Source organism: Humulus lupulus, chromosome 5 (assembly GCF_963169125.1).
Source record: "Humulus lupulus chromosome 5, drHumLupu1.1, whole genome shotgun sequence".
Classification (NCBI taxonomy): Eukaryota; Viridiplantae; Streptophyta; class Magnoliopsida; order Rosales; family Cannabaceae; genus Humulus; species Humulus lupulus.
The window spans coordinates 231,712,149-231,783,474 of NC_084797.1; the positions used below are offsets into that span (position 1 = coordinate 231,712,149).

At 36.0% G+C, this 71,326-nt stretch overlaps 8 protein-coding genes across 10 annotated transcripts; 2 read left to right on the plus strand and 6 right to left on the minus strand.

The window, feature by feature from the left end:
• Positions 1-9,904: 9,904 nt before the first annotated feature.
• On the minus strand, positions 9,905-10,825 carry LOC133780059 (protein FAR1-RELATED SEQUENCE 5-like). Its single transcript, XM_062219939.1, has one exon. The coding sequence runs from the start codon at positions 10,823-10,825 to the stop codon at positions 9,905-9,907; it is 921 nt and encodes a 306-aa protein (XP_062075923.1).
• A 35-nt stretch (positions 10,826-10,860) lies between these two features.
• Positions 10,861-11,799, minus strand: LOC133780060 (protein FAR-RED IMPAIRED RESPONSE 1-like). The gene has a single exon (XM_062219940.1). It carries the CDS (start codon positions 11,797-11,799, stop codon positions 10,861-10,863), a length of 939 nt encoding a protein of 312 aa, XP_062075924.1.
• Positions 11,800-15,453: 3,654 nt separating this feature from the next.
• LOC133834044 (uncharacterized) lies at positions 15,454-18,903 on the minus strand. 3 transcript variants are annotated; one of them, XM_062263564.1, is made up of 5 exons: positions 18,785-18,903; positions 17,381-17,552; positions 16,257-16,415; positions 15,849-16,091; positions 15,454-15,746 (listed from the first exon to the last, which is right to left on the minus strand). In XM_062263564.1, the coding sequence occupies exons 2-5, from the start codon at positions 17,405-17,407 to the stop codon at positions 15,642-15,644; spliced, it is 534 nt and encodes a 177-aa protein (XP_062119548.1). In that variant the 5' UTR covers positions 17,408-17,552; positions 18,785-18,903; the 3' UTR covers positions 15,454-15,641. The 3 variants fall into 3 exon arrangements, 2 of the variants coding, with proteins under 2 accessions (XP_062119548.1, XP_062119549.1); XM_062263565.1 differs by lacking the exon at positions 17,381-17,552 and having other exon boundaries at positions 18,785-18,869; XR_009893286.1 differs by lacking the exons at positions 17,381-17,552; positions 18,785-18,903 and having other exon boundaries at positions 16,303-17,369.
• Positions 18,904-19,255: 352 nt separating this feature from the next.
• LOC133780061 (uncharacterized) lies at positions 19,256-20,102 on the plus strand. The gene is made up of 3 exons (XM_062219941.1): positions 19,256-19,679; positions 19,788-19,889; positions 19,980-20,102. Exons 1-3 carry the CDS (start codon positions 19,506-19,508, stop codon positions 20,100-20,102), a joined length of 399 nt encoding a protein of 132 aa, XP_062075925.1. The 5' UTR covers positions 19,256-19,505.
• Positions 20,103-20,194: 92 nt separating this feature from the next.
• LOC133834045 (uncharacterized) lies at positions 20,195-21,968 on the plus strand. Its single transcript, XM_062263566.1, has 3 exons — positions 20,195-20,390; positions 20,491-20,621; positions 20,706-21,968. The coding sequence occupies exons 1-3, from the start codon at positions 20,234-20,236 to the stop codon at positions 21,324-21,326; spliced, it is 909 nt and encodes a 302-aa protein (XP_062119550.1). The 5' UTR covers positions 20,195-20,233; the 3' UTR covers positions 21,327-21,968.
• A 501-nt stretch (positions 21,969-22,469) lies between these two features.
• Positions 22,470-23,753, minus strand: LOC133778358 (CASP-like protein 4A4). Its single transcript, XM_062218258.1, has 3 exons — positions 23,353-23,753; positions 22,935-23,070; positions 22,470-22,807 (listed from the first exon to the last, which is right to left on the minus strand). Exons 1-3 carry the CDS (start codon positions 23,661-23,663, stop codon positions 22,622-22,624), a joined length of 633 nt encoding a protein of 210 aa, XP_062074242.1. The 5' UTR covers positions 23,664-23,753; the 3' UTR covers positions 22,470-22,621.
• Positions 23,754-24,362: 609 nt separating this feature from the next.
• LOC133778356 (bifunctional UDP-glucose 4-epimerase and UDP-xylose 4-epimerase 1) lies at positions 24,363-27,062 on the minus strand. The gene is made up of 9 exons (XM_062218257.1): positions 26,689-27,062; positions 26,389-26,438; positions 26,133-26,268; positions 25,895-25,996; positions 25,563-25,790; positions 25,376-25,457; positions 25,084-25,166; positions 24,910-25,001; positions 24,363-24,749 (listed from the first exon to the last, which is right to left on the minus strand). Exons 1-9 carry the CDS (start codon positions 26,881-26,883, stop codon positions 24,665-24,667), a joined length of 1,053 nt encoding a protein of 350 aa, XP_062074241.1. The 5' UTR covers positions 26,884-27,062; the 3' UTR covers positions 24,363-24,664.
• A 3,109-nt stretch (positions 27,063-30,171) lies between these two features.
• LOC133780062 (transcription factor MYB3R-1-like) lies at positions 30,172-31,817 on the minus strand. Its single transcript, XM_062219942.1, has 7 exons — positions 31,747-31,817; positions 31,597-31,639; positions 31,447-31,507; positions 31,220-31,314; positions 31,017-31,120; positions 30,791-30,919; positions 30,172-30,697 (listed from the first exon to the last, which is right to left on the minus strand). Exons 1-7 carry the CDS (start codon positions 31,815-31,817, stop codon positions 30,172-30,174), a joined length of 1,029 nt encoding a protein of 342 aa, XP_062075926.1.
• Between the last annotated feature and the right edge of the window lie 39,509 nt (positions 31,818-71,326).

The following is a 71,326-nucleotide window of genomic DNA, read 5'->3' on the forward strand; positions in this document are numbered from 1 at the left end:
TATATTTATTTGGACTGTTGTATCTTTGTTATATTGGGTTGACGACTGACATTGAATCTTTTTATAGTAACGCTTAGACATCTGGGGTGAGTGTTCAGACTTTATTTCCTGATAATGGTAGTAGAGATTGTGCTCGAAAGTTTTTTATTGGAAACTTGAAGAAATGCAAGGAGGTAATTAAATTTCCTTTATTTTATTTATGTTGGTCATATGAAATTCACATTTCATGCATATTGTTTCTTTGCATGCATTATATTGCAGATTTTTATTTCGATTCATCAACAAACTATATAACACTTTTTGCTGTTCATAGTCCATGTAGGTGAGGAAGTTGTAGAAATACGTGATTCTTTGCTTAGAAAGGATGGCATTTCTAGTGGTCGTGGTCTTGTGAAAATGGTGGTGAGTTTTAATTTTGAATACTGAAACTTTGATTAAAATATGTCATTAGATGGAATTAGGCTGTGATTATATAGGGGTAATTGAAAGGATTCTTTTCAAATATTTTATTTAATTAATTTAACTATTTAGTGAGCATGTGAACCTACATTTTATGAATCTTTACCATTTGAAATTGTAGATGCAGAAGCTTGACTCATTGCTGGCTGAAGACATAGCAAAGATGGAGAAACCTTTTTCATTTTGTACCTTTAAGGTCCTAACAAATTGTGGAGTTATACAACAATCAAATGGATATGATTGTGGTGTCCGTGTTATTAATTTGATTGAGCGTTGGCATGCTCTTTATTACAAACACTCATCAGTAAGGCATTGTCATGTCAATTTTTAATATAATTGTTGCTTATTCCACTGAAATCTTTGCTGTAGTTATGATTATTTTATAAATATTTGTTATTAGTTTAATTCTGAAGAGGAGAGGATTCGTATTGCTGTTAGTTTGGTATCCTCCACTCACAACAAGAAGTGGCCATAAGTTAAGAAGGCGATTTTGGCTTGGAAGCATAGCAAGAAGCGTTGCATGGGCGTACTTGAGGAGTAGTTATTTTAATTTGATTTGGTATGTTTTTTGATATGTTATAATTTTTTGGGAAATCAATGAACGATTGAGGTTTTACCTTACTGGTAGATTTGAAAAAAAAAGTATGATTTTGAATTTCTACCATATGCTTTGTATAACTTGCTACCTCATGGTTCAACTTAACATTAAATACAACTGACATGATATGGTATGGTTACATAGAGTTCCGGGATTTGATTGTTATAATCTATATCTTCTTGTTTTTTTAAAGCTCATTATTGTTGTACATTAAAAGATAGACCATGTGAATAAATAAATTTTAAGGAAAACAAAAATCTGGTTGCCTTACCTGATTTGAAGGTTTTATCGAAAGAATGGCTATGGGGACGTTAGTTAAATTTGTTCGATTAAAATTTGACATTTCAGTTTGTCAATGAGAAGGTAAGGTTGTTTCTGTGAAAAAATAATAGCAACCAAAGATCAATATTTCTTCATAACACAATTATGAAAGAGTTGTGTTTGATAGCAAGAACTAGTAATTAACCATGTTAAGGCAAAAGCATATTATATGCATAATCAATGTTTCTTTGAATTTGTAATCATCACAGTTTATGCATTATATATAAAAAGAAATCATTTCAATAGATTGGGTACTTAGAAACTTAATCTTAATCAACTTAAATGTGGAAATTACTAGTAGAAGTTAGTGACCATTGGCCTTTCCGATGATGAAAACATAAGGACTTTATCCCCTGATGCATTGAAATTTGGGTGTGTTAGATCGCAAAACCCAACTCTTTTTGTGAGTCTTATAGGTGGTCATTGAATACTGTCGATAGTTGTCGGTACATCATTGCTCATGTGATTGAACACAAATAGACCGCGCTGGTTCATTGCTAGGATCTTCACTGAATCGGACAATACTTGTGTCATATTGAAGCTCCTCTGGAAAGCCAGGAAAAATGTATGTTGCTAATGATGACCCCAACCTTATGTCAATATCAACTACTTGGTCTCTATATGTATAAAATTTGCTTCTTGAAGCAAATCTTACTCCCAACAAGATTGAGTTCTTATACAAGGAGATGCTATATATGTTTTCAATATGAGGGGGTGGATTATATGCTGTTATTGATCTCGTACGACAATCAAATAGGTATAGCTTGTGTAATGCCCCAAAATCCTTAATGTGGTTTAATAGCTGGATTAGTAGGCCGGGAGGGCCATAACTGTTTAATTATGCCATTAAATAAATGTATGCATGTTTATGTGAATTATATTATAATATGATGTTAAATGCATGCATGTGGGTCCACATTTCATGACAGGAGTGTTTTGGTAATTTGGCCCGTTGAGGGCATAATTGTATATTTGTATGCCTGTCGGTGATATATTGTTGAGACCACATTATAACGTGGGTTTGTTCGAGCTATTCGGCAAGAGACGATCTTGGAATATTGATTAGCGGTCTGGTCATAACATGTTTAAGTTCGGGGCTCAGGATGAGTCTCGGGGTGGTTATAATGATTAGAACGTTGCCGAGAATTAAAGGGTAACGGGATGTGAATTATTGGTGTTTGAGATTATCGAGAATAGTGATAATTGGAGAGCGTTAATTATGATTAACGAGATAGATGAGAAATACCAATTTTGCCCTTGGGAGCCTTTAGAAACCTTTATTAGACCTAGGGTTATTATGGTCTTTTCACCCCTAGGATAGATATAAGCCCTTTATGGTTGTAGAAATGAAGAGAAACAGAGTATATTCAAGAGCTTACCCATACCTTCCTTCTTCTTCATTTTCTTTGTGATTTTTGAGCCATTGTTGAGGATTCAAGCTTGGGAGGTAAGCCTTGGGAGTTTGGGAGAGTGTTCTACCATTGAAGAGCATCACAATCTGAGTTTGAGGTAAGTTTCTAGCCACTAGTTCCCTGGTTTGCTCTGTTTTAGCTTTAGTTTTCAGCTTATGGTTTTGATGTGGGAAGTTGGAATTAATGGAAGTTTTGGTTGGTGTTTAACTTGGGTTTTGATGAGGGTGTGATGTGGATCAATTTTAGGGGTTGTATTGGATGTTTGGGTGGTGTTTTGGTTTGGATTGGAGGGTTGGTTTCAAGGAAATCGTAAGGGAGGAAAAATGTAATGACCCACTAATCTAGACTCTTGGACCATTATCGAACTATACATACAAATTCTTACTAAAACATACATTTGCAAAAATACCATACTTTATTATAAACTTGTAGAAACAAAGGTTACTTTCATAAAAATAAGTAGGATATGGGTATCCATTGTCTTTAAAACAAAAATAACTTAAAGTGAAAAGAGTTACATAGAAAATGCGGAAAATACATGTAAAACCATAAAAGATAAAATGAGACTATATCCTCGAATCGAATAACGCTCGGCCCCTTGACTCCATTCACCATCGATACACATCCTCTAAGCGTCACGAATCTTACCGCCTCTAAAGCTATTTTCCTGCACATAAAACAAAAAGGAATGAGCCTAATGCCCAGCAAGGAAAAATCTAACACATAGTCATAAACATAAATTTCATAATAAACGTAAAGACATATCATAACACTTAATACATACACTTATTATAATGGCCATTATTACTTGGGGTCCCATAGACTAAACAAGCTTATGCCCATGAGATTAGTGGGGTCCTACTAGCTAAGTAGGCATATGCCCATAATCTTTTTGGGGTCTTGTTAGTCAAATAGGGCATAAGCCCAAGCCTACAAACATACACATACATAACATATTCATAACATATCATATTTCATAACATAATCACATAAGCAATACACATATAGATTCTACCCTATTTTCCTTACCAAAGTTACCGGGATATGTGGACTGAGTTGGGACTTTTTGGAACACTCCTAAAACCATATGAGAAAGAGTGAGTCTTTATGAAGAAGAAGAAATGAAAAGGATGGAAAGACTAAACCATTGAAAAACATACTTACCGAAACTTATGTGCTTAAGAACTTGGATTCCCTAACCAAAATAAGAATGAGGTTAGGGGACTGAGTAGAAGGTTATGAAAGAGGAAATAACATAAAGCAAATGAACTAAAGTTTTGGTTTACCTCAAAGACTTGAAAGACCAATCTATACCACAACCGAAATACTATAGAACCTCACTTCCCAAAGTGTTTGATAAGCTTATGATGTTTAAGCTTATGATTTCCCAAACCAGGTGTTTACACTCTCACACTCACTTAGCACTAGCAGCTTCTGAACTTAGAGCAAAAGGTGAATAATGGCTGGGTACTAGGTCCTATTTATAGAGTTTGGGAATGAAAGTATCTTGATTTTACTTGAATAAAAATAATGGCTTTTTAGGTGAAAATCATTTGAATAATCGTTCAGCAGAGGCTGAAGACTCGTTTAAAAGATGCTGGACTTTTGAAGAAGTTTGAATGGCTGAAAGGAAAAGAATTCAAAAATGTTTGACTTTATGCTGGAGGAGGCGATATATCGCCCCCTATAGGCGATATATCGCTTGGACCATTGTTCCCGAGGCGACCGTGCATCGATTCGTGTTTTCCGTATCTACGTGCTGCGATATATCGCCCCCTATAGCTGTGATATATCGGCACACGCTGAATATTTAAACACGAAATTACACATTTTTAGCTAAGTTTGAATGGAGTAAACAACCTTGACTAAGCCCTCAACGTATTCAAAGCTGCTGACTGACCTTATAACATTCAAACTTTACTCCTTATTAAATTTAATCCTAAAAAATACTTAATCCTTAATCACCATTCATAACATGTGCTTAAAATCCTATTGGTTGATATCTAAACCTTATAGTATAATAAATATAATCCTTAATTATCAATCATATAATTAAACCTTAGGTTATGCTTAATATTCTTAAACTATAGGTTAAACTTAGAAAATCTATAAGTACTACTATGAGTGTCCAAATAATTCCCGGTCTGAACCAAAAATCCACAGTAACAAAGATAATACTAAACATACTATAATACTACTAAACAATTAGCTAAGTAAAGTTCTTGGACTCTACAAAAAACCAGAGTTTTGGCTGAAGTGTAGGTTGGGTCGCGACATGGCCAGGGAGGGCCGCGGCTCATGCTGGGTGCTGAAGGAGGCCATCTCTGTTTGAGGGGCGGGCCGCGACCCTTTGTGGCATTTTGGACAGAAATGATTTTTTGGCTCGGGGATTCTAGCCTTAGGCCTCGAGATCGATCCTACTACCCGGTTTAGTAGGATTCGATGTCTCGGAGGCTAGGTTTTGGTTTGGGAACCTTTGTTATTCATTTTATTGATGGAATCCCATAATTGGTTATGACTAGGTAACTGCTAAGGGACAAAAAGACAGGTCGTTCTCAAGGGTCGTTCTTATATTAACTCTCGCTCGAACCTGAGGTAAGAAAACTGCACCCTGTGTATGTGACATGCTTGATTGTTGTTGAGGCATGTTGGGTGATAAATGTGGACATTGATTGCATATTAAATGCTAGAGAATATTGTTTACTTGTATATGACACTGACTAGTCAGGGACACTGACCTAAGAGTCAGAAACGGCATAAGCGTCCTGAACGCAGGGCCGAATGAAGATTAGATCTAATCGATATCAGCATTGAATGGCTCTAAGGCATTAACACTGGACCGACCCTAAGGTCGATGAAGCGCTTGGCTAGTCTAAGACTAGTTACTGAGAGCCAGGGCCTAAGGCCTAGGTGACTGCTTGTCACATGGCTAGGGAACAGAGTTCCATAGTTATGACTCTAGAGTCATGAGGAAGGTTATGTTGGTGACTAGTCACCATGCACCTATTTTGTTTAAGCTAATGAAAGGTTCACTTATCTGTTAAGCCTCGGTGACCCTATCGTCACATGGCTTAAGGGAGCAGTACCCATTTTAGTGACTTTTGCGACTGTCACTCGTCTGTTTTGGACTGAAAGTCCTGAATGATTATTATGATCATTGTTGATATTATATCATGCTATATTGTGTTTTCTTGCTGGGCCTTGGCTCATGGGTGCTATGTGGTGCAGGTAAAGGGAAAGAAAAGCTCACCCAACCTTGAGTGGAGAGCTTAGGTGGTGATGTGTGTATATGCGGCCGCTTGACCACCACGGCCAAGGAGTTCTCAGAGGAACTAGGGGGTTTACCCTATTTTTGCCACTTAGGTCGGCGGGTTTGTAAATTTGAAACAGTAATGACCATTTTGAGTTGTAAATAACTTGTAAAAGATTTTATGGGCCCATGAACAGTTTTATGTACTTAATAAAATATATCATTTCCTTTTTATTGGTTTTCCACCTTAGCCTGTTAATAACACTTAGAAACACATTTTTAACCAAAGGACTATGGTAACGAGTCAAATTTCTGGTTCACCGTAACTGTTCTGGGGTAACCAAGGCATTACAGCTTGTCCCTTGTGAAGTACACTGCCTCGATTGGCCTTTCCATGTTTGTAAGTTTAAAACAAATCGAGGTTAGAGTAGTGTATACGGAATAGGTATACTAAAATAACTAATATGTTAAATGAAATATATATGAATGCCATACCTTGAGCAATATGGTGTATGTAAGCCACATACATCGTTCACCGTACATAATCCTTTAATAATTTTTGTTGCTGGCAAAATATTTATTTTAAATGGTTTATTGCCACCGAAATCCCAATGCCCTAACTCGGCTTGCGTATTTGCTATTGCTCTACCATTTCTTGTCCAGCCAATTGGTTTTGTATTCTGAAATGGCGATAATGGTCTGTCAACATCCCACATTAGAAGAATATCGTCGTCCCGAACATCAAACAATTCAATATTTTGAATTGTGTTGTTCCCATACAACAAAAAGCAATCATTCGACTGTGGTAAGTGTGCAGATTCCCATGGCTATTCATTACTCGTACACTAAATGTAATGAGACAAATACTTAGATGTCTCATAATCCTAAGTTGTGTAACCAACATTTTTACTAAAACCATTTGTCGATATTGTTAGATAATGGGGTGTAAAATCCTCTGGCTTCCCTTGTCTTGTTATTTCAATAGTATTCCAAATCCTCTTTGGGACATCCATGTCCTGGAAAAACATCTATGTCCTGGGCAAACATCTGCCAGATCTGCATCAATAGAAGCTATTAAGTCATCACTAATGTGTCATATGGGACACAACGCATATATATTAGTAAAATGATGATTTAAAAAATTTAGATATTCATACACGCTTTTGTTTGATGGAGTATCTTTCGCATATTCCTTCGTCGCATGCAATTATTGCATGCTCCCCAATGGAATCCGTGAACCGACAAGCTCTCCCTCTAGGGATTGGTAACTCAGTGGCGTCTGCCAACTTATCTGTTAATGAATAATATTTTTGCAATATGTGTGGAATCTTATTAACCAATAGATCATATGCACACCATTCCTCATTGATATCAACCTCATTTCCAACCACCCAATTTTGTGCACTTGTATCCTCCCTACAATGAAGATTTGCTCCTTCATCTCCTGAGAAAGAAAGCAAATACCACTTATATAGAACTGGAATCTTACTTACAAAAGTTGGACTGCAAATTTTGTGCATATGCAATGCATGAATCTGATGTGCACTAGTATTTCTTTCTATTATATTTTAATTTGGGTATAATAATTTTTGTTGTAATTACTGACGCTAAATGAACCTCATCTAGGTATCTTTTTGTTTTTGTATAAATTTATTCATTATATTTCCTATCTTCTCCTTGAGCCTTTGTTTCTTAGGAAACAAACCTTCTAGTAAATTATTATTTTGGAGAAAAAGACTAAAATATGACTGAGGTTCCTAAAACTATTTTATGAAATTAAAGTGTAACAAAAATAACTAGAGGTGGCATAGCATATATATAGTTTTATTTTTAACAATAGAACCTACGTTAAACTATTTTATTTTGCAAATATGAGCTACTTATTTTTATTTTTCCAACGTGTAATTTTGATTAAATGATTTCTTTCAAAGTAAAATTTGTTTTTTTCCAAATGCAGAGGCACAAATTAAGTATTTATGAAGTTTTTATTTCTATGCTGACAATGCTTCAGTCCTAAATTTAGATGTTAAATTTAATTTATATATGTTCATGATCAATTTGTGTACTTGTAAGTGGTGACTGTTATACTATATTTCCTATTTAATAATTGGTAATTGGAAAATTTTATATGTATTGCTTGCTGTAATATTAGGAAACCAATGAAAGAAGTTTGAAAAATGTTACTCATATAGAAAATTTGAGATCAAAATTAATAACACCAAGTCTTACCAAACACATTGTTGTATCTGAAACTACTATTCATTTACTTATGCAATTTTTTTAATTAGAATTTAATAACTTATAAACAAACAACTATCAAGTCGAAGATATTATTATTCCACATGGTTTGACTAAGTAAATAACATTAAGTATTTCTGCCAAATTTTACAATACAACTCTAAGGCAAAATGCTTTCATTTTCTTTAATTTACGTTGTCATTTCCCATCTAATTTTTGCATTTTTCCTATTTCATTCCTTTCAATTAAACATTACGTTGAACTTCCATTTGCTTACTTATAAATTAAAAAAACATGCTTCATAATACACATAATCATGTGATTCTTTGTTAGGGAAAACTGGAAATTTGGGTCATCTATATATAAAAAGCATGATTAGTGCATATTGAAGGTTGCCACTCATGAATTCCAATATACGATAAAATAGTGCAATACTTAACAACTATATCAGTGTTACCTGTGTCCATGCTCTATCTAGCACCCCTTCTATTTCATCATTCAGTTATAGTGCCCAAGCCTTAGATGAACTTCTCAAACTCTGCATCAGTGCAATATCAATAATCCATAAAGAAATTCAACTAGATCACTTCCTTATTATATCAATTATATATACAGAGTCATATCATTCATTGCTTTATTCGAACTAACTTCAAAACTTTCATTAGCACTTAATATAAATATATTCGACATTAAGGACATCAATTGCTCCTTAAATTATTCCATCTAAATACTTGAAAATGTAACCCTAGAGATACTATAGATGTATTTGAACAAGATTCATAGTAGGACACCACCAAATTTATATGTAATATATCATAATTAATCCATCAACTTACATGGGTAATTGCTTTTTTCAACTTTTGTCTATTCCCACTAGGTATCCAAATAACTGGTATGATTTACTTGTGACATTATTATTATTATTATTATTATTATTATTCACACTAGCTCTCCATAAGCCAACCAACACTACTTTACAAGGGCACACAAGATGATCCTTAATGTAATATAATTTAGATCAAGTAGGGGGCTCACTTTGTCAAGTGCCTTCAAAGTTGTTTGGGGACTCTTTCACGACCTCTGTTATGTTCACCTGGACAATGCATATCACAGTAAGAGAGGGACCGACCACTAAGTCATGCTATTTAAGAACCAATATCCACTGTAATTAATCATGTCTTTCTATACAACTCCCACATTTCCATTTGAAACATGTATGGAATATTGAAAAAAGATTAAAAGTTATATCGTTCTTCCTTTTAAATACAAATTTCCATTCCATTACCTAAAACCAGAAACAATGTAATTGATAATTCTTTAGTAAAAGAAGTCTGGTCTACTACATCACAGTTACTAATACAATTTAGACCTCATTCATGTCATATTTAACAATTTGCCTACTTAACCAACTTAATGTAATGTCTTCTCAAACCAAAGTACATAAAAAAAAGTGAAGTTATCATGTTCTTAAAGTGCCCATGTACTGCCCCACAAGTTAAATTTTCTCATGTTCTCAAACTCTTCATGCTCTTCCATTTCAATATTTACTTGCTCATTCCCATCGATCTGCAACTTTGGTGTTCCATCCCTCTCATTACGTTCCATATCCATGGTGGTTTGTGGTGTCTAATTCACATCTTCTTCTCCCTCCAATTGTGATTCTTCATCAGCATATTCTGAATCCTCGTGATCCCCTGCTTTATCTGTGTTCTTGACTTTGCTTGGACATGTCAACTTGTTGTGGCCTGATTTTTTGCAGACACTACACTTCCGCCCAACACTTGCTCTAGACTCGGCCATCCTCCCTGTTCCCTTTGTCTTTGTGAAGTCTGGATTGGCCACCTTAAATTCTGAGAGTGGCAACTTGCTCTTCCCTTTATCTCCTCCTATGTGCAATGATTCCTTCAGTCCCACACAAATCCTCTGAATCTGAAGCGTAGCTTCCCTATACGATGACTCACTCTGACTTCCGAGGTACGCTACTTCATTTAAAATACTACTAAGTTCACTAAATCTTCCCTTAACCTCAGACTCCCTATTGGGGTAATTGGCGGGCTCTGGTTGTGTAGTACTCAGTCTAGCTTCAAGTGTCCACTGGGTCAATATGAGTGACTTTGGCATCTCAATTACATTAAGGCATTTGATGGCTGCGAATATATGACGACATGGTATGCCAAATGAAAGAAAGTGTTGGCACTCACAAACAAAAAAATCACGCCCAGCTGTCGCATACACAAATCTCCTATACCTATTGTTTCCATACTTCTGGAGTTCCATAATAGTCCCATCCTCGTCATTTTCCAAACTACTAACTCGGTAATAACCTTCCCGAGACATTTGTTGTCTAACTTTGTAAAACATGTTCCTTGAATAGATTTTAGATATCTCTTCTTCTATTTTAGGCAAATTTGTCACTCCCAAAATAGGATGCATGTGTAAACACTCATAATGATCTTTTAGATGTCCATGTCGAACCCATGAAGTAGCCTTGTCAATGATTCTAACAAAGTCATACAACCTCATATTTTCTTTCACTTTCCTCTTCATTACTGCATTAATACCTTCGTTACGCTGTGTGGTGGTCATCCCACAAAAAAATTTCCCCTAAGGAAAGTCTCCCCCCACTTGTGTTTTGTTGCCCATAGTTTTGCTGCATAGTCGGTGCCATCTAGTTCATGCTCTGTTATTAGTTCATTTAGTTTGTGGTCAAAAACCTCCTCCTCATAGTACGTGAAACATAAGTCACTAAGCCTTTGCGCAAACGTACAATCCTTACCCTTCAAAATAGCTTTGTTGTGTAAATGCAAATAACAAAGACGGTGTACTTCATTCAGCATCAACGCTTCGATGGATGTTTCCATAGCAAGATCACCATCTGTGACCACAGTCTTCGGCGCCACCCTATGCATGCATTCAAGGAATGCCTTTATTGCCCACATATAGCTACTTGTCGAATCATTATCAAGGATTGCATAGCCAAATGGACATGTTTTGAAGTGGTTATTGACTCCTACGCATATCAATAAGGGTTTACCATAGCTATTTGTTTTATAAGTCGAGTCAAAGGAAATTGAGTGTCCATATGTCTCGTAATCTAAACGAGCTTTCCCATCAGCCCAAAATAAGTTCAAAAGTCGATTTGAATTATCATATGAAAAAATTCCAAAGAAATCAGGGTCCATATCCATTTTATGTTCTAAGTTCCCCAACGCTCGACCGACATCTGATGCAGCAAAGTCGACTGTTGACACAGCTGGCATTCGATTGTACATGTCCTTCATTGTAAAAGTTATTTTATGGTAACCTCCAACTTGATTTGCCATGTACGACATTATGTGACACGTCCGCACACCAGTTTCTTTCAAGGACTTCACTTGGTTAGTATATCCATCGGAAACAACCCGGTTTGATTGAAGGAATTGCTTGTGCAATTTGAAAGTCAACCAGTGGGAATGGTCAGCAATAAACTCCTTGCAGACCCACTTGCTAGTTGTCTTAACAAGATTAACTCGGAAAGCCATCTTGCAACACATTCGACTTAGAGCATTGGGCCTCCTTTTCCTATCTTCCCTTGTCAAATGACTGTTCGACCTAGTTCTCTATCGTGAGCAAACCCACTCTCTTTCACGAATCTCTCCACAAGAATTCTTCCTCATGTGACTTTTGTGAAGGCTAAATCCCACAACCTTAGCGGAATCATATATAAATTCTTCGGCGGAATCCAAAGAGTCAAATATGTGGCCTATAAGGCTACTCTTACTCAACTTGAATGAGTCTCCATAAATTCCATACTTTTTTAAAATATTGGCCTCATCCATTTCCAAATGCAAGCTAACATCCCCTTCTACATTTTCCTTCGCAGTTTGCTGTGTACCACTAGTATGACGATAATGATCTCCCATTTCAGCGTCCTCATTATAATCAATATTTCATCAAAATCACCCTCAGCATTGACTCCTTCCATGTCACTGGTGTCCCTGGTCGTCAAGGAAATATGATCTTTAGTCAGACATGCAACATATTCCATTTCATCAACTGACTTATAAATATCAGAAATCACCAAATTCAATTTCGTAGGCCCATATTTTACCCAAGACTATAGGCCAATGAATTGAACAACTTCAACTATTATGCTTAACATACTTACACGTTTATCCTTAGCCTCCCAGCCCAACTGTATGGTGGGCCTCACCTATTCCCACACTAAAACTCCTCATCCAAGAATGCCCACCTTCTGTTATGGGCTGTAAATTTTAAAACCCCAACTGACATAATTCTCAACATTCTACTACCATCCTTGGTTAAATCCAAACTAACTCTATACCAATTTTTATCAATATTGATGTTTTTTTTTAATAAAAACAAATAAAATAATAAACCAACATCGTCATTATAGTCAACAATTTTTACCAAAATTACTATTTTAATTCAAAGGCGTTAACTAAGTAGCATAGCCATGTACATCACAACAAAAATATTTTTTAAAAAAATAAACGATTAAAAAAAATCTACCTATTATCTATGGTGCTTTAGTTCCTGCAACTCCATGACTATTTCAATGGAATGATTCAAATAACTTTTATAAGACCACCTCCTCCTTGGTCGTCCACTATTTCATATATACAACACTCCTTTCACATGTGCAGATCTCCCATCAAAGGTAGTAAACTAATTAAACGAATAACCTACCTCTCACAACAGGATAAAAACACTCTGTGTTAATTGCTACACAGTAACAACCCACCATTCCTATATAGAGGTATATCTTCCATTCCATGTAGAAAAAGTGTCAGTGTTGTCTAAGTGCCCCCTTCTTTTCTCCAATGGTTTAAGAAATGTTGCACCCTTTGAAATGATGTTCATGTGGGGGAGTACCATCGAGCCCCGATATTGTGATCACTCCAAGCAGTCAAACCACCTATCTTTTCCCTTATGAGAAATTGTACATTTAATTTAATTCACAATAAAAATAGTTTGCCTTTTCACTTTAACCTGACACCTTTCCAGCAACTGAAGCATCACTCCAGACGTGTACAGCTAACCTTCCTTTTTATAATACTAATCGGTACACATATACCATTGACTTGTTTAGATTTATTAGTTTGGTCAATATAAATTATATTTCCATAAACCATATAAATGTAAAACTATTATTTAAACACGTACACTTTTAAATTTTTTTACAGTTTCACAAAATAATTTTAAATAAGTTTAGATTCTGTATACAATAAAGAAATCATTACTTTAAATGAATAAAATATTATTCAACAAATTGAAATAATTTAAAACTTCATCATTAACATCTCTATATTTTTTGTGTGAAGATGTTTGCAAGATCCCAATGCCACTTCTAATTATCTATCACTGGCCTTACAATTTTTTAGAACAAACTATCTGATTTTCCATAGTAATTAACAATGTTTTATACTTACAAAGAGATACTGGAAGGATAAAACTAATATAATGTAATTAAAATCAAGTCTATCGTGTGCAACGAAAATAGTGGGCACTTATTTGCCTAAAAAAAATAGAGGGGATAAACTTGGGAAGCAACATTAAAGATTAGGGATTTATTATACAAATTAAATCATCTACCAACATAAAATACGATACTCAATTTTATATGTAATAATTTCAAGTAATACAAGTGTATAAATTCTAGGTTGAATGGTGTCCATGGGGAGAAGATGTGATTCAACCTGATTATGTTGCTCAGAGTAATGAAGTGAATACACGCCGCATACTCCTCCTTGGCCCATAAGGAGCAGAATGGTACTTGGGTGAGCGAGTGACGATGCAGAGTTGGTGCTACTTCCCACCCCGTATACCAAGGCTACCACCAAAATCTATGTTATGTAAAGAACGCCTAGTTATCATTACAAAACCATGGTGTTTAACAGGCAAGCTTGCAACCAACTTTTGCGATGTCAGGACAACAATAAATTATGAAAAATACTAGACCCACGTGTACTGTAAAACATATCCTCATAAGGTAAAATCTATTAAGTAGATTGTATTTATTTGGTAAGTGTTGTACTTATGTTTCAAACCAAAGCCCCCAAATGCACATCACTTGCAATAGGCTTACCGCATCATATAATCATTCTTTTTAGTAAACCATTGAACACAGACAAATTTAAATTGTTTTTGCAGGCACAAAAGCATGAAGAAAATTACAAAAAAGAAAAGACAGTGGCTGACCCTCCTATCTCAAACTATATTTCCATGGTAAGATGAATCATTTTATATTAAGTTGTATTCATTTCATAAATTACTAATAATAATTGAAATTTTATGTTACTCCTAGACAAACCTGTCAACAGCTACCCACCTTGTAAGCAAGATGGACGGGGTGCATCACAACCTAATAAAGCAAATGACGTCAACGAGTGAAGCACTTAAACAATACAAAGATATACTTGACACCATTCATAAGGAAATGGTAGAGTTCATTATGTTTCCATATAATTTATATAATCTGAAATGTCTCCTCATTTTCAAATTGACCATCTAAGTTCATACAATATGCAAAACCATTGCGGAAAGAAAGAGTTTGATGATGAGTCAACTGGTAATTTATGAACACTTTAAAGTATAAAGTATCATCAACCGTTCATCAAGTATGAGGTTATGCAATTGAAATATAATAGTACTGAAATATGTAAAAGAAGATGGACTGTAATAGTTTTAAATTTTTGATGCATTATTCAAAGAGACTAAGGACCGAACACATTAAAATTTTATTGAAAGTATCATATAACTGACTTTATTTTAATTTGGGGATCTGGGAAGTATGTACAAATAAATAGAAAATTCCAAATAGCAAACCTTTTCACACTGCTAATGGTGTTTGGAGTACAGTAAACTAAATTATCTTACCTCACTTCTATATTTTATAATTTGTAATATAATGCTGTTTACCATATTATCCAAACTTCAACTTCCATAAAATTAAATAACTTTTAAATACTTGGCCTAATATAAGTTGTTCTGAAGTCTTAGTTAATGGATTCTTTTAAAAACTACTACTTACTAAACAAATAGATCAAACCCCATTCACAATATTTTACACTTGGGTAATAGCTAAATAAATAAAATTTCAACACTTTACTTCGATTATCTATATTAACTCTGATTGTGCATATAGATCTATATGAACTTTAATTTCCATTCCGCCAAAAATTACTAACTAGTTCACTAAATTTAGATAAAAAAATTATAATTATTGAAATGTCGACAATGAAAAATGCATTCAAACTTTACAAAAACAAAATACACTAGTCATAGCCTTTCATGCCCATAATTGTAGAGAAGAATGATCAACAATTGATTCAAAATCTTCCAACATCATCGATGGAGGGTGTCAATAAAGTTGTTGAGCTTTATGAAGGAGTGTATGTCTGACTTTGTTACTCCTAGAAGTCAAAATTATTGCACCTATAATTTGTCTATCAAACTCCGTTGGCACCTTCAAAGGTTTACAAAAAAAAATTCCAAATAATACCATCAGATATAAAATCAACCCATGTTATAACAAACAAAACTAAGTAATAAATAAAAAAAAACTTACATTAGTTGGGCCGATACTTATGCATCTGAAATCCAATTCCTGAAGAACGTCAACTTTGGAAGAGCCAAAAACTCCACCCACATATTCATGCAAGAGCATCTTCATCACATACACACCACAATCATAATCCATACACTCTTTTTTGTGTGAGGTGGGCTCAACAATATTGAAATCACAAAAATATACATCATCCCCATGCATAGCCTTCAATAACTCACTAAATGCATTGTCCATTAATTCCAACTGCACAAACAACAGTCAAAGCAATAGACCATAAATATACTAGTATAAACTAATCTCAAGTCAGATAGTGTTTTCCATATATATGAGCCAAAATTGGTAAAACCCTCCATCTTGTTGATAACAACAAGACCCAACATAGAAGAATGGATATGAAAGTTATCGTACACATCCACTTTCTTTAATGCCAAACGTATTCTGTTGAGCACTTAACTGAGACACATCATGTCTAATACCAGCAACCTGGCGCTTAAAATCTTCAAATTCGCGCTCGTGAGCACGCAACGACGACAAAATTTCACATAACTTTGCTCTATCCATATTTACCTACAACCATGACATAAAAACAGTCAAAAAAATTTATTCAAAGGATCAAAAACAAAAAGACAACATTAACCATTAAAAATAAATGATATATTTATTCTACTACATGCTAACATAAACTAAGACTGAGTTCGATTTATTCACCAACAGTATCAAGGTATCAAAATTCACTTTTCAAAACAAAATCATTACTTGGTAACCAAGTAATGATATTCCTAACCTAAAACAACCATAACAAATGATTTATACAAAACAATAATACAAATACAAAATATTAAACCATACATATTCAGACAACACATGGTAACTTAATATCAACTTCAACTAAATTATAACAACTATACAAACAGCTAACAAAGACCAAGAATGTTTACATATCTCACTAACAACACTTATTTAGTACTCTTCACTTATTATATATGATATTTCAACTATACTAGTGTTAAACGCCCAAATTGAACTCCATAGACAACACCCAAAATTAAAATTAAAATTGTATCACATTTCCACCAAAATTATACCATTTTGAAATCTCTATTACATCATTAATATACCAATGACTTTCTGAAAGTTTAATGGATTTACAACTCGAATCATGGTCAAACCACAAAAAAAAGAAAAGAAAAATCAAAGGAATTCAAGTGTCTATAATGCTGAACAAATTACACAAACTTAAAAAAATAAAGAAAAAATTGTTCCAATTATACTATATCCTTTTAGGATTCCTTCTCCAACAACTATGTATGCCAATCCCAAAATAGGCCAACATTGATCAGAGAGGTAGAACTAACCTACACAGATGTAGTATCATACACATTGCACTACTAATTATTATTCACTACAAAAAGCACTCACGTTACCCATGTATCATTCATATTGTACCACTATTCATGAATTTTATTAAGATCCAACAATCCCACTTTTTCTCCAGCAAAAACAAATATATAACAAACCAATAAACATAATACCTTGATGCCGACATTAGGGGAACCCATTCATATTGATGAAACAATTTCAAACGGAAGTTATAATCTTGCTCAAACCATATCAGAAGGTGATGTAGAGAGTGAATGTAGGGGTGTGAAGCAATCCAAGTTTGATGATACTATTTTTAGAATTTCATCCCAAAATGAAATCCCCCTACAAAAGAAGTGAAGTTAAACATTCCCTAATCTGAAGCTAAGACCTACAAATTAGTTATTAGAGGGGAACCCATTCATATTGATGAAACAATTTCAAAAGGAACTTATAATCTTGCTCAAACCATATCAGAAAAACTAACGAAAACATCAGTCCCAAATCTGAAGCGAAGACCTATATATTAGTAATTTCAGGGGAACCCATTCATATCAACGAAACAATTTGAAAAGGAAGTTATTATCATACTCAAATCATATCAAAAAAACTGAGCAAAACAACTTAAACACTTTAATCACTGTATAATACACGACTACTCTTGTAAAAAACCAAAAATTGATAATTTTATAAAAGAAATTATCATATTAACCTTAATCGAATGCTTATGTTTAAGATTGATAATACCACAGTTAACCCAAATTCCATACTTGTGCCAACCAATAACATTCGTCCAAATGATGGCTCATTCTCTAAAGTCTTTAAAGTCCAACCATGTTGCCTCTCAAAACTCTTTCTTTGAAAATTAACTACTCTTTCTGCAGAGGTCTTTCAAGGGAGGTACATATTGTATAATAAGTAAAATTTTCCTGCACTTTTTTATACATCTATTCATATAAGCACAAGTACATATATATAAAAAATACAGACAGAACATTAATGCCACACTCAATTAATATTGGTTCCAAGTGGTGCAAGAAATACCTAGTTAAGAAAATGATAAATTTAGACTAGGCCAAAAAAAATTTCCATTGAACTAGGAGGAACAAAACAGAACCACCACAGAGTAATTTATAAAAAAAAAAAAAAAATTACGCACAAACCTGATCAATTGTTGATGGGTGTTTGTAGTAATGAAAAGTTGAAACAAAGAGGATAGAGGCATGGACAATTGCAACCATTTCATTTTTAACTCATTACTCTATAAACTAAACCACCCAATTCAACTAAAGAAATTAATAAATTATGGTTTCCCAAATATTATGCTATCAAGCAAATGGAAAAACAGAAGGAGTTGAAAAAAGTTCAAATTATAATATCAATTAAACATTTAAGCTACTTTACTAAAATCACCCAAAATAAAAAAATATAACACATGAAATTAACTTTAACCACCAACAATATGAAGCCCCACAAACAAAAACATCAAAAGGAAAATGCAAAAATCTTTGGCAATCTCAAAACTGATTCTTCAATATGCAAAATAGAAGATTGTTGAATCAAGAAGGAGGCCTTACCACTTCTTCACGCTTTGCATTAGAAACAAGCCATAGAATCTAAAATTTAACTCTAAAATTTCGTGAAAGAAATCGTGAGTTTTGCTCCCTAAAAGTCGACCCGATTAACACATCCCAATAATATGGAGAATAACCCACAAAAAATTATACAATACAACCATGTCTACCTTAACATGCACATCCGTACACAAATCAACCAATTAGCATCAAACAAAAAAAGACCGCTGGTTTCGTACACCCACACCAAAGATTTTTTATATATATATATATTCCGGGATAAGTCTGTCCACACCTCTCTAAAATCTCATGTAAACGAAAATTACCATGTTGCCAAATAAAATGAAACAATAACAAAATTGAATGAACAATAATAGGGATAAATCATAAACGACAACTGCATAAAATATGCCGAGAACCTCGTAAGAAGAACAATAGCACTATTTGAAGGACAAAGAAAGAAAGGTTAAAACAGTAATTATGACATTTCAGAGTAGAGAATAACCTGAGCCGAAGGTCGTTAAGTTTCCCGCTATATATAATAACGACCTTATTCAACAAAAAAAAGGAAAACTAACGATAGGACTGAATAAAGTCATGAATCTTGATATTCTCTTACACATTTTCGTTTTCTCACCGTCACCGCCGGTTTCAACCATTTTCTTGGCAAACAAACAGGCCGGCCGTGTTCTTAATTAATCTAGCTATTAAGGGCAGAAGGAGAATGAAAATCCCGGATTATGATCCGTATAATCCACACCCCAGGAGCCCAAACGCAGATCAAGAAGCTCGTGATAGGTTCTTACTCTTCAATTCTCCCAAGACAGCCGGCCCTGGTTACGAGAATTTCGGTCCTGTAATAGAGTTGCGTGTGTTCGCTGGGAATATAATGTTGGATGTAATATACTGTGTTTCTTCGTTGGATTATATATATATATATTCTTTATTTCATTTTTAATTTATTACAGTCATATAATAATTCTCTGTTTTGTGTCATTTGTTGCAGTACTACTCCAAGTGTGATGAAAGCTTTGATCCTGTCGTACCATATCTTGCTATGAATTATTTTGATCGCGTGATTTCCATGCAATATCCCATGGCTGTACCGGTATTATTATTATTAATTTATATCTTTTCAATTTTTAATATCATCGCATTATGCTACATATATTTATACATACATAAACTGTTTTCTCAGGCTGTGTTCGGCGCAGTTGACAGTCGTAAAGATCAGGTTCAGTTTCTGGCTCTGTGTTGCCTAACACTGTCTTGGAAGATGAGGAGCACAACTTTCACCATCAAGAAACTTCAAGTAAATTAATATATATATATAGTCTTGTTTTATACAGTTTTTCTTTCTTAGTGTCGAAGTAGTATTATTAATTTCTTTTGAATTGTATCATATAGGAAAAACATCAGCTTCTTCGTAAGTTCACGATAGAGCAATTTCTGATGACTGAGATTTACATTCTGAAAAAACTCGAATGGCGCATGCGACCCATTACAGCTTTTTGCTTCTTGGGCTACTTGGAACCTATGTTTATGGACTACCCCATCACTCGATTCAATCGCCGAACTATCAATAAGATCATTATACAGTCACAAAGCGGTAATCATTATTTAATGTCAATCTTGAATATTATTAGCTCTACTTCAATGAGATCAGCAAGTTATAGTGAGATTCTTAATTAGCTTTTTCATGTCAGCAGAACCCCTTTTCACATATTTGAAGCCTTCACTTATCGCAACAATAGCTCTTCTTGTAGCTTCACTATGCCTTTGTCCAGCCAAGTATTCCAGTTTCTGTCATAAACTAGTCTCAGGAAACGTCATTGCACAGGTAATTAATTTGACCATTTATAACAATAAGAATGTTTATTGTAATTTAATAATGTGTGTTATGGTTAATTGAATAATTTTGCAGCGTCAGGCAGTGATATACTTACCCTGTATGGTTAATTTATGCAAAGATTTGCAACTCTCTGGTCTAAGTAGTGGTATTTCACTGAACGATCAGCTGCTGATATCTACAGCACATGCCACTTTCTCAAATTTCCATCAATTGATTAACAATAAAGAATTTCTATGCTTTGTGTACAAGATGCTGATCGATCATCTGATCTTTGTTTCAAAGTATAAAGAAATAGTAGCAAATGGTATTAATAATGGAGAGTCATCATCATCATCATCATCATCAATGGGATTAAAGATATGCAAAGACATACAGTTTGACTTCCCACTTAGGTGGAAACTTAGTGGATTACTCAAGGATGATGATGATGAGGCTATATTTGGCTTCCATGGATTGCTCTTGAGACTGCCTTTAGTTAAAGGTTTACGGTTTTTTAGTAGCCCTCTCATGCATTTTCTAAACAAAATGAATATCTGTCTACAGACAATACCAGATCTATCATCAGCTCCTTATCAACACCGGAAAAAGTTACAGCAAGCACTAGGTGGATTCACTAATTATAGAATGAAAATGGAAGATGAAGCAATTCGTTTAGTAAATTTGATGAAATTGCGCGGTTCAACAATAAGCTAGCTACTTCACACAAACTGATGAGTTTACTGATAACTTTGGATGCTGTTTACATTTTTATTCTATACAATTTTCATTTTTTTTTTGTTTTTTGATGAGATGATGTTGAGTTTTTACGAGTACATGTAATATTGACATGTAATGGTAGTAATGGTGCAGTGTCAAGGTATGTTAGAAGTTATGCTCACATATTTTGACCACAAAAGTAACTTGTCAATATAGAAAGGATACCATTTATAGCTCTTTGATGAAGAAGGAAGGTAATACAGTTGGGAGGAGGTTTTCTTATTAGGTGTATGCCGAGCCACCCTTCTTCATTTAATTACATTTTAACATTTAATATAAAATAATTAATAATGGTTACATAATAATTTTGATTTTGGTACACAATATGGTATTATTGTAAATGTAATTATTTTTTGAAACACTTATTCTAAGTCTATCATTCCTTGCAAGTTAGAATCATTACCAACAAATTATTCAAAAGTGAATGCCCTGTTTTGTAGAACGTGACAGAACAAAAGTTGAAACTCTATCTCAGTTAGATTTTTTTTCTTTTCAAAATAACTTCATCAATATTGATAGAAAATTATTATAACTATGTCTATATAATGGTTACTCATTCTTTTATATTAGATTTGTTATTTTGTTGATATAGTGGTGCGGTTTTTGTAATGTGTAATGGTTTAGGTCGACTCTGTTGGAACTTTTTTTATTTTTTTTTAAAAGTTAAAAGTGAATTGTTAAAATAAAAAAAAGGACATTTGTGTGTAATACAAGAAAAGTTCCAAACGCTCCTCCAAGAGTGTATATAAGATGTAAGTGTCATACATGAGGTACTTTATTTATTTTTGTTGAAAAATTATTTAATAAAATAAATATTTTTATTTATTAATTAATTTTAAAACGGTTTATTAGAAGCAATAAACTTGATCCGTTTTAATTACATATGACCACGACAATTTATTGGTGAACGACTTCTCTACATAAGTAAGATCTAAAAACTTTCTCTTCTAAAAAAAATAGAATTTTCTCTGAGCTTTTGAGGGTGTATGAGAGTGAATCCTTTCGATGCAGAGAGGTATCGTATACCACACTTAGGGCAGAGCCGCGAAACGTCTTAAAGAGAGCGACATTGTCCACGACTCAGCCAAAAATCTTGTATCGGTAATCCGTTCCAATTATTATTTCTTTTCAGAATACAATATTTAACACATTCATTTGGAATAAACACATCATGGTAATAGTGAAAGAGGAAGAAATTTACGATATGCCTAATCTAATGCATAAGAGGCTTTTCACCAAATTATTCTCTTGCAAAGCTTGTAACCAGACAAGAGAGCACAAAGAGCCATAACAAGGCAAGTGGCGAAAGAGAAACCGACGGAGACGATAGACCCCTTCCAAAGCGAGGAATATGACTCCATGTTTTTAATGGCAGGTACTGCTACTGATGAAGATGAAACCAGAAGATATACCAACAACTGAGACAATATAATAAGTTATCAGTAATTAGTAATTAGACTTCTCTGATCATAAAGTCAACCTTTTTCGGTTTTGGTTTTGTTCTAAACAATTAATTAAAAGAAGAATTAAGCTTTGTAAACTTACTTGATCAACAATGAAGCTACTGTAATCAGAGACCATGTCTGACATAATAATACCCTTGTCTGCAATCTCAAGAATGCCTTTGAAAAGTTGGAAAACTGAGTATGCAAAAGCTAGCATCGTTATTGTGAAGCAGTACCTATATTCACAAGTGTTGACAAAAGTATATTATGTAGTGAAAACAACTAATAGTACTTGTATAGTAAAAACTTTTATTTGGTTTGTCATACAGATTTGTCCATTTTATTTTCTGAGAATTTTGCATTGAAAATAAGTAATAATGAAGTCCTTCTAGTTAAATTTTATATATTATAAACCTCCAATATTTCCAAACAACGAAAAACTCAAGATATATTTATGCTCAAATTTCTAAATGAAAACCACTAAGTAATATTTCTGTTGTGGAACAAGTTATGCTTACAGTAATTCGGAGAATTCGCCAAAGCTCGAAGAAGAAGATGATCCTCTAACTTTCTTCTTTGGTGCAAGGATGACAAGAGAAAGAGCAGAGACAAAGGAGAACAGAAAAGCCAAGAACCTTAAGAAGAGGCTGAAGTGGTTGATAGTAGGCCTTGAGCTCCAACCAGTAGAAGCTACTGAGACAGAGAATGGAGATGGTGTTGGAAAAGGGTGTTGGTGATGGTGTTGAGGAAAAGAACTGTTGGCTGCCAAAGGCAAAGGTGAGCCTTTGGCCATGGATTTAGAACGACTTGAGTCTTTTTCTCCTTCCATTGATTCTTTTGATACTTGATTTAATGTTCCTTTTCTTTTTGCTTCTTCTAATTAATATGTTCTTTGAAAAAATTTGGTTATTGACTTTGTGAAATGCAAGTCATTTTAGATTATTATTTAGGGAATGGTCGTGTAACTTCAAGGAAGACGTATTGCTAGTGTGATAGCTTGTGGTTATCAGTTGGAAAAATATTAGCTTAGTCAAGGCCAATCAGAAGCTGCCATGTAAGCAATTTTGAGGGTGTTGTTAGGGACAGTTGTGGAACTTGAGTGATCAATTTGGATAGGGAGCAGGTGATGGAAAGAGAAATGTTCAACTCCCAATTTTGGTCAATTTTTTTTTTAATATAAACTTAATGCAAGAAAAAGTGTCCTGTATATACGCTTGCAACTATATAATATATAAAAGTACAGGCATGGTTTTAGCAATTATTAAGATATTCAACATGATTGAGTTCGACAAAAACAAGTTCTTATCCATTTAGTCTCCCTCGCTAAATAACAGAACATTATCTTTGGCTAGGAAAAAAAACATCAATAGCATGTGTAGAGTTACATCATAATTTAATGTTGCCGAATTGATTTATACTAATATGTTTCAAGGTTTTATTCTTTACTAATTCATGATTTTCATAATCAAATTTTAGTTTCTTTTATATTTCAAGACTAGCACCAGCTTCACTTTATTGGGGTGTCAAATGAGAAAAATAATAAGCATGTACTTATATAGAAAGAGAAACAATTCTTTACACATTTTCACAGTTCACACATAGCTGCTTGTAGCATACTAATAAGCAAAAGCTAAGAAGAAAGACAGAGGCTAAATAAAACATTTCTCATAGGAAGTTGAAACTTTTGACATTTATTTCTTCCAGGAAATTTGTGATGTGGTCCAATAACTTATGCAATGGGGTTCCTTTTCTAAATCTGACCAGTATTTCAGCTGAGAGAGGGGTTAGTATAACTCGGCCTGTCTTAAATAAAAATGCAAACCAAGCCATTCAAGGCTTAGACTGGTAACCCCATGGATTTTTGCTTGCCCACTCCCACTGATCTCGGCACATCTCTTCAATGCCATATTTTGCCCTGAAAAAAAGATGCAGAATTAGCCGTGAAGAGGGTTAAAACAGTGCAGGGTTAGCTTACTCATACTCTAATTGCTTTATGATAATGAAATTTGTACAAATTTCTATATTGTATTTCGTTTGTTTCCTTCATAGGGATGTAAAGAGTTTAGTTTACATACTTCCAACCAAGTTCTTTTTCAGCTTTTGCAGTTGATGCATAAACAGCTGTAGCATCTCCAGGCCTCCTTGGACATAGTTTGATGGGAATTTTCTGAAACATGTAATAGAAACTTTAATTAAACTTTCAAAGGGGTCCAGACTAGAGAGGGAGAAAGTAAAGAAGGGCCAGTCACCTTGCCAGAAGCCTTTTCAAATCCAGCAACCATTTCAAGCACAGATGTTCCTTGTCCAGTACCCAAGTTGTAAGCAGTGCAACCTATAACATGAAACCATTCCTTAAAACATCCAAGCACTAACATTTACTTTATTTCCTATTAGAGTACCTTAAAGAGTTATGTATAGATCTTATCTGTTCAAATCATTTATTTATAGCCATATTCTCAAATTTTTGTTTATTGTACCTCCAATGGGCAGATTACAAACGGTTTAATACGTAATGGGATTTTCCTTGAAGAGAACAAGTACCTATGTCATCTGATGTAAAAAGCTTTCGAAGAGCAGCGATGTGGCCATCTGCTAAGTCCATAACATGTATGTAGTCCCGGACCTGTTAACCAGAAAACATTGATGCCTTAGGAACAACCAACATGAAATAAACTTTACAATATGTACACAGTATTTTACAAATATTCAGGCTGATGGGTATACTTACTGCAGTACCATCCTTTGTTGGGTAATCATGACCGTATACATTAAGCTCGGGTAACCTTCCCACAGCTACCTGCTGTATGTAAGGCATCAAATTGTTTGGTATGCCTTTTGGGTCCTCACCAATCATACCACTTTCATGAGCACCAACAGGGTTGAAGTACCTCAACAAGATAATTTTCCAATCTGGCTCTGCTTTGTGAATATCTCTAGCAATTTCTTCCAGGAAAAGCTGGAAGGGTTGAATAATCATATATTAGTGAAGACAGAAAACTCTATCCGACCCGTTATGTTACTCATCTTCTGAAGCTCAAAAGAAACATAATGGTTCAATACCTTTGTTCGTCCATATGGATTCAAAGCAACCAACTGGAAATCCTCAACACAAGGTATCTTTTCTGGTTGACCATAAACAGTTGCAGACGATGAGAAAACCATCTACATACCCACAAAAGCAAATTGCTATTATAACATGACAAAATAAAAAACAAGCAAGAGTGAAACATTTGAAGACAAATTGCTATTGTATCATGACAAAATCAAAGTTCAAGATTGTAAAAATTGGATGGCAAACCTTTTTACAATCGTATTTTGCCATAACCTCATAAAGGTTAATAGTGCCAATCAGATTATTATCGAAATAACGACGGGGATATGCAACACTCTCGCCTACAGCTTTTAGGCCAGCAAAATGGATGACAGCATCAAATCTGTCAGCCCAGATTACCAAAGTTAAAATCCAAAATAATACTCCAGGAGTTGGAAGACTAAAACCCAGAAAAGAGATGCAAGTAAAAATTGAAAACACAAACATTAATTATCATACATACCTAGTTTGAGCAAATAACTTCTCCAGATCATCTTTATTCCTTAAATCACCCTGAAATACAGCCCAATCTCAGTAAGCCATATAATTAAATCAAAAGAACATTTGTAATGTCTGTGATAACTATTAAGAAGAATCAATTTGAAACAAAATTTCTAAATTTGGAAACCCACTTCTTCTAGAAAAATTAATCATAAAGCTTATCAATGAACCATTTCAAGAAAGTTTTTTCCCCTATTATTGTCAATTTCCTGGGAACTAAACACTCCTATTCAGTAAGAGAAAGAAGAAAAGGCATGTATACCAGATGAAAACGAAGCTTTTTGGAGAGGGCAGGTCCCACCAATTCTTTAACCCTATCAACAGCCTCAATGACGGAATTGTCGAGATTATCAATAATCGAAACCGAAAAACCTTCTTCGAGGAGCTGAACCACCGTGTGGCTGCCGATAAATCCTGCACCGCCGGTCACAAGAATCCTCTGCTCCACCGAACCCATTACTGATCTTTTTCTCAACTCAAAATGGAAACCAAACAAAAGAATAGGAGTTTTTAAGGAAGAAGAAGAAAACAGAATAACAGTTTGGGAGAGATTCGGATGAGAATGGTAGATATGGACGATGATATAGAGAGAGAAAGTAGGATTTTTTTGTTGGTTTCTCGGGAATCTGTTTTACGATTTTAGGATATTTGTACTGTTTATCAGTAAAGTTAGTTTTGTTGGCGCGCTTTCTCCAATTTTATTTTTAATTAATTATTTATAAATATTTTTAGTGCTACTTACCCCTAAAGTTTGTATTTTTAATATTAATTTATGAATTTTTTAGTATCTATATTAATAAATATTTTATACTATTTTTTTTTACCTGACTTACTTAATTTCATTAAAAAATTATATTTTTACTGTCCAATTTTTTTTTCAATTTTAAGATTTTAGAATTTTTTGTACATTTTTATTTATTTTTTGTGTGTTATTTTCTTGTTGTTTTTAGTGTTGATAATTAATTGTTATGATATATATTATTTTTTTAAATTTATTTAGTGTTGATACTGTGAATTATTTTCAAATTACTTTATAACTAATTTTCCTAAAATTGTAATTTTGTAAGCATGAAAATTTGAGTATGTATTTTTTAAAATATAAAGTAATAACAGTCAAAAAGTAAAAAATAAACAAACAAAAAAAAAATGTATTCAAGAAAACGCTCTTTTATGCTAGTGGGGATAAAAAAATATAAATTTATATTAGGGGAATTCTCGGCTACTTATGTGCACGATTTTAGAATTTTCCTAAAAATAAGATGCCTCACAGTGATTTAATTTTTTTTAGGAATATAAGTAGAGTACTGTCATATTGCCCTATATTTATATATTTTATTAGTAATGATAGGTGCACTTAAATATTACATAAATAATTAATGTGACACTACTTCTTAAAATAAACTAAGTTAAATTGCCATGTTATTTAGTAATGATATGTGTATTTAAATATTACATAAATATTGTGACGCTGCTTCTTAAAATAAACTAGGTTAATTTATCACAATTTCATTTAACGATCAAAATTGAATTAATCAATAAAAATCATGGGCAAAAGATATGGAAAGTTATGAAGTTTTCATTTAATGATCAAAATTGAATTAATTAATAAAAAGTATTGAGACATATAAATTTATTGGATAAGATCTAATAGCCGTAATGCTTTTTATAGTTAAATTATGATAAGAATAAGTTTCCGATAATATTATATATAAATAGGCACTTGTAATTATATCTTCATGTCTTGTCTTGTATTTTGAGAGAAATATATTATTATTATTATTATTATATATAATAATAAATGCTAAAGAAAGAAATAATCACATATATATTTTGGGTTTGGGATAAAGATAAAATAACAACGATGCAATCTTTATCAATAGTACATGCAACATACAAATAAATAGAAGCTACGCTACACCATTTTTGAAGAAAAGAAAATGATAGTGAAATGAGTCCCACACGTTTATTGATAACTTTCTCTCTCTCTCCCTCTATATATATATATATATCAATCTATTCATCAATTATGTCTCTCTTTTAAATTATAACACAAATTTAACCCATCATATCAATGTATCTTTTAGGTAGATTTTTAGTTTAGCTGATGGGTTCATGTAACCATATTTTATAAGATGAATTAATCTTTAATTATATGGTGTAATCATGTATGTGGCTGAAAGATCCATTTTTGTGTTCACCGAAAAACACCCAACCATAACAGATCTCTACAAACAGTTTATTTTTATGGTTATAAAAAGGGTCTCTATTTAGACCTTTAACGATTGGTCAAACTTATGCTACACATAAATTGGTTTTTAAATACTTAATTATTTTATTTTCAAATAAATATAAATAACTGTTAGATAACAAACATAAATTCTATTAATAAAAATTATTACTAAAATTAAAATTGAAACAAAAAAATATGGGATAATTACAATAAGCATGGTATTTCATAAAAAAATTCTAAATATATGGTAATATAAAATAATTATACATTTATGGTATAAATTCTAGTTTTCCATATTAACTTCGAGACTTTATCACTTGCTTACACACCCACACAATTATGCATCTATTCACTTTAGTTCCTCAAACTAATATTATATATATAAATGTTTATATATATATTTATACAATTATAAATATTTGGGTATGCTACTTTTTAAACTGAAAAATAAATATTTATTTATATATATGATAATATCTTACTCTTTTTTTTCTATTTTCTACGCTTTAGTTTTTTTTTTATCTCTTTCTCTTTAGTAATTAGTTCATACATACTTTTGGTATGCTAATAATAATAATAATAATAATTACAAATAAATTTATTTTACTTATAAATATTTAAAATGAATATAATTATTAATATTAAATAAATATTTATGCTTACATAAAATATTATATATTTAATCAATATAATCTATTTCTTTATTAGTAGTGACAATTTTAAAATATATATATATGTTACTTGTTTAATAAAATTTAACATTTTAACTTAATTTTATATATTTTTGTTACAAATATGTTAACTAAATTCATAACTTCCTTTTAAAAATATTAGTCACAAATATAAATTATTTTAGTTATAAAATTAGTTATGTAAACCATTGTTATAAAAATAAAAAAAATTAGCAACAAATTATTTTGTAAATGTTGTCTACAAAAATATAAAACTTGTTTACAAATATGTAAAACTTAGTTATATATTAGTAAATGTTGTTTACAAAAATATTTTTATGTAACTGGTTTACACATCTGTAACACATGTTTACGAATTTGTAACGGCTATTAATAAAAAAAGTTGTATTTTACTGTTACTCCGTATTTACACTTTTGCCACCCATGTTTTTCATAAAAATTCCGTATTTTTGTAATGTACTGTATTTTTCATATATTTTTTTAAATGTTAATGTATTTTTTGTAAATTTCCCAAAAAATATTAGGGGTTGCCACACCACTTTTATGGTTAGATTGGAACCACATCTGAATTCCAGTTTGTAGAACAGTATTTATATTTCATATATATGTATGGTGGTAGATTTGTAGCTGAAAGATCCATTTTTGTGTGTTCACCTAAAAACACCCAAGTTTAAGATTATAAAAAGGGTCTATTCACAACTTAGAATAACTTCAGAATCTGATAAAGAAAATAAAGAAAAAAACATCACATATTTACATATGAACATTTATTAACAATATCTCCAGAATCTTCTTCTTCTTCTTCTTCTAAGACATATTGGCATTATTCTTCTCGATCACCGGATGAATCTTCTTCTAGGTTCGCAAAAGACAAATTTTTTGTAGAGCAAGAGACATTATTAGAAGAAGAACTATTATTAGTACCATTAGTGTTATTAGCCCTTGTAGTAGTTCTTCTGCTTCTTATTATATTAGGAATGTTGTTGAAAGTTGTTGCTAACAACCTCAATCTGTGATCTAAATTACTAGTACTGTTACTGTGTTTAATTGCATCAGTAGATGAGCAATCTGATGGTGGTGATTGTAATTTGTTCAGATCTGGAACACTACTGGAACATAATAATGGAGCTGGTGATGATGGTGATGATGATGAATGTGGATGATAATGATGAGGTGGTGGTGGTGGTAGTGGTGGCTTGCGCTTATCAAAGATAATTTCTCTTCGGCTAGTTCCATTCAAATTATCATCATCTTCTTCTAATCTATGGTTATTGTTTGTATGAAAACCTGATGCTGGCATCTTCTTCTTCAACTTGCAATGCCAGTAATTCTTAATTGAATTGTCAGTCCTCCATGTCAATTAAACAAAAAATAATATATCAGATTTATCATCATCAAACTCTAAAATTAAATATATATATATTATGTAAGAGACTCCCTACCTTCCAGGCATAAACTTAGCTATTTCAGCCCATTTATTACCATAGATTTGGTGATATTTAACAAGAGTGGATTCTTCCTCTTTTGTCCATGGATCTTTGTTTACAGATGGGGTTAAATGATTATACCACCTGAAATAATGTAATCATATATATATATATATATCTCATTTGTAACTAATAAGTATAAATATTTATATATATATCAACTAATTAAATAATATTATACCTTTCCCTGCATTGTTTCCCTGTGCGAATTTGCATACTTTTGGAAATAGCAGACCAATTCTTGGGACCATGCTTATGAACTAGCCCAATTAGTTTCTCATCCTCCTGATAAAAAATAAAAATAAATAAATAAAATTGAACCACGCATATATATGAACAAAACCATCATAAATATATAATAAATATATGAATTTTATTTGGCACCTCTTTTAACCATGGTCCCTTAATTAGTACTGGATTTAGAACCTTGTGCCAGCGGTGCAAGCACTGGATATTGGTTCTGTTAGCAAAATAGGCAGCTATTGCAAAAAAAAAATAATTAATTAGTAACTAATTAAAAAAAATCAGATATGATCAGGCACGACAAAATATTATGTACAAAACTAGAGTATTCATACATATATATATTTATCACTTTTTTACATACTAACCGATTGCCTTCCACTTTTTGCCAGGGCAGTACTGCTTGACTAGCTTAGTCAAAAGAGAATCCTGAAAAGGAAAAAAAATCTTATGGTTCAAAAATTGTGTGAATATTAATAAATATATATAAAATTTGATTAACTTATAATTATTATTACCTCTTCCGCTGTCCAAGTAGAGGTTCTAATTGAACCAGTTCTTCTACATAAAAGAATGGAATATTTACATAATAACATTAATTTCTCATATATAAATATATATTCAATTAATTAATGTAGAAAAAGAATTAATGAATAATAATATTATACCTGGAACCAGGCCTTGGCATTACATTTTCAACCTCTTCTTCATTCACTATTGCTTTTTCCTTCTCCGCCATGGTCAGTTAATCAAGTACTCCTCGATCTATTTTTTTATTTTTTTTGAAATTTTGCATTAAAAAAAACCCATCGAGAAAAATACTCAAGAAAAATGGATTTATATTATTATAAGATATTTTTTAACCGACTTCTATTTGAAAATTTTGAATCTTTTGAATATTCCAATTAAAATCATTAAAAAAAAATTATATTTTAATGACGGTTCAGTACTTACTCGTAAATATGAAAGAGAACTACTGCTAATTCATGCATGCGATTTCACATTATTATTAAAAGACATTGAAACAACACGTAATAATAAATCAAGAAAAACTCAAAGATTTGATTAACAAATTGAAAGAATATATATGTATACAGAGGTAACGTAAGAACTTACTTGAGAAAGAAATCTTTAAATACTGCTTCAAAAGAATATACAAGAATCTACGTACCTTTCCTTTGGTAAATTAATGAAGATCAGAAAAAGAATAATTTATACTGCTTCGAATCAATATATATATATGTATATATATAAGAATCAACGTTAATTAACGTACCTCCTACATGCCTTTGGTTAGTGAAGATTGAAGAATATTGCTAGGTTAATGAAGAAGAGAAAGAATGAGATCAAGAAAAGATAGGAACGTTAACAAAAAAAAAAAAAAAAGAAGAAGAAGATAGAAAGAGAGAGAGAGATGGGGCTAGGGTTAATGAGGTTTATTTGAGCTAATACAATATATAATAAGGTTGTTTCTATTAAAAAAAAATATCACGATGTAATCTAATGGTTGGTTTTATTTTTATTTATTTTTTGGATAAAAATAAATAATACTATATACAAAGTTAGATTAATAACCATATTGCAATGATTACTTCTAAGTTATTAATTATTCTTTCACTTTTGATCTCTTCTGAAAATATTTTTTCCTGATTCAAAAAGTAAAAAATTGAAAATTAAAAAAAGAAAGTCATATATATGGGTGTACGTTATATTTATATTTTTGTTTTTTTAAATTCAAAATTCTTTATTTTTAAAAATATGTAAATTATTTTACAAACATAACTAAAATAAAATTCTTAAAATTAATAGTTTTACTATATCAAACACTATGTAATTATATTTTTAATATAACTTTATTTATTTTAAAAAAACCATTTGTGGATTCATTTGGTTTGACTTGTTATATTTTTAATATAACTAATTTATTCTTTGATAGACATCAGATCTAGACAGTAATTAATGAGACTCTAAATATTCTGGAGTCAATACCAATAACAAATAATAGAATGAATAAGATACATGACTCTAACTGCACATAAATTATTTCTGATTATTAATGTATTCTTTTATTACCTCTTTACATTTATGAATACTCTGTATTTTTTATATATTATTTGAATAGTTTCAAAATAGGAGAATGGTATTCTGAATTAAAATGTTGGTTTTTGTCTAATTTTTGTTTCAGAAATCTCAGCTGCCCACTTCTGCAGGGTATAGTTTTTGTTATCCAAGAATAATTCAATAGAATGATCTAGCTAGTGCTGTGTTAAAAAAACAATTTTTTTTTTATATACCTAGGTAATCTAGCTAATTCTTTGTCATATTTTGCTATTAAAAAAAAATCAACCTAATTAAGAAAATACCCTAGAAAAAATGGATTTGTATTATTATCTTATCCTAAAAAAGCAACTTTTTAATCGACTTATATTTGAAATTTTAAATCTTTTAAATATTCAATAAAACTAATATATATATATCATTGTAAATCAGTTGACCATATGAAAGAGTGACAGCTCATATCCTTTGTCTGACATTCAAAACAAGAAATAAGGTTATTAGCGGTGGGAAGGTGCGCTGCTAATAAGGGTTGCATCCGTTGCTAATGCCCTGTTGCGAATTATTGGTTGCTAATAAAGATTATTAGCGGCAGATTGATACACCCGCCGCTAATAACATATTATTACTAGCGGACAATAACGGCGGATCCCGCCGCTAATACCTGTGTCTGAGGCAATATTATTAGTCGCGGGGTCCGCCGCTAATAATGTTTTTATTATATATTTTAATAAATAATTTTAAATAAATTAATATTTATTAAATTTAAATATTTTTAAAAATAATTCACAAAATAACCAATTAATTATTTTAAACATAACTAATATTAAAATTAATATATAATTTTAATATTTATCAAACTAGCTAATATCGTTGTTGTCATTAAAAATAAATACACTGTTAATTTAATCAAAATACATAAACTAATAACTAAATAAAATCATTAAGGTTAATATTATAATTATCCTCATCTTCAACATTTTGCTATGGTTGTGGCTGTGGCGGTGGCGGTGGAAGTGACGATGGGGGCGGTGGCTGTGTCTGTGGCGGTGAAGGAATATAAGGCTGCTGTGAAGATCGTCCAAGCGTGAGGTCCCCAAATTGATCCTGAGGTTGTGGCTGTATCGGGGTGGATAAAAAAGGTTGTTGCGACCCGCCCCAAAACTCACCATATCTAACATATGGTTGCTGCGACAAACCTCCAACCTCCCCATACCTAACATTAGGTAGTGGATGCTGCATCGATCCACCTTGAAAATCGGTAAAGTTAAAATATAGTGGAGGAGACTGGGAAGAGCGTCCAAACATGTAATGATTTTGAAACTGCGGAGGTTGTTGCGACGACACATGTGGCAGATACTGTGGAGGAGGTTGGTACTGCTGCTGTGGCGGTGTATGAAGGTCAGGATGGGCGATGTTACTCTGAGAAGACGTACCACCTTCAGATTGTGATGGCAAATACCTCTGTAGAAAACTGTCAAACCGTGGGTCATACAGATTACTGGGTTGCTGAGGTACCACCATCTGAATCATTTCACACATTGCCTTCATCATCAGAGCCATAGTAGTCATATCTTCATTAGGCGTAGGAGCAGTATGTGCTTGGGACTGACTTTGATCTGTAGAGCTGGAGGTTGTCTTTCTCGCTTTCCCTTTCACCCTTTAACCCACTCCTCTTTGGTAGACAAATCTCTCCCAGAGAACTTTACTTAGTACCTCGTATTGATCGACCGGGGACGAATCAACGCCAGATACATTAAGAGACCCCTCACTCTGCTGTTGAGTCTGCCTATCAAGCTGTGACCTCTGAAGCTCCGCCACCATTTTTTCCCGTATAAAGAAAACATTATAAACATTAGAAACAAGAAAACAATAATATTCACTTACAATGTCTTGTTGAGCTACCTCGTTGACAAAAGTTTTTGTCGATTTTTTCATATGAACATCCCTCCAAGTATCAGCAACATGTGCATCTGGTTTCTCCTATACAAATATAAAAAAAATGTTTTAGAATGTGTTATTTTATAAAATTAAATTAACATCTTCACTTACATATTCGTGACGCTTAGCTGCCAACAGTTTTGTGCCTTGTGTTGTTACATACTTCATTTGTTTTCTGTTTGCTTGGTTTTTAGTGGAGCGAGCCAAAAATATTTCGCTCAAAAACAACTCACAAATATTCTTCCATGTCTCCTTCATGCAATGGTCAGGTGGCTTAGAGAGGACATTCTCCCAATCTTCTGGTCCAGCGTAATGATTTTTGAAGTGTTTATGTCTGATGTTCTTTCTCTCGCGATATTTTTCGCCCTTCTCCTTATAGACAGTTGCTAGAACTGACTTACGTTGTGGATGACCGTCTATATTATAGTAATACTGCATTAAGAAGAAAAAAAAATTAGATGAATTTGTAAATAATGCAAAGCATACGATTTGTAATTTTTTACCCTCATATGATCAAGCACTTGATCCTTAAGCTGTTAAGATAAATCAGCAAAATCCAAGTAATGTCCTGGACACAAAATTGTAACTTGAGTGCCCAACATGCGAATAAAAGCTTGGTCCTCCCGCCCAACCACTTTGTTCGTCACAGGATCAAGTTCTAGATCCAATGGTTTACCGGCTTTTTTCCTTCGTTCTTCAAGAACATTATTACTAGCAAGGCCACAACCTTTTTTTCTCGTCGGTGGGGCTTTAAAATTTATTAACAATAGCCAGTATTAGTATTGTTGTTATATTTCTCTAACAATATAATGTCCAAAAATAATTTTGATATGAAATATTTAACCTGACTCGCAAGATGACGGTACCCTAGAAGGATCTGGCGGGCCTCAACCACCACCATCTCCGCCGAGAAAGGTTGCTGCTGACATTATACTTCAGTTTAAAATTTATTACTTAGTAATTAGCATCAAATTAAATTAGAGGTATACTAGTTAATATTACATTCAATTCATATTAATAATAATTACAAAAAAACTTTGATTATATTTCAATATATAGCTCTGTTACACAAATAGAAAAACTAAACAGAGGAATCACTATCATTTCCATCAGTAATCGGAGACACATTTTCATCTTCACAAAGCTCAACTAGCAATTCATCCTCTGCATTTGCGACTTTCTCATGTTCTGGCATATCACCTTCGTCGTCACCCTCTTCATCAGCCCCAACATATACAGCAGGTTGATCAGATTGCATAATTAACTCTCCGAGGTCCATAGTCAACACAAAATTTGATGAGCTTGTTTCATGTACAACATCAATAGCATCATTAACCTCATAAGAATTGTCCTTAATGTCCCAAATTTGTCGATGATTCACATCTTCTACAACTTTCCAATCACGACCTCTAAGTAGATCATCGAGATAGAAAACTTGCTCAGCTTGGCTAACAAGTATATACGAATCATCTTTGTACCATTCACCATTGACGTTTATACTGGTGATATTATTTTCAATTATTTTTTTCTTCCTTCCTAGATTTTTATTATACCATTTGCACCGAAATAATGCCACTGAATATGCACCAGTGAAAGATAGTGTCACTACTTCTTCAAGTGTGTCCTAATAATTAAAACCTTCTGTTCCGGCAACAGACACTCCACTATTTTGTGTGGTGCGCTTTTTATCTCGGTCGTGTGCAATAAATCGAACACCATTGACTATACAACCTTGGTAATAGGTTGCCAAATGATTTAACCCAGATGCTAAAGCTAGTAATTCATCACCATTTTCCAAAGACCCAAGCTTGTGCAAGTCATATATCTAAATACATAAAACTATATTAGATTCACAAAATTTATCATTAATAAAATGAAAGTTCAAAGTTCAAAGCTACCTTCTTATGAAACCATGAACGAAATTGTTTCCTATGCAAATGATCATGATCACCATCACGGTATTTTTGTCTAATCTATTGTAGGTGTTCACTGTTAATTAAATTAGTGTTAAGATTCTTGATAACAAAAAACTTATAATAACCACACATGTTCTAATTTAAAAGGGAATAAACTTACTCTAAATAAGGCTCAATTTCAAGAGAATTCTTAAGTATGAACCACTCAACTATTTCACGAGTGTTATGATTGAGAGGCTTCAAAGTTCCCTTTATGAGTGGATGACATTGAGATTGGAAAACTGTAAGGTTTCGTGGGATATAAGTTGCATCTTCATTTCAATCAAGAAGGTTAAATTTTGTTTCAATGTATTTGAAATACATTGAACAAAAGGTTAAAGCCTCATCTGCAACATAGCCTTCGCTGATCGACCCTTCAGGGCGAGCTTTATTTCCCACGTAATTCTTTAATTTTTCATGTGCCTTTCAAAAGGATACATCCACCTCATAAATACTGAGCCACCCAATATAGCTTCTTCTGGAAAATGTAAGACCAAATGAATCATTATGTCAAAAAAAGTTGGAGGAAAAATCAACTCCATCTTGCACAATATCTTAATAAGGTCATTTTGTGCTTCCTCCATATCTTTAACATTTGTAGTCCTCGAACATATTTGCCTAAAGAAATTGCACAATTCTGTAACGGTGGTTGATATAGATTTTGGGAGAAACTTGCAAACACCGAGAGAAAGTAATCGTTGCATTATCACATGACAATCATGTGACTTCAACCCAAGAATATTTGTATCATTCTCCAACACTTTCTTCCTCAAATTTGAACAAAAGCCATTTGGAAATCTAATTCCTTTTATAAACTGACAAAAATATTGCCTCTGCACTTGAGTTAACACATAAGGAGCGTGCGACTTCATCAACTTCCCGTTCTCATCTTCATAAATCCACAATGATTCCCTCACACCCATCTTTTTCAAATCATGTCTTGAATTAGTGGTGTCCTTAGATTTATCATTGTCTAAGATGGTGCCAAGGAGACTATCACACACATTATTCTCAATATGCATGACATCTATATTGTGTTTTAATTTGTTTGTACACCAATACTTATGCTCGTAAAAGATACTTTTTTTTTTCCTCCAATTACCTTCATCTACACCTTTTTTACGTTTCACACCCCCAAACAAGACGTGTTTTCCTGGAACTTGCGTTGCAAGAGCATTAACTTGTTCTAGTATATCCTCACAAGTAAATCGTCTCAGAGGACGTCTTGTCTCAACTTCTCCATCGAACTCAGGGTCTCTTCTCATTCGATGAGTACTTGGCAAGAATCTTCTGTGACCAACATAAGATGTCTTACCGATCACTCGGATGGAAGTTGTGTCTTCATTACATGTAGGACAAGCTTTGTATCCCTGATCACTCCATCCAGACAAATTACTGTGAGCTGGAAAATCGTTCACTGTCCACAAAAGGCCTGCCCGCATCTTGAACATCGTGTTGGTCGTACTATCTCTTGTATCAACTCCGTTAACCCACAGATCCTTCAACTCATCCACCAATGGTCTTAGAAATACATCCATGTCCTTACCTGGTGATTTTGGCCCGGGAATAAGGAGGGTTAACATGAAATAATTGTCTTTCATACACAACCAAGGTGGCAGATTATAGTTTACCAACACCACAGGCCACATGTTGTATGCGAGGTTTATGTTTCCAAATGGATTAAATCCATTGGCAGCTAAGCCCAAACGAACATTTATGGGATCCCTTGAAAAATCAGGATGCTTGACATCAAAGTCCTTCCACGTAGAGCCATCCATCGGGTATCGCATCACTTCATCATCTTTTGATTTCCCGGTGTGATGCCGCATCATGTGTTTCGCAGTAATCCTTGAACTATATAATCTTTTCAACTGAGGTGTCAATGGAAAGTAACGCATCACCTTGTGTATCACTTTTTTTCCTTTCGTCATTTCGGAAGTAATCCATCTACTACTTCCACATACTGGGCATGTCTCTTTAGATGCATGCTCATTGTAAAATAAGCAGCAATCATACTGACACACATGAATGGACTCGTATCCCAACCCTAATGTTTTCAATCTCTTCTTCGCCTTGTAGTACGTTTTAGGAATTTTGTTTTCCTTAGGAAATGCAAGCTTTAACAACTTCAGCAATTCATCAAATATGTTGTTAGGCACCTTCCCTCTAACTTTTAGATGCAATAACTTTGCTAAAAAGTTCAAGGATGAAATCCAATCACAACCAGGATACAACTCCTCTTCAATCTCCTCAAATAACTCGTCATAATAATGACTCTCACCAGGATCCCTTTCTACTTCCTCAGTTGTCGGTAAAAGGAATCTTCCACAACGTGAACCATCTCATCGTCTTTATTCTCATCTACCACCTCATCAGCAACAATTTCTGCCACCTCACCATGAAAAATCCACTTATCATAAGCTTGATGAAAACCCCTATCGAATACATGTGCCCAAACAACATCCAAAGATTTGAATTTATTATTATTGCATCTCACACACGGGCACCTAATTCTTCCATCAGAATCTTTATGTTCCGACGCCATCCTCAAAAAAGCTTGCAGACCATTCCAATATTCTTGACAACAATGATTTCTCAATGTTGTCCAAATCTTGTCAATCGTCATCTAAAATGTTATAAGAGTGTGAGTTTTAGTCTTGTGAATAGGAATGGATAACAAAAAAATTTTGTTATCATTTTTGAAATCTTATGCAATATTATAATATCTTATGTTATTTTATGATGTTTTATTAGATAATGTTATTTATAAACAAATTAATATTTTTTCCTAAACTAATTTATTATTTATTATTAATTTTTTAAACTTTTATTAAATATAATTATCAATTTCTATATTCAACTAATTTATAACTATTTAATAAAAAAATTAAATTAAATTATTTAATTAGATAATGGTATATCGAACTTCTATTATTTAATTAATTCTTTATTCACAATTTTTTTAATTTGAAATAATAATAATAATTTTACAAATTAATTATTATTTAACTTTCAGACTAATTTTTTTTTTTAAAGAATTAGATAAATTTTATTAATCTTTTTCATTCATTATTTTATTAATAATATTTTAAACTTATCATTTTTATGCCAATATCCCTATAATTGATAGTTGTGGTCAACAACCATCAATCATAAGCATACCGGGACAGAGAAAAAAATAAACTTCTAATTAACTACTAATTATTTGTTTTAATAATTTTCAATTAATTAATTATAATAATAATAATTAACTAAATTATATAATATTCATTGCAATTCTCATTATTTTGACATAACATATAACAAAAAAAAAACTACTTTACTTAATTAAATTTCACAAAAAATTTGATAGCATAACAATTTAATACAACTGTGGACGCGGTTTTTCGCCAACAGGTAATTAAAAGAATAAGAGGATGTGATTAGTGCTAAGTAATGAACCGTAACAGATGAATGATCTTAAAACAAAATGGTGATACAAATACTTTTTTAGGTGGTTCAAAGGTTAAAATCCTTCTACTCCACCAGCCACTGTTATTGCTATATTTCTGGTATTCTTTACAGGGTGTTCCTTTACACAATAGAATCCAACCCTTTGCAACTCCCAGGGTCTCCATATTTATAGGAGAGGAAACCTGGGGGTTGGCAACGAGGGTCATCCTGTGACCTTCTTACCCATCATGTCACTTCTGTGACATTCATGATTAATTCCTAAAACCTGACAAATGAAGTGTGGTCTAATCAATAGGTAAGAGGGATAATGGGTCGCACGGCCCAACCCAGTCGTGGGTGCCTGAACACGCATGTTTATGCTGCGTGTCCAAGAATTCAGGGATATATCAGACACGTGATGTTTGATATATGCACGTTTACATTGCGTGGTTGACTTCATATAAAGGGTCACAACTTCCAACTCAAGCTCGTACCTCGAACTGGATGTCTTCTTAGTCTGCGGTGTCCATACTCCTGATCCGACTTCTTAGTAATCTTGGTAAGCCTTTCGCTATCTCGAGCTGGCAACAGCAGCTCGGAGCTCGTGACCCCACGTGGTTGATATAATTATGTGAAGCCTCAGCTCGCTAATAGCCCGTGGAGAATTAGGGCGTACATTTGCCCCCCAAGCCCCTGCTCGTGGCACACGACGCCACCTAGGGCCACAGTGGGGGCTTTTAGGCTTCCTTGTGGACTCTTCACATTTCGCCCATTACGCATGCGCCGAGTACGTGGAGCATCGTGGTGACGGTACGTCTTCCGAGAACCGCATTAAATGGCCTAGCCTATACTCGGCCGTCGTTTCGCCTTTCGAGTGGAGAGCCTCGTATCCTACATCAAGGCAATCCAATGGCCCTCCTCACTTGGCCCTTTACGTATAAAAAGGGGTGGCCACCTTACGCACGGGCCACCCGTTCATTTGAAAATATTCTTATTTCCCCATCTTCGCCTTCCTTCTCAGCCTCAAAAAACCCTCTTTTTCTTCCGGTCACTGTTCCCAGTGTTCCAGAAGTTCAGGCGCGAGAGCTCCTTTGAGGCTTTGGCACCAGCTATTCCGGCGAGGCTCCAACCCAGACGACCCCTTTATCCTTCCCACAGCAAAACACTCTGTAAGTTTTCTGCTTATGCATGCTTTAAATTTCCTCTTCACTGTAGCTTAGGTAAATTGTTCCTGTAGCCGCATGCAACATTCTGTTGGTTTTTTTGTGGGTATGACAGGCGTAGGTTTTTATTTTAGGGCATCGATCGTAGAAAAAACCATTTAGGAGCATGACTCATAGGGTACGCTTTCTGGGGAAATTTTCTGGGTAGGATTTTTGGTATGCCTGTTTGAAATATCCAGACTTTTGGGTGCAAAACCGGGTAGCTTAGGGGACACGCTTCACAGGAAGTTTCGCACTGTTTGCCTACTGAAACTTTCCTTCCAAGGCAAACTTTTATCTTGACCCTCCTGACACACGGATTTCGAGTTATCGGGGATCCGTTGGGAGCACAGGCGCGTATTCATAAAACCGCGTGGTCTCACTCTCCACGGGCTGAGATTACCTCAGCCTGTGCAAAGGAAACTCTTTGCGTTAGATTCTTTCTTATGCTTAGGTCGCATTTTCTAAAATTTCTTCTTTTGTTCGCTAGGCGACTAAATGGGACCAAAGAAGACCGCCCATAAGAAGACTGCTGGCGGCCCATCTTCTCAGCAAGCCAAGGGAAAAGAGATGGTCATGGACTCTCCGATCCCCGTTTTCGGTCCCGCCGTGGAGCAGAAGCTCGAGGCGAGACCCGACGCTTTCTTCGAGGCCGAGAGGATCGTCTTGAAGATCATCGACCAGGGGAAAGTGAATAAGATACTTTCCCATAATATCGAGATTGGGACGGGCACCCTAATCGCCCGACCTCCCCTAGAAGGCGAGCGGAGCTGCACGTCGCTCGATGAAGAATACGCGGCCTGGAGTGACGAGCACTTCAAGGCTGGGACCTTCCTCTCGCTTGACCAGTATTTTGCCGACTTCCTCAATTACGTGAGGTTGGCCCCTTTCCAACTCCCCCTAACTCATACCATTTGTTAGCGAGGTTGAGGTACTTATTCCTGAAGCAGGAATGGGAGGTCCTCACCCCGGCGGACATCCTATACTTCTTCTGCCTCAAGGCCAGCCCGGAGCAGAGGGGGTGAGGCGACGGGTTCTACTAATTGATCCATTTTCCAAACACGGCTGTGGTCATCGAGCTGCCCAGCCACCCCAACGACTTCAAAGACCAGTTCTTCATGTCGACGGGGTTCTGCAATTGTGAACATCACTACTTCAACCGCCCTCGTAAGTACCCTTTGCTCTTAGCTCGTGAGTTGATTATTGGTTATCTTCCTTTATTAGTTCCTGACTTAGAGAGAACCATGCAGACATTTTCGCAAGGACGGCCAAATCCGTGACCCTCAGGGGTCAATACGAGACATTGGCCCAGCGAAAAGGACTACTGCCAGCTCGTGTTGGACGAGACGATGCTGGCGTGCAAAGTAATCTCCCCAGGCTAGACTTTGGCCTTGAGGAGACCGCGGGGCCTCCCTCCAGATCACGAGATAGCACCCATCCCCGAGGAGGAGGCCGTGGGAGAAGAGGAAGAGGACGAGGAGGACGAGGTGCCCCTCGTGAGGCGGAAACAGGCTCTGGAGGTCGCCTAACAAACGGACGAGGAGAGGGCTCGGTCCGGAGCAGCAGCCGGTCCCTCTGGGCAAGGTAATCCTTACATGTTTAGGGACTTAGATAGGGCCACTGCAGACCTTCGGTTAGCTAGGTTCAATCCTAACCAGCCCGTTCAACGTCACCGAAGTGAACCAGACCGTGACGTAACCCTACTCCAATGCGTCGACCAGCTCGTGCTGGATTACGAAAGTAGCCGCCCTAGGGGCACTGTAGTCGTAGACAACACCATAGCTTTTAGGTCGGTCTTTTTTGAGGAGTATGAGACCAATCTTCGGTCGTGGCCCTCCCTTCGGGAGGGTATAGTAGCTCCGGGTCTTAGGCAATTTGTAGAAGAGTCTAGTCCCGAGCCAGATTCGGACCCAGAGCCTCTTCCAGCCCATGGGGTCATTAACCTAGACTCCCCCGCTGCAGCTCCGGGGCCGGTGGTCGTGACCATAGATTCCTCCTCTAGCTCAGAGGGTAGGATCCCTTTCAATATACTTGATATCTGTTTTCCCTTTAACTTTTGTTGTCTTGCACAAATATTTCTCTGTATATTAACATTTTGCCTTTGCTTTCTCAGAGGAGATGTCTCAGCCCGGGAGCAACGACCTGCGATCTATGTTCCCTGGAGGGAACCCTTCCTCGGGGGCCTCTGGGCCCATGGTGAAAAAGCTCCGGCTGGCGAAGAAGGCCATCGGAAGTGCCTCTAAGTCCCCTACAAAGGGGAAAAACCAGGCTCTGGCAGCTCAGGAGAAAGTGCTTCCGCCACCTCCTGCAATGAAGATGCCTCCTCCTCCCTCGCGAGTTCCCCACCCTGCTCGGGAAACGGAGGTGCCCACCGGGACCTTGTCCACCACCACCCTCGAGGTACGCATCCCAGTGAACCCCTGGGCTCTGGAGAAGATCCCCGACGTCTTTCGGGGGACGGTCTACAAGACAGCGAGCTACACCATGGACCATTACTACAATGCCGCCGAGAGGGACCTGCGGGCGATCGAGACAAGGAGCCCGGAGAATGTGATGGAGTCTTCATTGGGGATGGCTCTCACGGTAAGTTGGCCTTGCCATTTGCATCTCATGCTCATTATGCATTACATGTTTGTTTTTCTTTTTCTCTAAGGCAGTTGCCTTATCATCTTTTTGTCTTGCAGGGTGCCTTGGCTCTCCATCGGAGCATATCCCAATCCAGGGCTCGGCTCGAGGATATGAGGGGCGAGCACCAGAAAACTATGGCTGCCATTAAGACTGCCCAAAAGCAAGAACAGGATGCCAAGGATGCCCTGGCGGCTGCGCAGGCCGAGTTGGATGCATCTCGCCCCAAGTTGCAAGAGGCCGAGGCTACCTTGGCTGCTTTAGCCGCCGTGAGGACTGAGCTCGAGGAGGCTAGGGCCGCTTGGGCCGCACTGGATGCCGCGAAGGCCGAGGACGAGGAGGCCAAGGCCGCCCTGGCGACGGAGAGGGCAGCCGCTAGCTCCTCCATGGAGGCCATGCTGTACCACTGTTGGGTCTACAACCCAAATGGAGACTTCTCCTTTATGGGGGCGGATGCATGGGACAGCTTCCTGGAGAAGTTCAAAGCTCGCCTTCAGCAAGAGGTGGCCTCCGAGATCGGGGGGACCTCCGCAGCCGCCGAGTAGGAGGGCAAGGTGATGACTTCATCGGAGCAGCCTGGCGGGGCCTAGGACTTCTTTTCTTTCCACCCCTCGAACACATATATTATTTTTTGTAACTTTGTACGAGGTTTTCTAACCTTGAGACAATTGGCTTTATCAATTTTTGCTTTTTAATTGATTTATATCCTTCTGCCTTTATGCATTTTGGTAATGGTCTTAGCTTTTGTTTGTGCTGCGATTGACATTTTATGCTTTTCTAGGAAAAAACATAATCACTTTTGATCCAACTTCTAAGATAAGTCCTGGTTACATCCTGGACATTACTTTAAAAACTTAGTTCACGTTAATTTTTTATTAATATCTCGTGCTTTTTAAAAAAAAAACAATGATCAATCAATTTGAATTAACTTCTAAGTTTTAGGACCTGGTTACATCCAGGACATTAATTTGAAAACTCAGTTCGCGTTTATTCTTGATTAATATCTTGTGCTTTTTAAGAAAAACACCGATCAATCAATTTGAATAAACTTCTAAGTTTTAGGACCTGGTTACATCCAGGACGTTAATTTGAAAACTTAGTTCGCGTTTATTCTTGATTAATATCTTGTGCTTTTTAAGAAAAACACCGATCAATCAATTTGAATAAACTTCTAAGCATTTAAGGCGACTTGGTTATATCCAGGCACCATATGCCCCCCAAGTAATTAGGAAAGGGTCTTTCATGGTTACTTGAGATTACATTCGCAAATATACACAATGATGAAAGAAGATTTAATTCTCATTGCTTAATACACAAAAAATGGCCTTTCTGAGTAAGCCTTACAAGGGTATTACTGATAGTATTTCTTTAAATGGATGGCGTTCCAAGTTCGTGGGACTGCTTCTCCGTTTAGCCGAGCCAGCTTATAGGTTCCTTATTTTATGACCTCGATTATTTGATATGGCCCTTCCCAGTTCGGTCCCAATACTCCATCTTTGGGATCTTTACTGGCTAAAAAGACTCTCTTGAGGACCAGATCGCCAATGCAAAAGGCACGCTTTCTGACCTTTGAGTTGAAATAACGAGTGATTTTTTGCTGGTAATGCGTGAGCTGGAGTTGCGAATCTTCTCGTCTTTCATCTATCAGGTCAAGGGATGCGCAAAGCAGTTCGTGGTTGCGGTCCTGGTCATACGCTTGGACTTTATGCGAAGATATCTTTATCTTGACAGGAAGGACTGCCTCACTCCCAAAAGCTAGGGAGAAAGGAGTATGACCTGTAGGAGTTCGATGCAAGGTCCGGTATGCCCACAGTACCTGGGGGAGCTGTTCTGGCCAGACTCCCTTGGCTTCGTCCAAACTCTTCTTAAGGCTCGCCTTTAGCGTCTTATTGATGGCTTTGACCTGCCCATTAGCCTGGGGGTAGGCCACGGAGGAGAAACTTTTCTCAATGTCGTACCTTTCACAAAATTCGGTGAAGAGGTCGCTGTCAAACTGAGTCCCATTATCGGATACGATCTTCTTTGGCAGCCCGAACTGGTAGATAATGCTTTTGACCACGAAGTCGAGGACTCTCTTGGAAGTGATTGTTGCCAAGGGTTCTGCCTCAGCCCACTTGGTGAAGTAGTCGATAGCCACCACCACGTAATGGACCCCTCCCTTTCTAGTGGGGAGAGCGCCAACCAAGTCGATTCCCCAGACCGTGAATGGCCACAGGGATGAGATCATCTTCAGCTCGACTGGGGGAGCTCGGGAAACCTTGGCGAATCGCTGGAACTTATCACATTTCTTGACGTACGAGATCGAATCCTTCGACAGAGTGGGCCAATAATATCCTTGCCTTAAGATTTTCAGGGCCAAGCTTTGCCCCCCAGTGTGGTCCCCGCAAAAACCCTCGTGCACTTCTTGCAAAATGGTCTTTGCCTCACCCGGCAGAACACATCGTAGGAGGGGTAGAGAGTGTCCATGTCGGTATAGCATCCCATCTACCACTGTATACCTTGGAGCTTGGTAAAGTATTCGCCGTGCGTCATTACGTCCTCCGGGTAACTTTCCTTCGGTGAGATACTTTAGGATGGGAGTCATCGAGGTTGGTCTGGCATCGATCATCTCGACCTCTACTCCGACTTCTTCTATGCTTGGTTTCTCCAAGAACTCCACCGGTACTAATCCCAAAGTCTCCGTCTCCCCGGTGGGAGCGAGCTTGGCGAGGGCGTCTGCGTTGGCATTCTGCTCCCGAGGTATCTGTTCGATTGAGCCCTGTTCGAATGTGGACAGCTCAACTTTTACCTTTGCCAGGTAAGCAGCCATCTTGGTTCCCCATGCTTGATATTCACCTAGCACCTGGTTTACCATGAGCTGGGAATCACTGAAGCACTGAACGGAGCTGGCCTTCAGCTCCTGGGCCACCCTTAGCCCGGCTAGCAAAGCTTCGTATTCGACCTCGTTGTTAGATTTCTTGAATCCGAATCTCAGCGCCGAGTGGAATCTATGCCCCTCTGGGGATATCAAAATGATTCCAGCCCCAGAGCCATTCTCATTAGATGAGCCATCCACGGAGATCTTCCATGACTCCTGGGCCGAGGTGACCTGGGGTGAATCTTCCACAGGGTCTCTTTGGAATCCTGTGCATTCTGCCACAAAATCAGCCAGGGCCTGGCTTTTTATTGCAGTTCTCGGAGTGTACAAAATCTCGAATTGGCTGAGCTCAATAGCCCACTTCAACAGGCATTTTGATGCTTCAGGTTTCTACAAAACTTGCCTTAAAGGGTTATCGGTCATGACGTGTATTAGGTGGGATTGGAAATACGGCCTGAGCTTTCGGGAGGCCGTGATAAGACAGAATGCCATCTTCTCCATCAATGGGTATCGGGACTCAGCTCCGAGAAGTCTCTTGCTGATGCAATAGACTGGTTTTTGAACCCGGTCTTCTTCTCGGACCAATACGGCATTAGCCGCATCTTCTGTGACAGCTAAGTAAAGGAAAAGAGGCTCTCCTTCTGTTTGTTTGGACAATACGGGCAGCTCGGCCAAATGTGCTTTCAGGTCGAGGAACGCACGCTCCCACTCCTCTATCCACTCAAACTTCTTATTCCCCCAGAGCAGGTTGTAGAATGGCAGGCACTTGTCGGTGGATTTAGAAATAAACCGATTAAGGGCCGCCACCCTTCCCGTCAAGCCCTGAATGTCCTTTCGCGATTGTGGTGGGGGTAGCTCCAACAGCGACCTGATCTTATCGCGGTTCGCCTTGATTCCTCTGGTGTTGACAATGAAACCCAGGAACTTTCCAGATGCGAGCCCGAAAGTGCACTTCTGTGGGTTAAGCCTCATGTCGTATTCTCTTAGTATCTTGAAGCATTCCTCCAGGTCAGAAACATGGTTATCGGCAGTCTTCGATTTGACCAGCATGTCATCAACGTACACTTCCATGTTTTTCCCGATCTGATTGGCAAACATCCTGTTCACCAATCTCTAGTACGTAGCAGCGGCGTTCTTCAGTCCGAACGGCATGACTTTGTAACAATAGACGTTAGTTGGGGTCATGAAGCTAGTGTACTCCTGGTCCGCTGGATTCATGGCGATCTGATTATTGCCTGAATATGCATCCATAAAGGACATGAGCTCGTGCCCCGCCGTGGCGTCTACCAATTGGTCAATCCTCGGCAAGGGGAAACAGTCCTTGGGGCAGGCTTTGTTCAGATCGGAGAAGTCGATGCAGGTCTGCCATTTCCCATTGGGTTCGGGACCAACACAGGATTAGCGACCCAGAACGGGAACTTGGCTTCGCGGATAAAATCGCATTTCTTGAGCCGGGCTACTTCCTCTTCTAAGGCTTCAGCTCGAGTTGTTCCCAGGTGCCTTTGTTTTTGGGACTTCGCAGGCATGCTCTTATCCAAATGGAGGGTGTGCATGATGACGCTTGGACTGATTCCCACCATGTCCTCATGTGACCATGCGAACACATCCAGGTTCTCCTGCAGGAACTTGATCAGCTCCGCCTTCCTCTTGCCACAGAGGTTTTTCCCGAGCTTAACCATCCGTGAGGGATTCTGTGGATCGATATTTACTTCCTCGAGCTCTTCGATAGCTTGGAGCTTGGATTTATCCTTGTCGATTTGGGGGTCGATATCCTCACTTAGGACGATATTTTCCCCTTCGGCGCTCCAAGGTTTTTCAATCTTAGGATTAGGCAAAGGTTCCTGAGATTCCTCTTCTCCACCTTGGACGGTCATTGTTAATTGCCCGTGTTTTAATTTTCCCTTCATGGAAATGCTGTAGCATTCCCTGGCAGTAAGTTGATCACCACGGACCGTGCATATCCCCGTGGAAGAGGGGAATTTCAGCGTGAAGTGGCGAATGGAGGTGATGGCTTCAAAATCTATAAGTGTAGGTCGGCCTAGAATGGCATTGTACGCGGCAGGACAGTCGATGACCACGAACTCGAGGAGTTTTGAGACCTTCTGAGGTCCCTCTCCTAAGGTGATCACCAGCTCGATCTTCCCTATAGCCACCGATCCTTCTCCAGAAAAACCATAAAGCATCATGGAGGTTGCTTTCAGTTCGGCGACAGAAAAACCCATCTTCTCCAGCGTGGATCAGAATAGAAGGTTTACCGAGCTCCCATTATCGACCAGCACTCTTCTAATCCTCCGATTAGCGAGTAGCACTGCTATGACCAGAGGGTCGTTATGAGGGAACTGAACGTGGCTGGCATATTCCTCAGTAAAAATGATTGGTTGCCTTTCCAATTGCTACTGCTTTGGCAGATGCTGTTCGGGGACGAACTCCACTCCATTATGAGCCTTAAGTTCATTGACGTACCTCTTTTGGGCACCTCTGCTCGTGCCAGCCAAATGAGGACCTCTAGAGATTGTGGAGATCTCTCCTCCTATCACTGGAGGAGGGACGTCCTGATCTATTCGAGACCCGGGCTGATTGACTGGGACTTCCGGAGCTGGACGGGCTGCGGGAACTCTGTTTCGCGCGTATTGAGCCAAGGGGCCGGCTCGGATGAGAGTCTCGATCTCATCCTTCAGGTGTCTACAGTCATCGGTATTGTGGCCAATGTCGTTGTGGAAACAGAAAAACTTGGAGGGGTCTCGCTTCCCCTTCTGGTGCTTTAACGGCTCTGGCTTCTTCCAGGGGAGGCGAGCAGAGTTTGCTAGGAAGATGTTCTCCCTAGAGTGGGTGAGCTCCGTATAAGTCGCGTAGACCGGCTTAAATTTTTCTACGGACTTATTCTTCTTTGGGCCGTGCTGGTTGCCCTCGCTGTTCCCCTTTCTCTTGCCTCCAAACTGGTTATTCTGTGTAACGTTCTGGGTCGCTGTCATGACCTCCGTTCCCACTCCAGCGGGCTCTGAGGGACCTGGCTGGTTCCTGCAGCTGAGGCTTGTGCCTCCTCCAAGTTGATCCATCCCTGGGCCCTATTCAGGAATTCGTTTACGAAGCTAACTCCCTTTCTTTGTATCTCATTCCAGAGTCCCCCTCCGACGAGGATTCCAGTTCTCAAAGCCATGAGCTTAGAGCTGTCATCCGCATCTCTGGCTTGAGCAGCGACGTTCACAAATCTGATCAGGTAAGCCTTTAGAGGCTCGTCGGGTTGTTGCCTTACGTTTTCCAGGGTATCGACTTTGACGCGGGCAGCCTGGGAAGCTCAAAATGCTCTCTTGAAGTTAGTAGAGAAAGTTTTCCACGAGCTGATTGACTATTTTTTACTCTGTTTGAACCACTATCTGGTCGGCCTAGTCAATGTGGAGGGAAATATTAAGCATCTAAGCTCGGGGCCAATGTTGTGGGCCATCATCAGGGTATTGAACATACCCAGGTGATCTGACGGATCTCCGCGGCATACGGAAACCGGGTGGGTATGCCGTTGTTGCTATGCTGGGGGCGAAGAGCTCAAGTTTGTCCCCTGAATCATATTCGCCTTTTTCTTTCTCTGACAGGAGCTTCCTCATTAGCTCCTCCATCTGAGCGAGGCGCTCAAGGGTTTTGTCCTGATTTCCTTGGTTATTCTGGGGCTGTTCAACAGCTCCGGATCCATTGCACATGTTTGGCGGGTTATTGTCCCTCCTATCTTGAGATAGGTTATATGGGACATTCCCGTTGTCGCGTACCTCGGACAGGTCTTCCCTTGGGTGAGCACGGCTGCCATTTCCTGTTGGGTCTCCCCTTTGAGAGGTAAGACGATCTCGGAGATCACCCCTCGGGGTGGCTTGAGGACTCTGCATCGAGCTTAGGCGTTGGCACAGGTCTCCGCCTGAAAGGTCACTTCGGCGGCTTCCCGTCCAATAGCTCCCATTTGAGAAGCTTGGAGCCCGCCTCTGGGGATGAGAATCCAAGACTTCCCTGGGCGCCCTCCTACGAGGGGAAGGTCCTATGGAAGGTGGGTTTCTCCTACTGCTCCCATAAGCTGGAATATCTCGGACTGGCCGAGGAGGAGACATATATCTTATTGGCGAAGGAGGATGTCTGACTGAGGATACAATCCTGGTCCCGTCAGGGCGGATCAGGTTAGGTAGGGGCCGCTCGGCTCTGCCAACCTCCGGGTTCAGCGCTCGGCGGTCTGAGCGGGACGCGGGTTGGCTGGCCGGGACGGGCTGTCGCTGTGAGCCCTCCTCGGACCCCCTTTGAGAATTCCCCCGAGTCCTCCTGGGCACACTCGAGGGCGGCTGCGAGCTGAGAGTTGAAGTTCGGACCAATCGGTGCGATGAGGGAGTAGGGTTTGAGGGACTTATGAATCTCGCCTTGCCTCTTTCCAACGTTAACGTCGGTTGTAAGAGGGGGTAGTCGGGCCAACACCTCCTTAATCTGTTGGTTATCTTTCGCCAGCTGACTCCTCAGCTGAGCATTCTCCATTTCTACTGCCGTGTATAAATCTGGGTTCGGATTAGGTGGCCGGGGCGCCGAACTTCCAGTGTCATCTTGGCCTATTGGCTGCTTGCCCGACCGCTACTGAACTTTAGGATTCTGATCATCGGAGATGGCGGCATGATGGGCCTCCTGCCCATCATGTTGGTCCGCCTTGTTACCGTTTCTTGAGCGAGTGACCACCATGGTTGGGTATTTGTGATAGCACCAATCTAACAAGCTCTCAATGAAAGTACCGAACCGTTGACGCGGTTCTTCGCCAACAAGTAATTAAAAGAATAAGAGGATGTGATTAGTGCTAAGTGATGAACCGTAACAGATGAATGATCTTAACACAAAATGGTGATACGAATACTTTTTTAGGTGGTCCAAAGGTTAAAATCCTTCTACTCCACCAGCCACTGTTATTGCTATATTTCTGGTATTCTTTACAGGGTATTCCTTTACACAATAGAATCCAACCCTTTGCAACTCCCATGGTCTCCATATTTATAGGAGAGGACACCTGGGGGTTGGCAAGGGGGGTCATCCCGTGACCTTCTTACCCATCATGTCACTTCTGTGACATTCATGATTAATTCCTAAAACCTGACAAATGAAGTGTGGTCTAATCAATAGGTAAGGGGGATAATGGGCCGCACGGCCCAACCCAGTCGTGGGTGCTTGAACACGCACGTTTATGCTGCGTGTCCGAGAATTTAGGGATATATCAGACACGTGATGTTTGATATATGCACGTTTACATTGCGTGGTTGACTTCATATAAAGGGTCACAACTTCCAACTCAAGCTCGTACCTCGAACTGGATGTCTTCTTAGTCTGCGGTGTCCATACTCCTGACCTGACTTCTTAGTAATCTTGGTAAGCCTTTCGCTACCTCGAGCTGGCGACAGCAGCTCGGAGCTCGTGACCTCCACGTGGTTGATATAATTATGCGAAGCCTCAGCTCGCTAATAGCCCGTGGAAAATTAGGGCGTACAACAACCATTTCAAAAATGTTAAAATCTTGCACTCAAAAAATCCTAGGACATTTATTATAAGATATATAGTTTTTTTTTTTTAAATTGACAATTAAATTTGACCTATCCCAAAATTTAAAATCTCCAAACAACAACCCTAGAATTACTAGAACAACAAAATATTTATTAAAATTATATTACAACACAAATCAACATAAACCATGATATGATTAATACAAAAAAAAACAATAAAAACATACATTAATAATATGATATTTTTTCTTTCAAAAGTTTGATGCTCTGCTAAAAAAATAAAGCAACATACTAATATTTTTTTAATTATAAATTTTTTAATAATCAAATCTCATTCTTTTAACAATAAATTAAATACAATATAATACAACACAAAAATCTATTTTTTTAATAAGACCAAAACAATTTTTTTTAATAAATATTATGAAACTAATATCAACCCTCTTCTCCAGCGTGGGGGGTTGTGAACATAAATACAAACAATTAAAATTAATAAAAAAAACTACATACAAATAATAGATAGCTAACCAAAGTGGAAAATGAGAGCGCCAAGAGAACTTGTTGTCGTTGCCTTGCGCCTGAGAGAGAGAAGAGACAAAAAAAGATTAACAGAGGATGAAACATGACAATTATGCTCAATTTTCATCCATGGTTTATACAAAGGATCACACTAAAGGGTCTACTAAGAAAAAACGTAAAGGTAATTCTATTGTGTTCATAGTTGAAACACTCACTGCATTTAACTTTAACCATCACAGTATAAATTTAAAATTTATTGCTAATTGGTTTCTCCTTTGATAAACGAGTTTTAGCTCATTTAGGGTTTAGTTTTTATGAAAGTTTTCATTAGTTTAGGGCTATTTTATTGCAAAATTACGCTAGTTTTTTCAGGTTTCAGGTTTTTCATGCTAAGATAGTGAAAAGAGTGGAATGAAGTGAAAGTGGAAGAAAATGGAGTTATTTTGGAGAAAATCGCGTCTTTCGAGAGCAATATGTTTGAGTAATGATTCTGTAAATAGTGCTACAACGCTAACAAAGTAGCGCTACAACGCTAGAAAATGGAAAATTGGAAGTGTTGAATCTGCCAATAGCGCTACAATGCTACAAAATGAGTGCTACAACGCTATCAAGAACTGAAGAGTAGCGTTACAGCGCTACAATACTAGCACTACAACGATAGTGCACTAAATTTTGAGGCAATTCGGCTATGTCAATAGTGCTACAGCGCCCAAAACCTAGCACTATCGATGCAGTTTTTAGATTTTTAGCCACTTTTTGAAGGACAAAACAGTCTTTTCACTTGGGAGCCTTGGAAAATTATTTAAGGGACATTATTCTGCGAATTTGATAGGCAGTTTTAGTTTTATAAACCCTAGATTTAGAAAAGGCTGCTGTATTCTTTAGGTTATTTTCTATGAATAATTATTTGAAGTTTATTTTCATTATGTTAGCTATGGACTAAATCTTTTATCTAGTGATTAATGTAGTCACTTAAATTTTAATTTAATTTTATTATGATGTTCTATTGATACTTCTTCTCTATTCTAATCTATATGATTTAATGGTTTTAATTCAAAATTCGAAAGATGAGAATTGAATATGCTATCATTATATAGACATAGGTTGCATATTGGACGAAAGTACCTGTATGACTTGTGTAGTAATTAGGTTTCCATGCTTAATGCCTTCTATATGTTTAAGTTTATCACAGAGATGTAGAAAACCTGCATATAGGGTATCTTGAAAAAGAATAGGAATCAATTATGTTAACCCGCTATGAGAATAGGAAGAATAGATTTAGAATTGATTAGTAAAATTAAAAGATAGAAAAGTTGATGGAACTAATTCCTAGGCTTTTTATTATTGATTTTTAATTCGTTGATTCCTTGTTTCGTTTACATTTATTTAAATTCTGTTCGTAGTTTAGAGTATTCATTTTAGATTTAATTATTCATCTAAATTTTAAATCACCAAATAGAATTTGAAAATCAATTATTGGTAATTGGTTAACAGTCCTTGTGGGAACGATACTCTATTTATAATATATATTACTTGAATCGACCACGTATACTTGCGTGCAAATTTTCACGATCAAGTTTTTCGCGTCGCTGTCGGGGACTAATAATCAATATCAAATATAATTGATTTTCAATCTACTTTGGTTTTCATTTAACGTTTTCTAAATCGAGTTGCTTTTAAATTGCTCAATTTCAGGTGACCTATTTTTATGTGACGTAAGGGTTCGAAAATACTAGTACCTGTCAATCTTGAGATTGAAAAGACCTGCAAAAGAGAAAGAAAATAGAAAAGACTTGAAAAGATGGCCCAGAATGTTAATAATGTCACTAACAACAATCTGAATCAGGGTAATGTGGGGAATGTTGCAGCTGAGGCAGACTTACCTCTGAGGGACTATGTACTCCCTACTGTTACAGGGGTACATTCTAGTATTCGCCCACCTATAGTGGAGGCAAACAATTTTGAGATCAATCTCTCAATAATTCAAATGGTTCAGAATTGTGTTCAGTTTGGGGGGCTACCTAATGAGGATTCGAACCTCCATATTACCAACTTTTTGGAGTTATGCGATACTTTCAAAATGAACGGAGTTAGTAATGACCCAATCTGTTTAAGGCTATTTTCATTTTCATTAAGAGACAAGGCTAAAAGTTGGTTGATTTCACTGCAAGACAATTCCATTCTGACATGGGAAGACCTCGCTCAAAAATTTCTCGCAAAGTACAACAACAAAAAAATAGTTCAACTCAAGTGATGCAACTACAACCTGCTCCTATCAGTTGTGAGACATGTGGAGGCTCTCATCATTTTTAGCAATGTTCATCGACGAGTTCTTATTCAGTTGATGATATCCCACTTGAATAGGTTCAAGCCATTGGAAATTTCCCAAGGCAACCTAATAATAACCCATACCCTAACAACTATACTCCAGCATATAAGAACCATCCTAATTTGTCATGGAGTAATAATCCAGGGCACCAATCACAGTACCATCCAAATTCACCTTAATATCCTCCACATAGACCATCTTATGGGCTAAACCCAAGGCCACCAATGCCGCAACATCAACAACCACCGCCTCACATGACTAAACCAGAGGTATCTGCTGATGCATTGAGCCAATTTATGACAGAAACTAGATCCTCCATTCGGAGCTTAGAAACACAAGTTGGCCAATTCGCAAAGTTAATGGCAGATTGTAATCAAGGGGCTTTACCTAGTTCAACTATGGTGAATCCAAAAGAGCAATGTAATGCAATATCCTTGAGGAGTGGGATTGAGTATGATGGACCTACAGTAGAAAACAAGGGTAAGAAGATTGAGGATCACATGTCACTAGTCCAGCACAAGAGGAGGTTACTGAAGACCTTCCAAAGATATAAAAGCCAAAATACATTGAGCCTCCACCAAACCTCAATGGTTTCGAAAGGCTAATCTTGACAAACAATTTTCTAAATTTTTGGATATCTTTCGAAAACTACACATTAACATCCCTTTTGCAGAGGCTTTAGAACAAATGCCAAGTTATGTGAAGTTTATGAAATAAATTTTGTTAAGAAAGAGGAAATTCGAGGATTATGAGATGGTTGCATTAACTGAAGAGTGCAACGCAATACTTTAGAATAAACTACCTCCAAATCTTAAAGATCCTGGTAGTTTCAATATCCCATGTTCTATAGGGGGTTTAGTAGAAACAAAGGCTTTATGTGATTTAGGGGCCAATGTGAATTTAATGCCTCTATCAATCTTTCAGAAGTTGAATTTGGGAGAAGCTCGGCCAACTACGGTATCTTTGCAGATGGCAGATAGATCAGTTAATCACCCTCTTGGAGTGATTGAGGATGTATTGGTAAAAGTGGGTGAATTCATCTTTCCTGTAGACTTTATTATTTTAGATATGGAGGAAGATGAAAATATTCCAATAATACTTGGAAGACCATTCTTAGCGATTGGTAGGGCTTTAATTGATGTACAAAAATGTGAGTGCGAGTGCAAAAAGAGGAAATTATATTTAAAGTTTTTGCAGCAATAGAAATTCCAACTTGTTGTAGAGTTGAGTGGTGAACCAAGAAGGGAACAAGTTGGACGGCTCTAAGAAAAGCTCCATAGTTAAAACCGAAATGAGAAAGGGGTGTAACCGGTTAAAAAAATAATTTAATGAAAGGATTCAAATGTTATATGAGCGAGGGAAAGTTTCGATAATTTCTAATCACAAGAAACGAGGGCCAACTCATGACACTATGGCTCTCAAGGATGTGAGGGGTGGACTTGATCCAAGTTGAATATGAAAGAAAACAAGAGTCTGGCTAAATGACGTTAAAGACAACACTCATAGGAGGCAATCTTATGTTTATTTTTAATTTTATTTTTTTATGTTATTTTTTTGTTTTTTATTGGACTAATGTTTTTTAGAAATTTTGTTTTATTTGTTTTTAGTTTTAATTGTGAATTTTTGCTTTGTAAATAGTAAACCGTGAAAAATGTGAAAAAAATTAAAGTTTAGGTGATTATAGCGCTACATCGCTATGCATATGGCGCTACGACGCTAGTTTCTAGCCGCAACAACCACCATACTGACGTGGCAGTTCAGGTAAGTCTCTTTTCTCATTCTTTATGCAATTTAACATTAGGGACAATGTTAGGTTTCAAGTTTGGGGGAGAGATTTATTTTCACTAATCCTATTGCTAATTATCTGAGAAATCTACAACATGAATAGAAAATTCAAAATAAAGCTACCAAATTACTAACATTCAATATGAATTTTTTTAAAAAAAAAAAAGGTTCAAAGCTATCTCTAATTTCAAAACATTGAATATTGTCAACTAAGCTCTTCAGACTGTAAACAAATGTTAACCAAAAATCAATTGCTATATATATATTATTCCTTACTTTATGCAACATTTGGTATTTGGTATAGTTTTATGAAAGAAAAGTACAAATTCAACAGAGACAACCTTTATGGCATACACAGAGAAAGCCCCAAAACTAATAGAGAAGAAAAAAAAGATGAAAACGGAGACAACCCAATATCATTTTAAAGCCCAAACAGAGAGAGAACAACCTTCTTAATGCTATCATATGAATTAAGAGGCCATGCGTGAAGAAAATAGTTTGGGAACCGAAGATCTTCTTTCTTAAACTTGACTGCCATATGTTTGGATACAAAGAGTGAAGAAAAACACAAAATAGAGACTTTACTCCCATTACTTGTTGAAACCTTAAACAAAGGCAGAAGAAAAAAAAAATTAGAAACATTAGAAACAAGAAAACAATAATATTCACTTACATAATCTTGTTGAGCTGCCTCGTTGAAAAAAGTTTTTGTCAATTTTTTCATATGAAAATCCCTCCAAGTATTAGCAACATGCGCATCTGGGTTCTCCTATACAAATGTAACCAAAATGTTTTAGAATGTGTTATTTTATAAAATTAAATTAACATCTTCACTTACATATTCGTGACACTTAGTTGCCAACTGTTTTGTGCCTTGTGTTGTTACATACTTCATTTTTTTTTTTTCTGTTTGCTTGGTTTTTAGTGGGGCGAGCCAAAAATATTTCGTTCAAAAACAACTCACAAATATTCTTCCATGTCTCCTTAGTGCAATGGTCAGGTGGCTTAGAGAGGACATTCTCCCAATCTTCTGGTCCAGCGTAATGATTTTTGAAGTGTTTATGTCTGATGTTTTTTCTCTCGTGATATCTTTTGCCCAACTTTTTGCCCATCTCCTTATAGATAGTTGCTAGAACTGACTCACGTTGTGGATGACCATCTATATTATAGTAATACTATATTAAGAAAAAAAATTAGATGACTTTGTAAATAATGCAAATAAATAATGTAAAGCATAAGAATTGTAATTTTTTACCCTCATACGATCAAGCACTTGATCCTTAAACTGTTGAGGTAAATCAGCAAAATCCAAGTAATGTCCCAGACATAAAATTATAACTTGAGTGCCCAACATTCGAATAAAAACTTGGTCCTCCTACCCAACCACTTTGTTCGTCACAGAATCAAGCTCTAGATCCAATGGTTTACTGGCTTTTTTCCTTTGTTCTTCAAGAACATTATTACTAGCAAGGCCACGACCTTTTTTTCTCGTCGGCGGAGCTTTAAAATTTATTAACAATTACTAGTATTAGTGTTGTTGTTATATTTCTCTAACAATATAATGTCCAAAAATAATTTAACCTGACTCACAAGATGACGGTACCCTAGAAGGATTTGGCGAGTCTCGACCACCACCTTCTCCGTCGTGATAGGTTGCTATATCAGCTGACATTATACTTCAATTTAAAATTTATTAGTTAGTAATTAGCATCAAATTAAATTAGAGGTATACTATTTAATATCACATTCAATTCGTATTAATAACAATTACAAAAAAACTTTATTATATTTCAATACCGTAGTATGTCTTCCTTTGTCATTGAAAAGTTAGCATTTTTCGAGCTTTGTAGTACTGCCCTTTTCTTAAGAAGAAACTCATCCTCTTGATGTTTCTCCTTAATTTCCTCCATCAGTGTTGACTTAATTGTGAGGTCAGCTAGTTGTCCAGTTATTAACTCAATTTCGGACTTCTTAAAATCATTTTGTAAGGGTTGTGCTATCCCCCTAAGTGTTGATATGCTTCCATAACTCCGTCTACTAAGCACGTCGCCCATGACATTAGCCTTTCCTGGATGATACAGACTTTCACAATCATAGTCTTTAACTAGCTCCAGCCACCTCTGTTGCCTCATATTGAGCTCCTTTTGCGTAAAGAAGTACTTTAAACTCTTGTGGTTCATATCGATTTCGCACTTCCCCCCATGCATATAGTGCCTCCAAATCTTTAGAGTGAAGACCACAACTGCTAATTCCAAGTCATGGGTCGGGTACCGCTGCTCGTACTCCTTTAGCTTTCTCGAGACATATGCGACCACATTCCCGTCTTGCATCAAAACGCATCCAAGACCTTGTTTTGATGCGTTGCAATATACTACAAACTTGCCTTTATAATTCGAGACACATAGAACTGGAGTTGATATGAGCTTGTCTTTTAGCGTTTGAAAGCTTTCTTCACACTTCTCTGTCCATGTGAACTTCTACTGCTTCCTTGTTAAATTTGTTAAGGGTGTAGCTATTTTGGAGAACCCTTCAACAAATCATCTATGATATCCTGCTAAGCCCAAAAAACTCATCACCTCAGTTGCGCTCTTGGGCTTGGGCTAGTCCTTTACTGCTTCTATCTTTACTGGATCTACTTCTACGCCATTTTTAGACACAATGTGTCCTAGAAATGCCACATTCTCTAGCCAGAATTCACATTTCTTAAACTTGACATACAATTGGTGATCCTTGAGCCGTTCTAAAGTCAATCGCAGGTGTTCTTCATGCTCAACTTTTGTCTTTGAATAGATTAATATATCATCTATATGAACGCTACTACGAACTTATCCAAGCAGTCTTTAAATACTCAATTCATAAGATCCATGAACACGACTGGTGCATTTGTTAAGTCGAAAGACATTACCGAAAACTCATAGTGTCCATATCTGGTCTAGAAAGCCGTCTTTGGGATATCTTCTTCTCGTACCCTTAGCTTATGATATCCTGACCGTAGATCTATCTTTTAGAACACCATGGATCCTTGCAATTAATCAAATAGATTGTCTATTTCAGGACAAATGACATTTGCTCTTGATCATCACTTTGTTTAGCTCTCGATAGTCGATGGACATCCTCATGCTCTCATCCTTCTTCTTGATAAAAAGCATTGGTGCACCCTAAGGCAAATAAATTGGTCGAATAAAGCCCTTGTCCAATAGTTCCTGTAGTTGCACCTTTAACTCATTTAACTCAGTAGGCATCATTCTATAGGGAGCTTTAGAGATTGGTGCCATCTCTGGTTCCAACTCTATTTCAAACTCGATTTCCCTATTAAGAGATTGGTCAAGATGCAATTATCCACTACAAAAGCTTAATTTCATCTTTGTAAGTGTAATCCATTATTTTAGAATTCATGACTTAACTTAGAGAGTGCCTCTTTAAGGTCGGTCAAGCCTAAAATACATCACTCCTTCCTATCTTCGTAAAAAACCAACCTTGATATTAATATGTATAAAAACCTTCCTTAGGAGGATAGAAACAAAGCTGCCTCGAGGCCCTATTCATATCTCACGGTGTTGTACTAATAATGGAGACCATAGGTCACATTGAGATGTTCACCTTCTCCCACTTATTATTTTAGAAATAATGTGTTTTATTTAAGATATCAATTAATTCCAAATTAATCACTACTTTATTAATAACCATATGAATGTAATTAATTAAAAAATACATTTAATTATAAAAGAGCATGTTTCTACAATTAATGTGATCTAGATAATTACCCATTACATTCGTCTAACTTTACTAAAACACCATTTTAAATAAAGTTGGTTATCTTAAAGGCCTATAATAACTATTGCCTTTATTATGGTGTGAGTTACCAAGTTTAACTAATTTAATACTTAGTAGTTTACATGCAATTGATTTTTCTAAAACAATTCATACAAACAATTAGGACAATCCTAAATAATCATGTTTCTAAAAGATGCATGATTAATGAAAACTGCGTGAGATTTCATGAATGACATGTAATTGACTAATGCATGATCATGTTATCAATCAAACATTAATTAACATTTATTTAAATAAATACAATAAATGATGAACCAAGTACTATTGAGTATTTATAAATTTACAACATTTGAAAAAATAGAAATAAAAATACAAAGTAGCATTTATGTTGTTTTCAAGACTCCAAGAATGTTTCTCCTCGCTTTTAGGCTTTCTTGCTAATCTTTAGGAATTTGTTAGGCCAACTAATTAATTAGAAATAAATTTTCCAATTAATTTATTTAATTAAAACTAACTTTTAATTAAATAACCATTTCTGTCATTTTTTTAATTTAGTTGAATTTAAATAATTAAAGGATCTAATTCAAATAACTATTTAAAATTAAGATAAAATCTTAACCAACTAAAAGATATTTTATTTTTTTTAACAAAAATAAAATAGGATAATTAATCTTTTAAATTCAAACAATTTAAAAATTAATTTAATAAAAGATTAATTGCAAAAAAAAAGGATCTAGATTTGGGTACCAAGGTCGGCGGCACCATGGGAGTCAAGGGCTTGGGTTGGTGGCTACCATAGGCAATGAGCACAACACTTGGGGTGCACACAAAGCAGGGGCTCGAGAGGATTAGGCGCGTGCAGCTGCAGGGCAGCTCGGGGCTTGGGCGCGCTTGGGTGCACAGGTGTGCCTGGGCTGGTGTGCGCGCTCAGGTGCTTAGGTGAGGCAGCCGCGAGGCTAGGGCCACGACTTGGTGGCTGGTGGCTTGGGTCCTTCTTTCTCTTCTTTGTGTACAAATTTTTAAAATACATATTTCAAAAATAAATTTACAAAAATTCTACGCCCTTTATGGCTTACGCACAATCTAGAAAATGAAATTCCTAACCCAATAACACCATATAATTAATGATACATCATTCAACTATACATTCAAAAAACATATCCAACCATTCAATATACATATCAACATACATATAACAAATGCAAGAAATCTACACAACATTTAATATATATATATATATGTAGACTCCTCTTGTACCAATTGTTGGTATTAAAAGTGTAAATCAGAGCTACGCAACAGATTTGGTCTTTTTAAAAATTTATTAATACCAGCCAGGATCATACATATATAAATATATTAAATCACATAAAAATATATTAGAGATTACCTCTTGAATCCTATCAAAAATCCATGAACCTTTTTTTTTGTATAAATCAACGATCTTCTAATCTAGATTCTGAAAGCTCACACCTTGTTCTTCCAGACCAATCCTCAAACACAGAATGACGTGCGTGGGCACGTGGGATTCAAAAAGTTGATTTAGAATTCTCTTTATGTACTCAACACATGAGATTTAGAGAGATTTGATTGAGAGAAGATGTATTGAATAGTTTTTCAGGTTTAAAAAAACTATCGCTTTCTTTTAAGAGAGAGTCTGACAGTCTAAACTTTTTAATTGCTTAAAACAACTTATTCCTGAAAGTATCACTATTTTAGTTTTATAAAGATAATTAACTTAATTAATTAATCTTTTTTATTATTAAAATAAAATTGATCAATTATAACCTATTTTATTATTTAATTTAAATCATATTTAAAAGAATAATTAAATAAACAAATTATTTGCAATTCAAAATTCAAATCCCATGGATATCTAATATCCCTGTGTGGAGTGTGTCGCCCCACACAATTAGGGTTATCCCTAATTTTCTCATTTGTTTGTTTAATTAATATTTAAGATAATATATTTATCCCCAAATAAATATCAGTAATTCAAAACTTAACTTTATCTTAAAATATCAGTATTAAATAAATATCCTATTATAAATAAGATAATTATTAATGTCTCTCTTTTTATATTAATCCAAACATGATTAATATTTATTTTAGCATATAGTTTTTCAAAGTGAAAACTATATAGTTCAATAATTAATTAATTCATAATTAATCATTTGCCTATAATTATCACATAATTATTTCATTGGTCTAGAAAATTAATTCCTTTGCAATTAAGTTCTTCTCTCTACAAATCTTTCTTTTGACATGCTTACCCTTGACAATATAGGACAGAGGTGATCTGGAGACCATGTACCTATAATACGAAGCTCCAATAAACCAGATTATTAATTAAACTCTTTAATCTAATAATCATATTTATTAATTCAATGATTTCTCCACTATAAATATTGAATTTCACTATAAGTATTTATAGAATTATATTTATAGAGTTTTCTCTTGTAGTCCATTGATATAATCAATAAATGTAGTTCTCTCCTCCATTTTTTGGTTCGTTGATTAGAGGTGGTCAAGATTACTGTTTTACCCTTCTAATTACCTCTTGATCCTTAAGTACCATTAATTCACTAGCGAATAATTAATCTATAATCAAATTATGGATTTGAGCTCAATAATTATTCCTTAAGGGAACCAATATTCGATCCGTTAGGAAAGTATGGATTCAATTATTGTAAATCATGTTCCCAACCATTCATGATATTGAATCTCCAAAACAAAAGTCATTAGCCTCATTATATTAAGAAATATTAACGGGTGAATCAAAAGATCCAATAAACACAAACATGAGTTCATGAATACTTAGGATTTAGACTGATCTACAAATGATCATCTATTATTGTTTATCGAGATTTTTAGAAACTACAAATATATTAAGAATTAGAACTAGCAAGAAAGGAAATAAACTAACGAGACTAGGATTTTTACGTGGTTGGGGCGTTAATAAGCCTTAGTCCACGAGTCAGTAGTATTAAGCTTTTAATATCAATAATGGAGAGTTTGAGTAGCAAGTTCAGCAGCGTGTTTGCATGCATGAAAAATTGGATCCTTTCTACAGTGAACTGAGGGCCCTATTTATAGATGGCCATGTACTTTGGGATGTAATTACAATTAACCCTTTAACGGAGCTTGATACAAGTATAAAATTTCGTTTCAACATGTTAAATGTAAAGCCCATTGGGTCGGCCCAAGTCTAGTTGGACGCTTTAGTTGTCCTTTGTTCGTTGATAGTGATTAGCGCGCGTGAGCCGTCATGGGGATTCGGGGAACAAGATGTGTTAGAGTAGTGGTAATGCTAATCCCTAAGAATATCATGCTTTTTGTGCACACCCCTTTTGCAGGTTGGTTGAGGAGACCAACTGCCGAACTTCTCGGGGATGGCGTTAGCAGGATGACGTGTTCATCTTGTGCTTTCCAGACAGAGAGTCTGGGTTCATTTCTAAGGGTAGGAATCTATCGGAAGGAATATAATAATATGTTGGTATTCCTTAAGTCATTCTCATTACAGTACAATGATTATATAGGGTACCCATTGTAACAAGAATTGGACACCTATCCATATACTCAAAACAGAATAGAAAGAGAGGAAAATAAACTAATACAATGCGTAATTATGGTTTAATATCCCCCCTCAAACTCAATGGGCTAGGAAGAATAGTGAGTTTGGTCCTCAACTCATGAAAATGGGATGCAACCAGTGGCTTTGTGAGACTATCATCAACCTGTTCAGCAGAATGAGTGAACACCAGCGAGAGAGAGCGATGATTGACTCGTTCACGAACAAAATGGTAGTCTAATTCAACATGTTTGGTGCGGGCATGTAAAACTGGATTGGAAGCAAGGTGCAGCATACTCACATTATCACAATGCAGAGACGGAACAGAGGAGAGAGGAACTCCAAGTTCAGAGAGAAGAGACTTTATCCAGGAAAGTTCTGAGGCTCAATTTGCTAGCGTCCAATACTCAGACTCAGTGCTTGACCGAGAAACAACTTTCTATTTTGCAGAACACCATGAGACAAGGTTCATGCCAAAGAAAATACAATACACACTAGTACTGCGGCAGCCATCCATACATGAAGTCCAATCAGCGTCAGTGTAACACTGAAGTAGAAAGTTGGAGTCCGGCTGTATAAAAAGGCCAACGTGAGTAGATCCTTTCAAATATCGTAAGACTCTTTTGGCAGCAATGAGATGAGCATCGGTGGGAGTGTGCATGAACTAATAAAGTTTATTAATAGGGTAAGCAATGTCAGGCCGAGTAAAAGTGCAATATTGCAAAGCTCCCATAAGGCTGCGATACTCAGTGGCATCGTGTAAAGGATAGCCATCATAGAGAGATAAAGGACCAAGAGCAATGGGAGTGTTGACTGGTTTCGAATCAAGTAGCTCTGTCTTGGAGAGTAAATCTCGTATGTACTTAGTTTGGGATAAATGAAGACCAGAGGAAGAGCGATGAACTTGAAGACCAAGGAAAAAATGTAGAGGGCCAAGGTCCTTAACCACAAAGTGAATGTGGAGATAAGACAGCAGTTGAGTGATAGTAGAAAAGCAGGAACCAGTGACAATAATGTCATCTACATGCACAAGAAGAACAAGCATAACAGATAGTGTGGTGTAGATGAACATGGAGTAATCGGCCTTTGATGCAACAAAACCCCAGGCAAGCAGAGCAGTGCTCGATTTGAGGAACCAGGCACGAGGCGATTGTTTGAGACCATAAAGGGATTTGGGGAGCTTGCAGACGTGAGTAGGCCGAGAAGAGTCCACAAACCCCTGAGGTTAGGACATATAAACAATCTCGGTGAGGTCCCCATGTAGAAAGTTGTTTTGGATGTCGAGTTCTTGGATAGGTCAATGCAAAGAAACAACCAAGAAAAGGACAATTCGAATGGTAGTTGGCTTTATAATGGGGCTGGATGTTTCATGAAAATCCAAACCAGGAGTTTGGTGGTACCCTTTTGCTACCAAACACGCTTTGTAATGGTCAACTGAACCATTAGCTTTGAGTTTGATGCGGTAAACCCATTTAGAACCAATAATTTTGCAATTGGTGGGAGGTGGAAAAGGGACCAAGTACCCTGAGATTGAAGAGTAGTGAACTTCGTGTGCATCGTATGGTTCCACTCATCATATTTCCTAGCCTCTCGGTAGGTAGAGGGTTCAACTAGGGTACCTGCAGCCACACTGTAAAACAAACGAGGCTTGTGTATGCCTGATTTAGCACGTGTAACCATAGGATACAAATTTAAAAGGGAAATATTAGTCTCATGGGGTCCATGCAAATTATCCTGCTTGCAAGGGAACAGTGGGAAGAGAGCACGGGGAGGAGGAAAAAGAACTAGAGGGAATGGAGGTAGCAACTGTAGGACAAGAAGAATAGGAAACAGTGGGTATGAATGGTGGACAAGAAACAAAGGAGGAGGACAAGGAGGAGATTGGGAAGGCAGTTGGGAAGGTGGGAAAGGAAGACAATTGATAACAACATGGGGTTTTGCAACAGGGACAGGAGTTGAAGGAAGAGAAGAAAATGGAAAACAAGTTTCATTGAAAATAACATGACGAGTGACATACAAGCGCCCTGATGAGGGATTAAGACAAAGGTAACCTTTGTGATGGCTGCTGTAGCCAAGAAAAACACAAGAAGCGGAGCAAAGCTCTAACTTGTGATGGTTGTAAGGGCGGAGAAAGGGAAAACACTCAACCAAATACACAAAAATGAGCATAGGAAGGTAGTTTTTTGTACAATGCCTGAAAAGGACTGAGAGAGTTGAGTACACAGGTAGGGAGACGGTTGATGAGGTACACAGCTGTACTAAAAGAATATGGCCATATTTCAAAAAAAAAAAAAAAAAGAATATGGCCAAAAATGAAGAGGCATGGACGTATAGGTTAAAAGGGTCAAGCCAACTTCGACAACTTGTCAATTTTTGTGTTCCACCTGACCATTTTGTTGGGGTGTATGAGGACAGGAGAGTTTGTGATGTATGCCAAGAGCAAAAAAAGAAGGAGAAAGAGTACGGAACTCCCCACCCCAATCAGTGCTAACACATTTGATAACACCATTAAATTGAGTAGCAACCATTGTTTTGAAAGTATGAAAAGCAGAAAACACTTCATCCTTAGACTTGAGTAAATAAAGCCATGTGAAATGGGTATAATCATCTATGAATAATGCAAAATATTTGACATTAGTAATAGCAGTAATAGGGGAAGGACCCCAAAGATCTGAGTCTATTAATTAAAAGGGCATGGAAACCCGAGATACAGAAGAGGGAAAAGCAAGTCAGTGAAACTTTTGCTAACGGACAGGAAGTACAATAGGAAATATGTTATTGTTTAGAAAATGAAAGATTGCATAAAGAAATTTTTTTAGAAAGAACATCCAGAGCAGGATGGCCTAGCCGAGAATGTCACAGAGGAGGAGAAGACTTGGTGGAGAGATTGAGTTATGTGGATATGCTGGCAAATGAAGGAGACGATGGAGGAGAGGAGACACGATAAATGCCCTGATAAAGGATTCCTTTGAGGAGGATTTTGTGACTGCCCTGGTGCTTAGCATAGAAAAAATACACTCGGATGAAGTGTCAGTTGACTCAGACAGTGTGGGGTCTACCACCCACCTGTCAACAACACCTCCAATGACCCACTGGTCTCTTCCTCGGCACCATCGGTCACCCTTACCCACCACAACTTGGCTCTGATACCATGTCAGAAGGAATATAACAATATTTTGGTATTCCTTAAGTCATTCTCATTACAATACAGTGATTATATAGGGTACAAGAGGGGACCATTGTAACAAGAATTGGACACCTGTCCATATACTCAAAACAGAATAGAAAGAGAGGAAAATAAACTAATACAATGCGTAATTATGGTTTAAAAGTATCCATTCATGGTGATGAGTCTAGGATATACCCTGGTGCATCAAATTAGGATGCACGGATGAAGCCGGAGATACCATCCGAGTCTCAAATGGTGAGATCTATTCATTGAGCTGGGCTATTCACCGTAATACACTACAAGAAAAAATGCTTTTAATAACATCGAAAATGTGTTATCAAAACATACCATAACACTTTTTGATGTGTTAAGACCGACTATGTTATCGTAGGTCAGAGTACTTTACATAACACTTTATCAGTGTTATACAGATGTGTTATTATACTGTCAACGATAACACACTTTCTGTGTTATTTTAATATATAGATAAGTGTTTAATTATTTTATTTATAGTCAATTATATAACACATTTCAATACTTATAAATTTGTGTTATACTACACTTTAGTATAACACTTTTTTTGTGTTATACTACACTTTAGTATAACACATTATTTGTGTTATATAATGAAGTTTGCATAACACAATTCTTTGCATAAAAAGTGTTATTGTAATATATATTATAACACAATTTTCGTATTATTGTTATATTTAGATATGTTTAAATTCTCATTATATATTTTATTTATATAACACTAATTTATTCTATTATATTTTAATTTTTTTTATATAATTAAAATTAGATTTCTAATATATACTAGTATCATCAAATGAACTTGATTTTCAAATAACAAAAAGTTAGAACATTCAACATTGTATTAACAATCCACAAATTAGTTTAAAACATTCAACACTGTCATCAACAACAAAATGTTCTTTAAGTATTCAAAGAGTCTTAAATATTCAACATAGTTAAAAGTTACTACTTCCAACACAAAGAAATAAATAAAGTTACTACTTTCAAAGAGTCTTAAGTATCCTTTTCTACTTCGCTTGTCACATCTGCAAAATAAACAAAGAAATATTTTATGGTTATTATCTAGCATCACAAATTACTTCAAGAAAAATGCTATGGAAATTATATCCAAGAAAGGACACCACATACAAAATAATGAATTCACAACTACACCAAAGCAAACAAAAACCATTCTACTTTGAAACTACTCGGAAATGAGCCTTTTACTTAAGAGTGTCAAAACCATAATTTCCAAGTCTCCACATAAGATATAAAGGAATACTAGCAGTTTTTTCTTTTTTGGTTTCATCAGGTTATGACAGGAGGGCAAAAGAAACAATTAACTGAAGTCACACAAAATAGATTAGCATTTGCTTGTTTGGTAAAGTTGAGTTCTTTTCACCATTGTCAAATCTACCAATAAAGCTAAGATCAAAAGATTTATACAATTGTAACTAACATAGCTAAAAGTCAATAGTTCTATTGATACTGTCACAGTATATTCATTAGCAAAGCAACCATAAGCTTCTGATGAATGTTAATTAAGAAGTTCAAAAGCACCATCACGAACTTCATCATATGCCATACAACCTTTAATGCATATACAACTCCAAAAGAAAACAAAGCAAAAATTGGAGAAAAACAGTTCCTCTACTTTCACATCTCTTAAATTTCTTTCACTGTATTGATGTAATCATGTGTTGTTTTCTGACAACAGTGCAAACTCTAAAAGTAAACTACATGGTCAAAAACTAAATCTCAACTTCTATTATTAGTTTGAGAATACAAAAATTGAGCTAAAAGTGAAAATGATAAAATAATAAAATAAATAGAGCTCCTATATATTAACTGTTAGGAAAAAATTGTTTTGCCTCAATGGAAATTGATAATAATATTACAACTCTATGCAAAATATTACAATAGACAAGGATTGATTAAATAAAGTGTTAAAGCTCTATAACTGAAAATACAAATAAAAGAAGAAAGAGATGTAAGATGATAGAAATAGAAAGTACAACTCTATTACAAAAGGATACAAGTAAACTAGAATTGTTTGAACAAAGGAAATAAAAGGATTACAACTCTTAAACAAAAGTACAAGTAAATAGAATAAGAAGAAAAGAAGAAAGAGCAATAGAAGAAAATAAGAACAAGAACCAAAACAATAAACTCTCACTCACACAACCAAAGTGAAGAGTGTTGGGGATCACCAACTTGAACAAGGTTTGAAACCTTTGTCCAAAAGCTTATTTCCCCCTAACTCAAGCACTAAGGGATCTCTCATAGATTATAGGAAATGCTTTATGGAATTATCAAGCCTCAAGGTGTTTCTAGCCAAGTGCTCTAATGGATAGAAATGTTTTGTCTTTATAGGCTCCTATTCATAGAGTTTAGAGACACCCTTTTAATTTCAAATTCCACCAACCCCCATGGCTGTTACCAATGTTTAATTGGATTAATATGGAATTGAAAAAGAGATTTGGGAGTTATTGGGTTTTTTGAGTCGTTCAACAAAGATTGAAAAAACTGAAAATTGGTCAGTTTTTTTGGCCTGTCGCCGTGGCCAGAGACATTAGTGGCCGCAACCACTGGTCTCTGTCCCACAAGCCACGGCCACCAACATTCAGTGGCCGTGCCATTGACCAATTTCAGCACTTAAAAATGTGCTGTTTTTCCAAACGGTTCCAAACCCTCCCAAATGATTTTGTAACTCCCAAAACACATTATTGGGGGTTAAAATCATATCTCTAACAGCCATATCACATATGGCTTTATGAAATTCATCTCAATATTGTGTAACAACAATTTTACACAATAAAGGGTAATATTTGGAAGTTACAAATTTGTAACACCAAATATGTTACATTATTTGGATATATCTCATATATCTAAATATTGTAACTCTCTATTGGATGTTACAATATGTGACACACTTTGTCACATTTATTTAATCTAAACATTATATTATAATATAATATAATATTACATTATATTATAAAATAATATAACATTAACAACATCACAATGAATAAACTTCTTTTTCTCCACATTGTCAAGTGAATTCTCATATTTAGAGATTTAAGCAAAACATGAACCTAACTAAGAAACCCTTAAGATAATAGTCTTCACATCATGCCCCAGAAGTTTGATTTATGCCATATAACTACCAAATTACACAGACTAATTATATATCACATATTGAATAAAAATTATATTTTGCACAAGAGATAGCATATGCCTATGAGTAAAAAATAAACGTAATTTTTTTTCCAAAATTTGATACGACAAGCTCAGCACTAGCATAAAAGAACAAAAGAGATGAGGGGTTGCTGCTCACTGCCATCATCAGTAACAATTTTTTTTTTAATTTTTGTTAGTAATATTTATTCATGTCATTGTTTTTCCTTATAATGTTATGCTCTTATCAATGTCATAATTATAATTTCCAGTTTCACAAGGCGTGTCAGCCCTTTTTCTCTTTACTAATGCATTTATTAATATATGTTTTCATCTATTTG

Excerpts from the sequence above, each read along its gene's own strand:
- LOC133780059 (XM_062219939.1), bottom strand. The coding sequence starts at position 10,825 with ATGAAGAGGAAAGTGAAAGAAAATATGAGGTTGTATGACTTTGTTAGA.
- LOC133780060 (XM_062219940.1), bottom strand. The coding sequence starts at position 11,799 with ATGGCTTTCCGAGTTAATCTTGTTAAGACAACTAGCAAGTGGGTCTGC.
- LOC133834044 (XM_062263564.1), bottom strand. The coding sequence starts at position 17,407 with ATGGGTTCCCCTAATGTCGGCATCAAG. Across the intron at positions 16,416-17,380 it reads CCCCTAATGTCGGCATCAAG|GTAAATATGGATAGAGCAAA; the intron begins GTATTATGTTTA and ends TCATGGTTGTAG. Across the intron at positions 16,092-16,256 it reads GCATTAAAGAAAGTGGATGT|TTGGAATTAATGGACAATGC; the intron begins GTACGATAACTT and ends TTGTTTGTGCAG.
- LOC133780061 (XM_062219941.1), top strand. The coding sequence starts at position 19,506 with ATGAAAATCCCGGATTATGATCCGTATAATCCACACCCCAGGAGCCCA. Across the intron at positions 19,680-19,787 it reads CTGGGAATATAATGTTGGAT|TACTACTCCAAGTGTGATGA; the intron begins GTAATATACTGT and ends CATTTGTTGCAG. Across the intron at positions 19,890-19,979 it reads AATATCCCATGGCTGTACCG|GCTGTGTTCGGCGCAGTTGA; the intron begins GTATTATTATTA and ends CTGTTTTCTCAG.
- LOC133834045 (XM_062263566.1), top strand. The coding sequence starts at position 20,234 with ATGACTGAGATTTACATTCTGAAAAAACTCGAATGGCGCATGCGACCC. Across the intron at positions 20,391-20,490 it reads CATTATACAGTCACAAAGCG|AACCCCTTTTCACATATTTG; the intron begins GTAATCATTATT and ends TCATGTCAGCAG. Across the intron at positions 20,622-20,705 it reads CAGGAAACGTCATTGCACAG|CGTCAGGCAGTGATATACTT; the intron begins GTAATTAATTTG and ends ATAATTTTGCAG.
- LOC133778358 (XM_062218258.1), bottom strand. The coding sequence starts at position 23,663 with ATGGAAGGAGAAAAAGACTCAAGTCGTTCTAAATCCATGGCCAAAGGC. Across the intron at positions 23,071-23,352 it reads GGCGAATTCTCCGAATTACT|GTACTGCTTCACAATAACGA; the intron begins GTAAGCATAACT and ends TTGTGAATATAG. Across the intron at positions 22,808-22,934 it reads GTAGCTTCATTGTTGATCAA|TTGTTGGTATATCTTCTGGT; the intron begins GTAAGTTTACAA and ends ATATTGTCTCAG.
- LOC133778356 (XM_062218257.1), bottom strand. The coding sequence starts at position 26,883 with ATGGGTTCGGTGGAGCAGAGGATTCTTGTGACCGGCGGTGCAGGATTT. Across the intron at positions 25,791-25,894 it reads ATCCATATGGACGAACAAAG|CTTTTCCTGGAAGAAATTGC; the intron begins GTATTGAACCAT and ends CAACCCTTCCAG. Across the intron at positions 25,002-25,083 it reads TTGAAAAGGCTTCTGGCAAG|AAAATTCCCATCAAACTATG; the intron begins GTGACTGGCCCT and ends TACATGTTTCAG.
- LOC133780062 (XM_062219942.1), bottom strand. The coding sequence starts at position 31,817 with ATGGCGGAGAAGGAAAAAGCAATAGTGAATGAAGAAGAGGTTGAAAAT. Across the intron at positions 31,315-31,446 it reads CAAAAAGTGGAAGGCAATCG|CTGCCTATTTTGCTAACAGA; the intron begins GTTAGTATGTAA and ends TTTTTGCAATAG. Across the intron at positions 30,920-31,016 it reads GGGAAACAATGCAGGGAAAG|GTGGTATAATCATTTAACCC; the intron begins GTATAATATTAT and ends ACATTATTTCAG.